The sequence below is a fragment of the Euwallacea similis genome, chromosome 4 (assembly GCF_039881205.1).
Source record: "Euwallacea similis isolate ESF13 chromosome 4, ESF131.1, whole genome shotgun sequence".
In the NCBI taxonomy this organism is placed as follows: Eukaryota; Metazoa; Arthropoda; class Insecta; order Coleoptera; family Curculionidae; genus Euwallacea; species Euwallacea similis.
The window spans coordinates 11,115-69,556 of NC_089612.1; the positions used below are offsets into that span (position 1 = coordinate 11,115).

The following is a 58,442-nucleotide window of genomic DNA, read 5'->3' on the forward strand; positions in this document are numbered from 1 at the left end:
AAGTATCTAATTATCCTAGCAAGTCCTAGAAAAGTACGAGGAAACACAAAAGTATCCTAATCCTTCAAGAAATACTAAATTATGTTGTTAAAAACACTAGAAAACCACTATGAAATTTACAGAAAACCCGAGAAGTATCTCTGAAATCAGTAACAAACCCGAGAGAATTCTACAAAATATCCTAATTCTTTATGAAACACTCTCAAGTTGTATCAGAAACACTAGAAAACTACTTTGAAAGTATGAGAAAACCCGAGAAGTATCTCTAAAATCAGTAACAAACCCGAGAGAATCCTACAAAATATCCTAATTCTTTATAAAAATACTCTATGATGTTGTTAAAAACACTAGAAAACTACTATGAAATTTACTAGAAAACTCGAAAAGTGTCTTAAGTATCATAACAAACCCGAGAGAATCGTATAAAGTAAAGAAACACCGAAAAGTATCTAAATTTACGAAGTTTATACTCGGTTAGTTCAGATCTCCTTTGTCATTCTTTTAAAAAACAAGAAAAAGTGAAAAGTATCTCAATATCCTAACACACCCGAGAGAAGCATAGAATAGTACAAGAAATATACGAAGAAACAGAAAAGTTGTTTGTACCCGGTTAGTTCAGATCTCCTTTGTCATTTTCAGAAACAAGAAAAGTAGGAAACCATGAAAATATAAGCAAATCCTACAAAATATCCTAATTCTTTATGAAACACTCTCAAGTTGTATCTAAAACACTAGAAAACTACTTTGAAAGTATGAGAAAACCCGAGAAGTATCTCTAGAATCAGTAACAAACCCGAGAGAATACTACAAAATATCCTAATCCTTTATAAAAATACTCTATGATGTTGTTAAAAACACTAGAAAACTACTCTGAAATTACTAGAAAACTCGAAAAGTGTCTTAAGTATCCTAACAAACCCGAGAGAAGCATAGAATAGTACAAGAAATATACGAAGAAACAGAAAAGTTGTTTGTACCCGGTTAGTTCAGATCTCCTTTGTCATTTTCAGAAACAAGAAAAGTAGGAAATTATGAAAATATAAGCAAACTCGAGAAAATCTACAAAATCCTAGAAAAGTACAAAGAAACACAAAAGTGTCTAAATCCGAAATAATCTCAATATCCTAACACACCCGAGAGAAGCATAGAAAAGTACAAGAAATATACGAAGAAACAGAAAAGTTGTTTGTACTCGGTTAGTTCAGATCTCCTTTGTCCTTTTAAGAAACAAGAAAATATAAGCACACCCGAGAGAATCCTAGAAAAGTACAAGAAACACACAAAAGTGTCTTGATCCAAAATAATCTCTAATGTACCAAGTTTCTAAAATTACCAAGAAACACAGAAAAGAGTCCTTTTTTTTTTTTCTAGTTTACACTCGGTTAGTTCGGATCTCCTTTGTTATTTTTTAAGAAACACAAGAAATGTAGAAGTATCTAAATATCCTCATCCTTTATGAAACACTCTAAAGTTGTATGAAAACACAGTTAAAACTACTTTGAAAATACTAGCAAACCCGAGAAGTTACTAGAAAAAGTAATAAAAGTATCCCAAAATCGTTACAATTCCGAGAGACTTACTAGAAAAATGTTAAATAATCCCTCAAAAATCTCAGAAACTAGAAAATGTTCAAGTCTCTACGAATCACACACCGAAAAGTATCTCAAATTTCCTAGAAGCTCGAAAAAGTATGTTACAGTCGGTTAGTCTTGTTCTTTAAGAAAAATGTCAAAATCCGAAATAGTCTACGAATCATAGCAAACTACAAGAAATATACAAAAGTACCTAAATCTACGAAGAAACAGAAAAAGTGTTTGTACTCGGTTAGTTCAGATCTCCCTTGTTCTATAAGAAACGCTAGAAAAGGGAAAAGTGAAAAGTGTGTCTTAATATCCTAGCAAACCCGAGAGAAGCATAGAAAAGTACGAAAATATCCTAATCCTTCTAAAATAATTCAAAATGTCAAAATTCTAGAAGAATACGAGAAACGTACAAAAGCATCTAAATTTATGAAGTTTGTACGCGGTTAGTTCGGATCTCCTTTGTCTTATAAGAAATAATAATCTCAAATAGTAACAAACCCGAGAAGTTAGTAGAAAATAAGAAATAAGCCCTACGAATCATATAAGAATACAAAGAAATACATAAATATCCTAAGCCACTCGAAAGAGTCATAGAAGAATATAAGAAACACCGAAAAGTACAAAGTTACTAAAAAAGTATATACTCGGTTAGTTCAGATCTCTCTTGTTCTATAAGAAACACTAAGAAAGAGTGAAAAGTATCTAAATTCACGAAGTTTAGTTCAGATCTCCTTTGTCCTTTTCGGAAACGAGAAAAGTAGGAAACCGTGAAAATATAAGCAAATCCTACAAAATATCCTAATCCTTTATGAAATACCTAAATATGTTGTGAAAACACTAGAAAAAAAATAAGAAATAGTCTCTCGTAATCTAAGCAAACCCGAGAGACTTACTAGAAAAGGGAAAAAAGTCTCCACGGATCTTAAGAATCTAAGAAACACAGTAAAGTATCTCGATTCGTCAAGAAAGTGTTATAAGAATCCTAGCTAACTTGAGAAATATACTAGAAGACGCATAAAAATATCCTAATTCGTAATAATCCGACACCGAAGTTCTAAGAAACACTAGAAATACCCAAATCCTACTCAGAATATATAAAATCCGAGAGACGCCAGAAAAAAAGTAAAAAAATCTACGAATCCTAGCTAACACAGGAAAATCTTACGAAGAAAGAAAGAGTGTTTATAATCGGTTAGTTTTGTTCTTTAAGAAAAATGTCAAAAACAGTTAAGTATCTAATTATCCTAGCAAGTCCTAGAAAAGTACGAGGAAACACAAAAGTATCCTAATCCTTCAAGAAATACTAAATTATGTTGTTAAAAACACTAGAAAACCACTATGAAATTTACAGAAAACCCGAGAAGTATCTCTGAAATCAGTAACAAACCCGAGAGAATTCTACAAAATATCCTAATTCTTTATGAAACACTCTCAAGTTGTATCAGAAACACTAGAAAACTACTTTGAAAGTATGAGAAAACCCGAGAAGTATCTCTAAAATCAGTAACAAACCCGAGAGAATCCTACAAAATATCCTAATTCTTTATAAAAATACTCTATGATGTTGTTAAAAACACTAGAAAACTACTATGAAATTTACTAGAAAACTCGAAAAGTGTCTTAAGTATCATAACAAACCCGAGAGAATCGTATAAAGTAAAGAAACACCGAAAAGTATCTAAATTTACGAAGTTTATACTCGGTTAGTTCAGATCTCCTTTGTCATTCTTTTAAAAAACAAGAAAAAGTGAAAAGTATCTCAATATCCTAACACACCCGAGAGAAGCATAGAATAGTACAAGAAATATACGAAGAAACAGAAAAGTTGTTTGTACCCGGTTAGTTCAGATCTCCTTTGTCATTTTCAGAAACAAGAAAAGTAGGAAACCATGAAAATATAAGCAAATCCTACAAAATATCCTAATTCTTTATGAAACACTCTCAAGTTGTATCTAAAACACTAGAAAACTACTTTGAAAGTATGAGAAAACCCGAGAAGTATCTCTAGAATCAGTAACAAACCCGAGAGAATACTACAAAATATCCTAATCCTTTATAAAAATACTCTATGATGTTGTTAAAAACACTAGAAAACTACTCTGAAATTACTAGAAAACTCGAAAAGTGTCTTAAGTATCCTAACAAACCCGAGAGAAGCATAGAATAGTACAAGAAATATACGAAGAAACAGAAAAGTTGTTTGTACCCGGTTAGTTCAGATCTCCTTTGTCATTTTCAGAAACAAGAAAAGTAGGAAATTATGAAAATATAAGCAAACTCGAGAAAATCTACAAAATCCTAGAAAAGTACAAAGAAACACAAAAGTGTCTAAATCCGAAATAATCTCAATATCCTAACACACCCGAGAGAAGCATAGAAAAGTACAAGAAATATACGAAGAAACAGAAAAGTTGTTTGTACTCGGTTAGTTCAGATCTCCTTTGTCCTTTTAAGAAACAAGAAAATATAAGCACACCCGAGAGAATCCTAGAAAAGTACAAGAAACACACAAAAGTGTCTTGATCCAAAATAATCTCTAATGTACCAAGTTTCTAAAATTACCAAGAAACACAGAAAAGAGTCCTTTTTTTTTTTTCTAGTTTACACTCGGTTAGTTCGGATCTCCTTTGTTATTTTTTAAGAAACACAAGAAATGTAGAAGTATCTAAATATCCTCATCCTTTATGAAACACTCTAAAGTTGTATGAAAACACAGTTAAAACTACTTTGAAAATACTAGCAAACCCGAGAAGTTACTAGAAAAAGTAATAAAAGTATCCCAAAATCGTTACAATTCCGAGAGACTTACTAGAAAAATGTTAAATAATCCCTCAAAAATCTCAGAAACTAGAAAATGTTCAAGTCTCTACGAATCACACACCGAAAAGTATCTCAAATTTCCTAGAAGCTCGAAAAAGTATGTTACAGTCGGTTAGTCTTGTTCTTTAAGAAAAATGTCAAAATCCGAAATAGTCTACGAATCATAGCAAACTACAAGAAATATACAAAAGTACCTAAATCTACGAAGAAACAGAAAAAGTGTTTGTACTCGGTTAGTTCAGATCTCCCTTGTTCTATAAGAAACGCTAGAAAAGGGAAAAGTGAAAAGTGTGTCTTAATATCCTAGCAAACCCGAGAGAAGCATAGAAAAGTACGAAAATATCCTAATCCTTCTAAAATAATTCAAAATGTCAAAATTCTAGAAGAATACGAGAAACGTACAAAAGCATCTAAATTTATGAAGTTTGTACGCGGTTAGTTCGGATCTCCTTTGTCTTATAAGAAATAATAATCTCAAATAGTAACAAACCCGAGAAGTTAGTAGAAAATAAGAAATAAGCCCTACGAATCATATAAGAATACAAAGAAATACATAAATATCCTAAGCCACTCGAAAGAGTCATAGAAGAATATAAGAAACACCGAAAAGTACAAAGTTACTAAAAAAGTATATACTCGGTTAGTTCAGATCTCTCTTGTTCTATAAGAAACACTAAGAAAGAGTGAAAAGTATCTAAATTCACGAAGTTTAGTTCAGATCTCCTTTGTCCTTTTCGGAAACGAGAAAAGTAGGAAACCGTGAAAATATAAGCAAATCCTACAAAATATCCTAATCCTTTATGAAATACCTAAATATGTTGTGAAAACACTAGAAAAAAAATAAGAAATAGTCTCTCGTAATCTAAGCAAACCCGAGAGACTTACTAGAAAAGGGAAAAAAGTCTCCACGGATCTTAAGAATCTAAGAAACACAGTAAAGTATCTCGATTCGTCAAGAAAGTGTTATAAGAATCCTAGCTAACTTGAGAAATATACTAGAAGACGCATAAAAATATCCTAATTCGTAATAATCCGACACCGAAGTTCTAAGAAACACTAGAAATACCCAAATCCTACTCAGAATATATAAAATCCGAGAGACGCCAGAAAAAAAGTAAAAAAATCTACGAATCCTAGCTAACACAGGAAAATCTTACGAAGAAAGAAAGAGTGTTTATAATCGGTTAGTTTTGTTCTTTAAGAAAAATGTCAAAAACAGTTAAGTATCTAATTATCCTAGCAAGTCCTAGAAAAGTACGAGGAAACACAAAAGTATCCTAATCCTTCAAGAAATACTAAATTATGTTGTTAAAAACACTAGAAAACCACTATGAAATTTACAGAAAACCCGAGAAGTATCTCTGAAATCAGTAACAAACCCGAGAGAATTCTACAAAATATCCTAATTCTTTATGAAACACTCTCAAGTTGTATCAGAAACACTAGAAAACTACTTTGAAAGTATGAGAAAACCCGAGAAGTATCTCTAAAATCAGTAACAAACCCGAGAGAATCCTACAAAATATCCTAATTCTTTATAAAAATACTCTATGATGTTGTTAAAAACACTAGAAAACTACTATGAAATTTACTAGAAAACTCGAAAAGTGTCTTAAGTATCATAACAAACCCGAGAGAATCGTATAAAGTAAAGAAACACCGAAAAGTATCTAAATTTACGAAGTTTATACTCGGTTAGTTCAGATCTCCTTTGTCATTCTTTTAAAAAACAAGAAAAAGTGAAAAGTATCTCAATATCCTAACACACCCGAGAGAAGCATAGAATAGTACAAGAAATATACGAAGAAACAGAAAAGTTGTTTGTACCCGGTTAGTTCAGATCTCCTTTGTCATTTTCAGAAACAAGAAAAGTAGGAAACCATGAAAATATAAGCAAATCCTACAAAATATCCTAATTCTTTATGAAACACTCTCAAGTTGTATCTAAAACACTAGAAAACTACTTTGAAAGTATGAGAAAACCCGAGAAGTATCTCTAGAATCAGTAACAAACCCGAGAGAATACTACAAAATATCCTAATCCTTTATAAAAATACTCTATGATGTTGTTAAAAACACTAGAAAACTACTCTGAAATTACTAGAAAACTCGAAAAGTGTCTTAAGTATCCTAACAAACCCGAGAGAAGCATAGAATAGTACAAGAAATATACGAAGAAACAGAAAAGTTGTTTGTACCCGGTTAGTTCAGATCTCCTTTGTCATTTTCAGAAACAAGAAAAGTAGGAAATTATGAAAATATAAGCAAACTCGAGAAAATCTACAAAATCCTAGAAAAGTACAAAGAAACACAAAAGTGTCTAAATCCGAAATAATCTCAATATCCTAACACACCCGAGAGAAGCATAGAAAAGTACAAGAAATATACGAAGAAACAGAAAAGTTGTTTGTACTCGGTTAGTTCAGATCTCCTTTGTCCTTTTAAGAAACAAGAAAATATAAGCACACCCGAGAGAATCCTAGAAAAGTACAAGAAACACACAAAAGTGTCTTGATCCAAAATAATCTCTAATGTACCAAGTTTCTAAAATTACCAAGAAACACAGAAAAGAGTCCTTTTTTTTTTTTCTAGTTTACACTCGGTTAGTTCGGATCTCCTTTGTTATTTTTTAAGAAACACAAGAAATGTAGAAGTATCTAAATATCCTCATCCTTTATGAAACACTCTAAAGTTGTATGAAAACACAGTTAAAACTACTTTGAAAATACTAGCAAACCCGAGAAGTTACTAGAAAAAGTAATAAAAGTATCCCAAAATCGTTACAATTCCGAGAGACTTACTAGAAAAATGTTAAATAATCCCTCAAAAATCTCAGAAACTAGAAAATGTTCAAGTCTCTACGAATCACACACCGAAAAGTATCTCAAATTTCCTAGAAGCTCGAAAAAGTATGTTACAGTCGGTTAGTCTTGTTCTTTAAGAAAAATGTCAAAATCCGAAATAGTCTACGAATCATAGCAAACTACAAGAAATATACAAAAGTACCTAAATCTACGAAGAAACAGAAAAAGTGTTTGTACTCGGTTAGTTCAGATCTCCCTTGTTCTATAAGAAACGCTAGAAAAGGGAAAAGTGAAAAGTGTGTCTTAATATCCTAGCAAACCCGAGAGAAGCATAGAAAAGTACGAAAATATCCTAATCCTTCTAAAATAATTCAAAATGTCAAAATTCTAGAAGAATACGAGAAACGTACAAAAGCATCTAAATTTATGAAGTTTGTACGCGGTTAGTTCGGATCTCCTTTGTCTTATAAGAAATAATAATCTCAAATAGTAACAAACCCGAGAAGTTAGTAGAAAATAAGAAATAAGCCCTACGAATCATATAAGAATACAAAGAAATACATAAATATCCTAAGCCACTCGAAAGAGTCATAGAAGAATATAAGAAACACCGAAAAGTACAAAGTTACTAAAAAAGTATATACTCGGTTAGTTCAGATCTCTCTTGTTCTATAAGAAACACTAAGAAAGAGTGAAAAGTATCTAAATTCACGAAGTTTAGTTCAGATCTCCTTTGTCCTTTTCGGAAACGAGAAAAGTAGGAAACCGTGAAAATATAAGCAAATCCTACAAAATATCCTAATCCTTTATGAAATACCTAAATATGTTGTGAAAACACTAGAAAAAAAATAAGAAATAGTCTCTCGTAATCTAAGCAAACCCGAGAGACTTACTAGAAAAGGGAAAAAAGTCTCCACGGATCTTAAGAATCTAAGAAACACAGTAAAGTATCTCGATTCGTCAAGAAAGTGTTATAAGAATCCTAGCTAACTTGAGAAATATACTAGAAGACGCATAAAAATATCCTAATTCGTAATAATCCGACACCGAAGTTCTAAGAAACACTAGAAATACCCAAATCCTACTCAGAATATATAAAATCCGAGAGACGCCAGAAAAAAAGTAAAAAAATCTACGAATCCTAGCTAACACAGGAAAATCTTACGAAGAAAGAAAGAGTGTTTATAATCGGTTAGTTTTGTTCTTTAAGAAAAATGTCAAAAACAGTTAAGTATCTAATTATCCTAGCAAGTCCTAGAAAAGTACGAGGAAACACAAAAGTATCCTAATCCTTCAAGAAATACTAAATTATGTTGTTAAAAACACTAGAAAACCACTATGAAATTTACAGAAAACCCGAGAAGTATCTCTGAAATCAGTAACAAACCCGAGAGAATTCTACAAAATATCCTAATTCTTTATGAAACACTCTCAAGTTGTATCAGAAACACTAGAAAACTACTTTGAAAGTATGAGAAAACCCGAGAAGTATCTCTAAAATCAGTAACAAACCCGAGAGAATCCTACAAAATATCCTAATTCTTTATAAAAATACTCTATGATGTTGTTAAAAACACTAGAAAACTACTATGAAATTTACTAGAAAACTCGAAAAGTGTCTTAAGTATCATAACAAACCCGAGAGAATCGTATAAAGTAAAGAAACACCGAAAAGTATCTAAATTTACGAAGTTTATACTCGGTTAGTTCAGATCTCCTTTGTCATTCTTTTAAAAAACAAGAAAAAGTGAAAAGTATCTCAATATCCTAACACACCCGAGAGAAGCATAGAATAGTACAAGAAATATACGAAGAAACAGAAAAGTTGTTTGTACCCGGTTAGTTCAGATCTCCTTTGTCATTTTCAGAAACAAGAAAAGTAGGAAACCATGAAAATATAAGCAAATCCTACAAAATATCCTAATTCTTTATGAAACACTCTCAAGTTGTATCTAAAACACTAGAAAACTACTTTGAAAGTATGAGAAAACCCGAGAAGTATCTCTAGAATCAGTAACAAACCCGAGAGAATACTACAAAATATCCTAATCCTTTATAAAAATACTCTATGATGTTGTTAAAAACACTAGAAAACTACTCTGAAATTACTAGAAAACTCGAAAAGTGTCTTAAGTATCCTAACAAACCCGAGAGAAGCATAGAATAGTACAAGAAATATACGAAGAAACAGAAAAGTTGTTTGTACCCGGTTAGTTCAGATCTCCTTTGTCATTTTCAGAAACAAGAAAAGTAGGAAATTATGAAAATATAAGCAAACTCGAGAAAATCTACAAAATCCTAGAAAAGTACAAAGAAACACAAAAGTGTCTAAATCCGAAATAATCTCAATATCCTAACACACCCGAGAGAAGCATAGAAAAGTACAAGAAATATACGAAGAAACAGAAAAGTTGTTTGTACTCGGTTAGTTCAGATCTCCTTTGTCCTTTTAAGAAACAAGAAAATATAAGCACACCCGAGAGAATCCTAGAAAAGTACAAGAAACACACAAAAGTGTCTTGATCCAAAATAATCTCTAATGTACCAAGTTTCTAAAATTACCAAGAAACACAGAAAAGAGTCCTTTTTTTTTTTTCTAGTTTACACTCGGTTAGTTCGGATCTCCTTTGTTATTTTTTAAGAAACACAAGAAATGTAGAAGTATCTAAATATCCTCATCCTTTATGAAACACTCTAAAGTTGTATGAAAACACAGTTAAAACTACTTTGAAAATACTAGCAAACCCGAGAAGTTACTAGAAAAAGTAATAAAAGTATCCCAAAATCGTTACAATTCCGAGAGACTTACTAGAAAAATGTTAAATAATCCCTCAAAAATCTCAGAAACTAGAAAATGTTCAAGTCTCTACGAATCACACACCGAAAAGTATCTCAAATTTCCTAGAAGCTCGAAAAAGTATGTTACAGTCGGTTAGTCTTGTTCTTTAAGAAAAATGTCAAAATCCGAAATAGTCTACGAATCATAGCAAACTACAAGAAATATACAAAAGTACCTAAATCTACGAAGAAACAGAAAAAGTGTTTGTACTCGGTTAGTTCAGATCTCCCTTGTTCTATAAGAAACGCTAGAAAAGGGAAAAGTGAAAAGTGTGTCTTAATATCCTAGCAAACCCGAGAGAAGCATAGAAAAGTACGAAAATATCCTAATCCTTCTAAAATAATTCAAAATGTCAAAATTCTAGAAGAATACGAGAAACGTACAAAAGCATCTAAATTTATGAAGTTTGTACGCGGTTAGTTCGGATCTCCTTTGTCTTATAAGAAATAATAATCTCAAATAGTAACAAACCCGAGAAGTTAGTAGAAAATAAGAAATAAGCCCTACGAATCATATAAGAATACAAAGAAATACATAAATATCCTAAGCCACTCGAAAGAGTCATAGAAGAATATAAGAAACACCGAAAAGTACAAAGTTACTAAAAAAGTATATACTCGGTTAGTTCAGATCTCTCTTGTTCTATAAGAAACACTAAGAAAGAGTGAAAAGTATCTAAATTCACGAAGTTTAGTTCAGATCTCCTTTGTCCTTTTCGGAAACGAGAAAAGTAGGAAACCGTGAAAATATAAGCAAATCCTACAAAATATCCTAATCCTTTATGAAATACCTAAATATGTTGTGAAAACACTAGAAAAAAAATAAGAAATAGTCTCTCGTAATCTAAGCAAACCCGAGAGACTTACTAGAAAAGGGAAAAAAGTCTCCACGGATCTTAAGAATCTAAGAAACACAGTAAAGTATCTCGATTCGTCAAGAAAGTGTTATAAGAATCCTAGCTAACTTGAGAAATATACTAGAAGACGCATAAAAATATCCTAATTCGTAATAATCCGACACCGAAGTTCTAAGAAACACTAGAAATACCCAAATCCTACTCAGAATATATAAAATCCGAGAGACGCCAGAAAAAAAGTAAAAAAATCTACGAATCCTAGCTAACACAGGAAAATCTTACGAAGAAAGAAAGAGTGTTTATAATCGGTTAGTTTTGTTCTTTAAGAAAAATGTCAAAAACAGTTAAGTATCTAATTATCCTAGCAAGTCCTAGAAAAGTACGAGGAAACACAAAAGTATCCTAATCCTTCAAGAAATACTAAATTATGTTGTTAAAAACACTAGAAAACCACTATGAAATTTACAGAAAACCCGAGAAGTATCTCTGAAATCAGTAACAAACCCGAGAGAATTCTACAAAATATCCTAATTCTTTATGAAACACTCTCAAGTTGTATCAGAAACACTAGAAAACTACTTTGAAAGTATGAGAAAACCCGAGAAGTATCTCTAAAATCAGTAACAAACCCGAGAGAATCCTACAAAATATCCTAATTCTTTATAAAAATACTCTATGATGTTGTTAAAAACACTAGAAAACTACTATGAAATTTACTAGAAAACTCGAAAAGTGTCTTAAGTATCATAACAAACCCGAGAGAATCGTATAAAGTAAAGAAACACCGAAAAGTATCTAAATTTACGAAGTTTATACTCGGTTAGTTCAGATCTCCTTTGTCATTCTTTTAAAAAACAAGAAAAAGTGAAAAGTATCTCAATATCCTAACACACCCGAGAGAAGCATAGAATAGTACAAGAAATATACGAAGAAACAGAAAAGTTGTTTGTACCCGGTTAGTTCAGATCTCCTTTGTCATTCTTTTAAAAAACAAGAAAAAGTGAAAAGTATCTCAATATCCTAACACACCCGAGAGAAGCATAGAATAGTACAAGAAATATACGAAGAAACAGAAAAGTTGTTTGTACCCGGTTAGTTCAGATCTCCTTTGTCATTCTTTTAAAAAACAAGAAAAAGTGAAAAGTATCTCAATATCCTAACACACCCGAGAGAAGCATAGAATAGTACAAGAAATATACGAAGAAACAGAAAAGTTGTTTGTACTCGGTTAGTTCAGATCTCCTTTGTCCTTTTCAGAAAACAAGAAAAGTAGGAAATTATGAAAATATAAGCAAACTCGAGAAAATCTACAAAATCCTAGAAAAGTACAAAGAAACACAAAAGTGTCTAAATCCGAAATAATCTCAATATCCTAACACACCCGAGAGAAGCATAGAAAAGTACAAGAAATATACGAAGAAACAGAAAAGTTGTTTGTACTCGGTTAGTTCAGATCTCCTTTGTCCTTTTAAGAAACAAGAAAATATAAGCACACCCGAGAGAATCCTAGAAAAGTACAAGAAACACACAAAAGTGTCTTAATCCGAAATAATCTCTAATGTACCAAGTTTCTAAAATTACCAAGAAACACAGAAAAGAGTCCTTTTTTTTTTTTCTAGTTTACACTCGGTTAGTTCGGATCTCCTTTGTTATTTTTTAAGAAACACAAGAAATGTAGAAGTATTTAAATATCCTCATCCTTTATGAAACACTCTAAAGTTGTATGAAAACACAGTTAAAACTACTTTGAAAATACTAGCAAACCCGAGAAGTTACTAGAAAAAGTAATAAAAGTATCCCAAAATCGTTACAATTCCGAGAGACTTACTAGAAAAATGTTAAATAATCCCTCAAAAATCTCAGAAACTAGAAAATGTTCAAGTCTCTACGAATCACACACCGAAAAGTATCTCAAATTTCCTAGAAGCTCGAAAAAGTATGTTACAGTCGGTTAGTCTTGTTCTTTAAGAAAAATGTCAAAATCCGAAATAGTCTACGAATCATAGCAAACTACAAGAAATATACAAAAGTACCTAAATCTACGAAGAAACAGAAAAAGTGTTTGTACTCGGTTAGTTCAGATCTCCCTTGTTCTATAAGAAACGCTAGAAAAGGGAAAAGTGAAAAGTGTGTCTTAATATCCTAGCAAACCCGAGAGAAGCATAGAAAAGTACGAAAATATCCTAATCCTTCTAAAATAATTCAAAATGTCAAAATTCTAGAAGAATACGAGAAACGTACAAAAGCATCTAAATTTACGAAGTTTGTACGCGGTTAGTTCGGATCTCCTTTGTCTTATAAGAAATAAGCCCTACGAATCATACGTAAACATCCTAAGCCACTCGAAATTATCTCTCAAAATCAGTCATAGAAGAATATAAGAAACACCGAAAAGTACCTAAATTTACAAAGTATATACTCGGTTAGTTCAGATCTCTCTTGTTCTATAAGAAACACTAAGAAAGAGTGAAAAGTATCTAAATTCACGAAGTTTAGTTCATAGGAAACCGTGAAAATATAAGCAAATCCTACAAAATATCCTAATCCTTTATGAAATACCTAAATATGTTGTGAAAACACTAGAAAAAATAAGAAATAGTCTCTCGTAATCTAAGCAAACCCGAGAGACTTACTAGAAAAGGGAAAAAAGTCTCCACGGATCGTAAGAATCTAAGAAACACAGTAAAGTATCTCGATTCGTCAAGAAAGTGTTATAAGAATCCTAGCTAACTTGAGAAATATACTAGAAGACGCATAAAAATATCCTAATTCGTAATAATCCGACACCGAAGTTCTAAGAAACACTAGAAATACCCAAATCCTACTCGAAATATATAAAATCATAGCAAATCCGAGAGACGCCAGAAAAAGTAAAAAAGTCTACGAATCCTAGCTAACACAGGAAAATCATACGAAAGTATCTAAATTTACGAAGAAAGAAAGAGTGTTTATAATCGGTTAGTTTTGTTCTTTAAGAAAAAATGTCAAAAACAGTCAAGTATCTAATTATCCTAGCAAGTCCTAGAAAAGTACGAGGAAACACAAAAGTATCCTAATCCTTCAAGAAATACTAAATTATGTTGTTAAAAATCACTAGAAAATGTAATACAAGTCTCTTTCAATATCCTAACAAACCCGAGAGAATCCTACAAAAATATTCTAATCCTCTATGAAATATAAATCATGTTGTTAAAAACTCTAGAAAACTCGACAAGTCTCTCAAAATCAGTACAAACCCGAGAGAGAGAGAGAAGCATAGAAAAGTACAAGAAATCTACAAAAAATCAAGTGTCTATACTCGGTTAGTTTAGGTCTCCTTTGTTGTCTTAATCCGAAATGATCTCTAAATATCCTAGCTAACGCGAAGTCATATAAAAGCACAAAGAATGTACGAAGTATCCTAAATCCTTTTTCTAGTTTATACTCGGTTAGTTCAGATTTCTCTTTAGTCTTTAAGAAACATAAAAAAAAAAAAATCCTATAAGAATACAAGAAACATACAAAAGTGTCTAAATCTACGAAGTTACAGAAAAGTTGTTTTTACTCGATTAGTTCAGATCTCTCTTTAGTCTTTAAGAAAACACAAGAAATGTAAAAGTCTCCACGAATCGTTACAAATCCAAGAAAAGCACAAAAATGTCTAAAAGTACAGTTACTCAAAGAAATATCTCAAATTACAAAAAAGTGTTTGTACTCGGTTAGTTCGGATCTCCTTTGTCATTTTTTAAAAAACACTAGGAAAGTGAAAAGTATCTCAATATCCTAGCAAATCCGATCGAAAGTTCCGTAAAGTACACTAGAAATCCTAGAAAACTACTCTAATTATATGAGGAAACACGAAAAGTATCAGTACAATCCTGACAAGTTACTGGAAAAAGTGAATAAAGTATCCAAGTCAGTTAGTGTCGTCCTTTAAGAAAATACGAGAAATGTCGAAAATAATGTGTGATCGTGTAAAATCCACAAGATAATAATAAGTATAAGTTTCTGTAAAATAATAGAAAACACGAAAGTATCTCAAATCACACAAAAGAGTTCTTTCTTTTGTTTATAATCGGTTAGTTTAGGTCTCCTTTGTCATATTTAAGAAACACAAAAAATGTCCAAGTATCTAAATATCCTAATCCTGTATAATCCGACTCTGAAGTTATAAGAAACGCTCGAAAGAGTCATAATTTACTAAAATACAAGAAAAGACAATAAGAATCCCAATTCACTAAGAAACACAGAAAAGTATAGAAGTAGTCGGAAGCTGTGAAATCCCCAAGGAATTCAAAAAGTTCTCTCTTTTATTTTAGTTCCGGTTAGTTAGGATTTCTTTTGTTCTATAAGAAATCACACGAAATGTCGAAAAGTGTCTAATTCTAGAAATCCTTAAAAAATATCAAAAGTTACAAAAGTACAAGTTCCTGTAAATTCCTAGAAATATAAGAAAGCGTCTAAATATCCTAGCAAATCCGAAAATCATCTCGATTACTAAGAATCACGAAAATGTACAAATAGTCGAAAAGTGTGAAATTCTCTACAAAAGACGAAAAGTATCTAAATTTACGAAGAATCATAGGAAATGTCTAAAGTGCTATAAAATTCCTAAATCTATAAGAAGTGTGAAGAATCCTAGAAAAGTGTTGTTTTAGTTAGTTAGTTCGGGTTTCCTTTGTCTCTTCAAAATTACAAAAAGTGGAAATCATAGAATATATCTAAAAAGTACCGTGAAAAGCACAGTTATCCGAAAAGTCGTTTATAATCACAAAAGTCTAAAAAGTTCAAGTTCCTATCAAAATCATACAAAATGCAAAAAGAGTCTAATTCTAGAAATCCTTAAAAAGTACAAAGTTCCCATGAATCCTACAAAATCCATATAAATTGCAGAAAGTTCAAATCTCTGTAAAATGTCCAAATCATAGTAAATTCCTAAAATCACAGAAAAGTATTCTTTTGTTACAAGTCCGGTTAGTTTCGTTTCTTTTCAAAATACGCGAAAATCGAAAAAAGTGTCTTATCCTAGCTAAATCGACAAAGTGTGAAAAATGTTACAATCTATGAAAAGTACAAGAAATGACAAAGTTACTGTGAATTCCTAAGAAATGTCTAAAAGTGCAGTTCTCTATAAGAATCCTAGAAAAGTGTTAAAGTTACTAAAATTATGAAGAATCATAAGAAATGTCGAAATACTGTAAAATCCCTATACTTCCAAATTTACAAGAAGTGTGAAGAATCCTAAAAAAATCATCAAGTTACTCGAAAAGTGTTGTTAGTTATGTTTCCCTTCTTTTCCTCTAAAAGTTCCAAATTCGTCTCTTCTCCCTTCTTCTCAAGAATAGTCGATTCCTATGTTCTTATAAAATCACGAGGAAATAAAATAAGCAAATCGTAGCTAACCTGAGAATTCCTTCAAATTGTACAAAAAGTGTGTTCCTGTAAATTCCTAGTCGTACCGTTTCAGTCAGTTAATTCAATTTCCTTTGAGAATCCTAGAAAATCATCGAGTTACGAAGAAATAATCTAATCCTAGCTAACCCGAGAAAATATCCTTTAATCCATCCATCCCTTAAATTGTACAAAAAGTATGTTTCTGTAAATTGTTTACTTCGAGTCAATTTTGTCTTTTCTAAGAAATATCATAAATTCCAGAAATCCCTTAAAATTTCAAAGAAATAAATTAAATAATCAAATCCTGTACGTATCTGTTAATTCCTAGAAAATATTCAGTTACAAGATACTATGAAATTCCCAAAAAGTGTTGTTTTAGTCGATTAATCATGTCTCGTTTCAAATCAAGTCATCACGAAGAGATACTGAAAAATAGCAAAGTTACTATGAATCCTAAAATTGCAAGAAATAGTCGCAATTTATCTTCATTTAGTCAGTTGATTCAATCTCCTTTGAGAATCGTAGAAGTCGTGAAAAGTGTCTAAAAGGTAGTTTCCGTAAATTCCTAAGAAGTTTCAAAAAGTGTTGTTTTCCTCAAATATCCTAAAATGCTAGAAATGGTCTAATTTATCTTCTTTTAAAATTTATTGTTTTAGTTCAGTTTTCATTAAATTATGCAAGTTCCTATAATTACTTTGTTTCAATCAGTTGATTCACACTCTTCAAGAATCCTAGAAATCTCAAAAATAGCTGTTATCTTCCAAAGTTGTATAATCGGTTAGTTAGGATGTATTGTGTTTCTTTTTCAGAATCCTAGAAAATACGAAAAGTATCATGAAGCCCAAGTTTTTGTAAATTCCTTCGAAATGGTATTTTAATCATCTAGTTCCAATATATGCAGTTTCTTCAGAAGTCCCAGAAATCACACAAATGTTCAAGTATCTGTATATTCCTTCGAAGTAGTGATTTATTCATTTAGTTCCTATCTCTCCAATAATCCTAGAAGTCACACAATTGCCCAAGTTTCTTGTTGATTCCTAAGAGCACTAAAAGTTACTGTTTTAGATAGTTAGTTCAGATCTCCTTGTTTTCTTTCTATTTCAATAAGTCCGAAATGTCCGATTCAATCATCAATACTAGTACTTATTTCCACTATCTCATATCTTCCTTATCTTCCAGTAATTTCACACTATCCTATATCAATCTAATCCCTTCATAATATCTTCTGTACGTTTCGATACTTCCCCCCTTTCCATCAAATCCAAAGAAATACACTGATATCCATCCTTCCTTTCTAATCAATACTTCTCTCTAGCTACTTCCAAATAGTACCTACATTTCTTATAATATCCATAGTTCGTTCATCTTTCCCTATGTTCTCATAAGTTAGATTAGTTATCCCCATCGCCTAATATCTCTCTCAAATTCAATACTAGTATCTCTATTCTCCTCATTCCCCACGCTGTAATATCTACAGTCTTCTTATAATATAGTCATCGGACCTATAATCCTTCTCGATAATCATCAATATATCCTTCTAATCTAGTAAAATATCAATGTTCTCATAGTTCTCTTAATAATCCATCATCTAGCTATCAATACACACTCAAATCTCTCTCTCATTTATCTAATACTTCACCATCCTCTATAAATCTCACAGTTTTTTTAATAATCCATCCGCTTCTCATCTCCCCTAAATCATCCGTCTCTCAGTAGTTCCCTATCCGTCAGGAATATAATCTCATAATAATATCCCATCAGTGTCTCTTCTCTACAGTTCATATAAATCCCTAATCTAGTTCCCTTCTTCCTAAAATATCTCTCATAGCTATCCTCTCAAAGCTCAGTAAATCATCCAAAGAGTCTTCTCTCAAAGTTACTCATAGTAGCTCTCCTTTAAATCCTTCAGAAATAGCCCTCTTACTATCAAAGTTCAGTTACTTCCTTCAATCATCTCCGTCTCCTATCCCTACAATAATAGTTCCTTCAGTGTCTCTCTCTCTCTCACAGCTTCTAATATCTCTCTATCCATCCCTTTCCTAGTTCTCTTCACTCTCTCTAATCCCTACAATCCCCCGCTTGCGAGTTCCCTTGGAAATATCTCCGAATCCTTCCCTATATCCTCCTACTACATCCCAGTTCTCTAGTAATATCAATACTTCCTTCCCTAATCCCCCATCAGTACACGTCCCTTCTTTCCAGTCTCTCCCCTTCACCCTTTCCAGCTCATCTCATCACTTTCCGTTCCTTCTCTTATCCCCACAGTAGCACTATAATCCCCTTCTCACTAGTCCCCTATCCATCATCCCTTCTAATAATATCTACACACTCCTGTCCCTCATCCCTAGTCCCCCCTGCTCACTTCTTAATCCCTTCCTTTCTCAATCTCTAGTTAGCTTACTCCTATCCATCATCCTCTGCTCCCCCCGTTGGAATACTCCGCTCCCTCATCGTTCGTCCCCCTTTGTATCAATACTCTCTTCCCACACCAATAATAGCAATACTTCTTTCCCCCAATGTTCTAGTACTCCTGTCCCTCATCGTTCGTCCCCGATTGTATCAATACTTTCTTCCCTCACTGTAATATCAATACTCCTTTCCCTAATGTTCACAAATTCCTATCCTTCATCCCTTTCCCTTCCCAATTCAAATACTCCTTTCCCTCATCCCTATAGTCCCCCTTTCCCCTCTCGCACCTTCTTAGCTCCCTTCCTAGTCCCCTCACTTCTCATCCCTATCCCATTCCCCCATCCTTTCCTCGTTCCTTTTCCATCCCCTTCATAATCCCACCTTCCTTCCAAAAGCCTTCAATCCCCCTCTCTCTCTTATCCTCCCTTTTCCTTCTAAAATACTCACCTTCTAGCCTTCCTTCCCTTTCCTTTAAAGCCCCCCTTCCTTCATCCCTCATAAAAGCCCCCATTCCCCCTCCTCCTTAAAATCTATATCCTCTCTAGTCCCCCTTTTCTGCTGCAGCATCGTCGTCGTCTTCTCCTCCTATCCTGCCAATCCTCTCTGCTCCTTTCTAATACTCACCTTATCTCTCATCCCTTTCTAGTCCCCCCTTTATCCTCCTTCTTAATCCCTTCTTTTCATCCTCTATTCCTTCCATCCCCTCTTAGTACACTCCTATCCTTCATCCTTATTCCGTATACTCCCATCCCTCATCCCTTTTTTATAATGTTTCCATACTCCTCTCCCTCATCCCTTTTTTTTTAATGTTCCCGTACTCCTGTCCCTCATCCTTTTTTTATAGTATCCAAATACTCCTGTCCCTTATCCCTCATCCCCCTTTATAAGTAAAACCCCCAATTTCCCTCCATAATGTCCCTTAATCCCCCATCTTCTTCTATTCCCTTTTTTTCTAAAATCCTCAGTTCCCCCTCCCAAATCTCATCTTCCCTAAGAATGTCCCTTTTTTTTTAAAATACTTTCCAAATCATCTAATCTCTTTCCCCGCAGTATCAGACAGACAAATAAGTAATACATCATCTAGGAAATAAACAAATCTCAATAGTTCTATCTAAATAATTACAAATTAATACTAACACCCGTGAAAATCTAAAAAATTCAAAATCACACTGGAAATGTCCCCCTAAATCTACTACACACTTTAAGTCAAACAATAATCTCCCCTTTACATCAAAATTCAAAGTTATTCAATTTCCCAATAAACAGTCAAATCAGAAAAATACAAATTACTTTAGTTTCTCTATCTTCCCTCTATCCCCAAACTTCCACAGTGCATCCTGACCCTCACAATACAATTTAATAATCAATATATACCACCCTTTAATGTGTCACTTTTTTTTAAATATCTAAACTATCCTCTAATTATAAATAAATAAGAGTACATGTCTTTAGAAACACTTTACTCATCTCTCAATATAATGCAGACCATGTATCTCTTCTTCATTCATAGAAACACCAATAATATCCAATAAATAAATACAAAATATCAAAGTACAAGCTCTAAATCAGTCATAATACTGCGGGGAATGTTTCCAAAAATATAGACAATACCTATAAAAAGTTACTACATTTCCACAAAATAAGACAAAAATGCATAAACCCAATCCTCTCACGAATCCCAAAAGACCACTTTCCTATTCATCGGGTAACAGGTTTAGAAATAATCTCACACAAAATCCTTCAATTCTGCTTTTATTACTTGCAGTCAGAAGAAACACCCTTCTTTTAGTTCTAAAAGCTTCTTAAAAAATAATAATAATAATAATAATAAAAAATATACAGTTACCAAATATACCACCACTCTAATGTATCACCTCGACAAATACTCTTTCGAGTCATCAAAAGTAATACAAAAAAAGTCACAAATTTAATAAATATAATATCCAGTTAGTAAATTACAAACAAAAATGTTATCAAAAATCAGTTAAATAATACATAAACCATAGAAAATTAATTGTTTCAATTTTAAATTTCATCTTTTATCAAAAATAACACATTTCATAATCATAAAATCGAAAATACACTCATTTCCTAACTAGGAACGAAAAGTTTCATTGCACTTTTACTAAATTCATTAAAAAACTAGTACCCTGCAATGTAGTTTCAAATGCTTTCATTTATTTATCCCTTAACCCCTTTTACAATTCAAAACAATCCACCATTTCTACTTACACGAGCCATGAGCAATGCTAAAGAACCACACAATATCACAAACTGTACTGCTCGAGTACCAATTACACATCTACTCGACTCTCAAATTTAGAGGAAAAAGTACAATTCACTTTTCGTTCCTCACAAAATACTCTTCTTCTCAAATCCCTCGACCTATCACTACTTCTTACTTTCATCACTTACCTACCATTGGGTCCTTCCATTTCTCCCTTTTCCTTTCTCAGTTCCTCTATGCATTTCATCTGTTTTCTCACAAAATTAATTAAGCTGCTTGAAACCTCCAATGCTTTCTTGAAGACATTGTCCCCTCGACTTCTCTTGTGGCACCTATCACCAAATGCAAGTGTTCCGAGTACTTCATCCTTCGGAATCTGAAACAATGACAATTCATAGCACCTAGTCCCATGAGACACCACATAATACACATAATAATCTTCTGAATCCATCATTCCCAACACTCCTCAGTCATAATACCTACTTTCATAGCTCGGAATGTGCAAATTCTCAAACTATGCAAATCTAAAATACAAATAATCCTCAAATACTTTGGAAAGAACCATTACTTGTTCCACAAATACCTTCATCCGCACACCCTGACAAAGTACGATGGGGTTATGTCCGAGGTGATGGAGCCATGACTCGTATAACCTCAGTTCATCTTCGAGAATGTTATGTGGAATCCTTCGACCAATTCCAATTTACACCAGTGGGTTACTTCTTGTCCCCAGTTTTCAAAAATTACTTCCGAGACAATCGACACACGTAATCAAAGCCCCAAGGAACGAATTGGGGCAGTGTGCAATTATCACCCCACACAAGTTCTCGACAATGTCTTCAAAAGTATCAAAGTTCTGGTAAACTTCAACTTTCAAATGAGTGGACCGCGTTTTCCACAATTATTATCAATGTTTTAAACAATTACACTTCTTTTCTTAAAAAATTGCCTAAATTTTCAATCGAAATCTTCAAACTTAAAAATAGTAATAAATAAATTAATATAACCTCACTCCACTCTGTCATTCCAAATCGCATGATCGAATTGCAACTTACTTCTCATCTTCTATTTCTCTCGTGTAAATTACCACGGCTGACTGCTAATGCTAACCTAAAATTCGTCAATCGAAACCCGCCAAGAATTATACACCTACAGTAAATGTACAGTGTTGGGGAAATAACTTTGCTACCTTCGTACTTCCCATTCTAATCCTGGTTAGTTCCGGTTAGCCGTTCTAATTTTCTAATTCTAAATAATAATTCCTCAATTTACAAACGGTTCTCTTTCCTGTTCAAAAGAACTCTTCGTTCCAAATAATGTTCTCGATCGTCGGTTAAATTTGACAAAGTTATTTCCCTATACCCTGTACAATTCAAGTAGAACCTACGTCCTAATAGTCTATTTCACACAAGACTAAAGCACTAATAAATTTCTAAAATAATACAAGTTATATCTCACCCACACAGTACGTGAACTACACAAAGAATCTACTACTATAGGAAACGCAGTATAAAATACTAATCAATCATAAAATGTAGTACAAATTTGGAAAAGTAAACGAACAATTCCCTACCTCTCTTTTTCTTAACTTTCCCAATTCTAATAAATCCTTTAGAACCGTAAAAGTACCTACTAGTAGTGCCAGTTTAGTGTTACCCCAATAATTTGCACACGTGGCCCACTTGTGTGCAAATTATGTGAGGCATCTTAAAAAGGCCCCTTCAGCTTACCCTCCTCTTCCCTCTTATTCTCTATTAATGTCACATTCACAAAAATTATCCTATATACATAATATCTTAATTTAAAAATCGTTCAAATTCATCTTCCTTTCAATGCTTTCTTAAGAAGACCTTATTCGCTATATCGTTTAAATTCATCCTATCACTTTGCCCACCATATTCAAACTCTCCTCAAAATAAACCGACCCTGTTATACACCTTTTTTCTTATCTCTTCTCTTCTCCAATGAATACTGCACCACAGTGCTCCAATCTCTACTTCTCACTTGACTTGTCCACTGCTGGAAATGCTTTTTTCTTCCAAGTCTTTTTCCAGTTTTTCTCATCTTTCAAAATAAATCTTATCTCCTTTCACCAGTTCCGGCCCTTCCTAAGCCTCTTTCAAATTCTCCCCTTCGCTAAATCTCCCAAGTTCGTCGTCCCTAGTTCCCGTTATATCCCTTCTAACACCTCACAATTTCGGTGAATAAATTTCGTTCACCATTTTGTCCAAGGATCCCCAAGTATTGCTTAAAATCAGACTTTTTTCCAAATATCCTCCGGGAAAAATTCCTCAAATGGCTTTTCTACGCCCTAAAGTTCCTCTACAATTTTAGGAAGCTCCTAGCTGACACATATCTAATGACTACATACTAACACTAATGAAATATAATAATGCAACTTCCCTTATTCTATCCCTCCAAACGTGTTTCTCACAAGTTACCTAATACCCTTATAAATATCACTAATTTTAATATACATATTACATATTCATTTGTTCCTTCTAAAAGCTCTAATTACTTCCTTCTGAAATACATGTACTTTCTTACTCTTATCCTTGAAATTCACAAGAAATAATCTTTACTTTCTTATTAACTATAAATACATAAATAACCTAGTGGCAAATTCTACTTTTCCAATATACATTCCTTCCCATTTTTCTTACATATGCTCAAGTTATCCTTCCATATAATAAATAATGTCCTATTCTTATGTTTAAATCCCTCCTCTTCTTTCGCACCCACCATTTACTTCTAATTCCTATCTTTTCCAATTTCTCTCAAGTTTTGCAGTTTTACATTCTATGTGCATGTTTCTGTTACATTTTTCCACCTACATCCCCTCCTTCAAAAGAAAAATTGCCTAAAAAGTCCTTTCCTATGTCCCTACCTACTTAAACTTACTATGAATATCCCTAATATCTTAACAGAATTACTTCACCTAGCATATGCATCGACAATTTCAAATACATAATTCCTGTACCTTCACACTATACTTTCCTATCTTATATAAATATTCAAATCATCTAAAAAATACAATTTACTTTCTATCCTAAATTACTACATCTTTATCCCTAACACTTAAATAATAATCACAATGTAATTCACAATTCTTACAATATCTACTAATTTAAAAATAATATGCTTTCCCTATGTGTATCTAAATAAAATCTAATCCTTAATTATTTCAAATAATACTTATAATGGTGAATCTTTCACCTTACATTTCCAAATATCAATAAAACACCATATCTACTGTGCTAAGTTACAAATTCCAAATAAAATCACCCTTTACAGTAATATGGTGCCCCAATTAAATACTCTACTTTCTCAAATTACAATTCCACAAGTCAATCCATTAGTTATGGTACAATTTTTCACACATTTCCTTTTAAATTAATCAAATATCTTTCTGATACATCACTAGACACTAGGAAATTCTTAATTCACTTTCAAAACTAAACCCACAAATTACTTATTAACTACTAGCAAAGTCCTATTCTTCTTAAGACAAAAAAGCAATCTCGTAATAGTACACTTACTTGCAATCCTCCAAATCTCAAAATCTCCTTCCTTGTGAAAAAATACTTTGGCCCTTATCTTTTTCCCTTTCCTGGGCCCCAGTCAGCTTGTTCGATCATTTTCACTTTTGCTGTTCTCGTAATTTCCTACTTCTCTCTTGCCAAAGTTCCATGTATCTATCTAGTGAGCTTCCTCTTTGCTTCCCTTATAAATCTTATTCTTTTTGCTAAGAGGAAATAAATAAACCACTGTCCTTCGATAAAACTACAAAGTACTACCTTGCTATCTTTTTGCCCTTAACTTAAGTTCTTTTGAATCCGACTACTCCCGTGAAAAATCTATCCTTCCTATCCTTGAATTTGGGCAATAATCCAACTTTCGATACAAGTTTTTGGTAAAGTTCCTTGTCTATATCTCTGGCCCCTCCGTCATTGGTGATCTGTCGAGGAAATCCACTATGATCTTAATGGTTCCATCATTTTATGTCAAAACTGTGGGGCAACCCACCTTCTTTCTTCCTAATTTGTAGGTTAAATGTTCGATCCTTCCTGCTGGGTTTTCTGTTGAAGAACCTCACTACTAATCTGGTGCTCGTAAACCTAACCTAAAAGGTATTTGCTCCAGACCCTTTCTTTCTGTGTTCTGTTTTTCCGTGAGCCCCTCCGTTTGCTTCCTGTAAATGTTTGCTTTTAGGTCTTTAATTTACCTCTTTCTTTGTAATATTTCCCGATCCACGTTTCCATTTCGAATTCCACTGTTCCAGTAAATATTATCCAAAATTCCGGTATTTCTTTACTTTTTCTTACTCTGTAAATTTCTGGATCCCAATCTTCTCATCTTGAATCCCGTAGATCATCCATTCTTTTATTTTTTAATAAATTAACGTCCAAAATTTTACTTCTTTATTTACTTTTTCGGAATACTCGTGACGATCCGAGAGGTTATCCCGTTCTCGTCTTTTACCGTTTTAACTTCCTTTCCGAACCCTTAAAAGATGGAGCCACGCGAAAAACCCACCGCTTCCAAAGAAACGAGCGTATAGACATTCGCGATTTTCACGATTCCCTTCGTCTTCATCTACTCGGGATTCGAGACCAGTTAACGGCAACGACGCATGTCGCCGCCATCTTATCGGAAAGTGCCGGGAACTAAGGCATCTTTCATGCTGGCCCCATGAAAGATTCCCGCGTTCCCCCGCTTTCTAGGGGATGGCTCCGATGTGTTCTCGACGGTGTCGTTCTGCCGAATCCGAAAAACGAGGGTGAAGACCCCCAAAGAGGGGTCGGTCCAAAGTGGCCGACTCCTCGCCAGGTTACCTGGAGGCCAATCGCCTCCACGTAACTTTGCGTCGCGTCTGTCACTTTGCCGGGCCCTCTTTGGGCCCGGTGTCGTACAGTGTTGCCGGCTTGTGCAAGAAATCCTAAAATTTTAAGAAATTCTAACCCGGATCGAAATCCCCAGTTTCCTCTGCCAACAGTTCCCAATTCCCCCTTTTCTCTCAAAATAAAAAATCATTTTTCAAACCTTCCCCAAATTCACGGTGAAATAGCACATTCGATCATATCTCAATTAGACAAAACCACCCCAGAGGTGTTTCGGGCAGTAAATGTGTTTAAAAACCACTAATAAATCGATCATGTATCAATTATTACCGTTCCTTCATCGGTATCCTTTACTACACGTGTTTCTGTTTCGAAATTTTCATAATAATTGTCAAAAGATCTATTTAAATCGAGTAAATACAAATATTCATGACCCAATAGTAATAATTGATACATCTTCGGTTTATTAGGTGTTTTTTAACACGTTTACTGCCCGAAACACCTCGAGGATGGTTTTTCCTATTTAAAATATGATGATAAATAATTTCCCTGAGCAATTAATTTGTTAAATGTGCTATTTAACCGTGAAATTCAAAGATCAAATGAAAATTAAATCGTTCATTTTCGTTTTGGGAGAAAAGGGAGGAACTGGCAACGTCGCAAAAAAAACCGCGAATCCTCATCTAGGTTAGAATTCCTTCAATTTTAGAACTTGCAATAATAAAAACACATCCATGCAATACTAAGCTAAATACTGTGGCCCACTTTTTTGTAACAAAACTTTAAGCGTACTTAGGTAATTTTAATTTAAGAAGGTTATAAATAAAAATAACCTCATTGTTCTAAAATTTTCCACACCCGAAATCTTCAAAACAAAACGTTTACGAGCCTATGTTGGTTTGAAATGTTCTTCCCAGTAATTATTCTATGTACTCTTAAAGTCCTGCTACAAAAAAGCAAAAGAACAAATCCAGATAAAAGCTGTATCATAAATCACAAAAACCTTAAGCAATCTTACCTGCAAAAATTATAACTGCATGCAAGCAAATTCGAGTGAAAGCTTCGATAAATATCAAACTTTAAAAACAATTCACTTTATTCTTATTCCACAAATAATAAAGGCCCTTTGGAATAATTAACATCTTAATAAACAATTTTTCTTTGATACCTTTAATAAGGAAACATCTTTTTCCCAAAACATTTAGTAACGAAGCTTCTTTACTGTTTAGACATCATTTTTCCCAAAAACCTTTCTTAACGAAACTTCTTTACTGTTTAAACATTAATTTTCCTAAAACATTTAGTAACGAAGCTTCTTTACGGTTTAAATATCATTTCTCCCCAAAACTTTTAATAAAAAGACAAAACATTCTTTAAAAAATTAGGTATCACTTCACCTATTTAAAATCTTAGTGGTTGTTTCCACCTCTGCTAAAAAGTACTTGCAATTTAATAGAAAACCCCAAAAGAAACTCCTTTTGAAAATAAAATCCACTTATTTTTGTATATTTACACTTTTCCTATAACCCCAGAAATATCAGAGGTGGTTCGTTTTCATATTAACACCCTGTTAAAATACTCTTTCCAATTCTTATCAATATTATTTTCGTCAACTGCTTAACCCTCAAATCTGGCACCATAAGAATTTTAAATTCCTACCTTTTTCTGTCGCCTTCGGGAACACTTCCTTTACTGGACACCTTGCACTTTCCCAGATCACACCATTTTTATCGCTGCATTCGAGGTAGACACACATACACACAATTTCACATCCTTTGGCTGCAGTTCTTGTCCTGGAAGGAAAAGAGAGGCTACTATAGCACATACTTTCCTCGAAGAATTTAATATTCAATATCCTTAAACACGAGAACTTTGAAATCTTTACATTTCATCTTGGCAAATCACACTACATGACCTCAGAATATAAGACTCAAAACAATTTGATCTTTATCAAAAAGCTGCTTTACTTGTTAGACAAATTCCTTCATCCACAGCTTGAATAACCTTACTTTGTCTTCGAGAATGTAGTCATTCCTTTAATAAGTTCCTGTACCGAGCATATTTACCCACCTGACACCCCTGGGTGAGTTGCTTCTTGTTCCCAGTTTTATAAAATAACACTTTTACACCGTAAGCACACCTAATCAAAGTCTCAAAGGACGAATTTGAGCAGTGTGCAGTTATCACCCCACCGGTTCTCCGCGATGTCTTCGAAAGTATCGGAGTTCTGGTAAATTTGTACGTTCAAGTGAATGGACGACATTTTCTACAATTATTGTTCATTTGTCGAACGATTAGACTAATTTTGTTAAAAATTAGTCATACGCCTTAACTTCTTCGAAATACAAAGTAAATATGGCGACGTAACCTCTCTCCGCTCTGTCAAAAAGTTCTTTTTGACAGAAAATGGTCGAGCTACGCGATGCGTTCCTCGCGACCTACTTTTCGTCTTCCGTTTCTCTCGTGCAAACTTCGAACGTCAATTTTCGGTGCAGATGTCGGTTCTGATGGTTCCCTCGGTACGATAACTTCCGAAAATGCGCGGGAATCATCCCGTCCTCTTTCTTTTCGTTACTTCCTCGTCTCCTTGCTTATAAAAGCAATGTTGCAATTTAATATTAATTTCGTCGTCCTTCACAAGTAACTAACGATGACACCCACTTATCCTAATTGTACGGAGTGTTAGGGAAATAACTTTCCTACTTTGATTTCTCCTTTTCTAAACAAGTATCCAAATGAAACAAACTAAAAGACACATTGCCAATTCTTCAAATGTGTCTCTCTTTTTCCAAAGAAATGAAAATAGTTACGTTTACGAATCTTCTTCCTTTCCCATTCCGAAGTTATTTCCCCGACACGATGTATAATTAAAATAAAATGACAAATATATCTGATAATAAAATAATAATCTCTCTAACGAAAGACCAAAGCACTCGTGAAAAAATTCTTCCATTTAAAAATAATGTGTAAAACGCACAAATATAAAATACTTTTCCGTGTTTCTTCAAAACGCAGCATAGAAAAACAAACTAGCAATTTTAATGTTACCCCAATAATTTGCACACTTGGCCCACTTGTGTGCAAATTATGTGGAGCCTCCTATTATTTTAAAAAGGCTACGTCAACCTACCCTTCTTCTTTGTCCCCTTAACTGTCTCTTTCAATGTTACATTTACAAAAGTTAAAAACTAATAAATATCCTACTTATCCCTAAATAGTATTCTAATTTAGAAATAATTAAGACCATTTCTTTAAAAATCCTTAAAATCTCTAATGTTCTATAATCCATCTTCCTTTTAATGTCTTCTTAAGAAGACCTCTTTCTCCACATATCGTTCAAATTCATCCTATCACTTTCCCCACTCTCCTCGAAATAAACCAATCTTGTTAATTGTCTTTTCTCTTATACAATGACTACTGCAATCTCTACTTCTCGCTTCACTTGCCTAATGCTTTTTCCTCCAAGTCTTTTCCACTTCTCTTCTTTCAGAAAAAATCTTATCTCCACTGACCATTTCCCTTCCTTCCTGAACTTCTTACAAATTTTTAAAAGCACCGAATCCGAATCCCTAAATCCTCTAAATTAATCATCCCTAGTTCCAATTAGACCCCTTTTAGGACTCCACAATCTCGGTTTTTTCCCATAGTCAATTTTCCTGACTCCACAATTTCAGTCAATAAATCCTGTTCACCATTTTGTCCAAGAATCCCCAAGTTATCCTGAAAAAACAGTGTTTTTCCAAAGATCTTCCAGGAAAAATTCCCCAAATGGCTTTTCTAAATCCTACAAATTTCTTCTCAAATTTGAAAAAACTCCTAATTGACAACGACTGCTTACTAATACTAATAAAATATAATAAAGTAATAACTTCCCTTATTCTATCATTCCAAATAGGTTTTCCATAAATTATCTCTAATTTTAATGTACGTGTTCATTTGTTCCTTCTAAAAGCTCCTCTTATTTACCTCTCAAATATACATAAGTTCTTCCTCACCTCTACTGTTAAAATTCAAAAGTAACAATCTTTACTTTCTTATGAACTATAAATACATAAATGACCTACTGGCAAATTCTACTTTTCTAATATACATTCTTTCTCATTCATTCCCATTTTTCTTACAAATGCTCGTATTATCCTTCCATATAATAAATAAAGTCCTATTCTTATGTTTAAATCCCTACTCTTCTTTCGCATCCACCCTACACACCTAATTGCTATCCTATCTAGTTTCTTTGAAGTTTTACGTTCTGTATGCATGTTTCTCGTACATTTTTCCATCTACCTCCCCTCCGTATCTTTTATCCACTCCCTCAAAAGAAAAATACCCTGAGAAATCCTGTACTATATCCCTACCTTTACTTACTATGAATACCTAATATTTTCACAGAATTACTTCACATAACATATACATCTACAATTCTATTTTATGCACATAATTCCTATATTGTGACAAAAATCATTAGTACCTTTACACTATTTCTTCTTACCTTATATAAATATTAAAATCTTCTAAAAAATTAAATATCAATACTTACAGAAATCTATCTAATTTTTCTCCTTAAAAAATAATATACACAGTTAATTTTCTATCTTAAATGACTACATCCTCCTTACCTATAACACTTAAATAATAATCACAATTTAATTTCCTACAATATCTACTAATGTAACAATATATTTTCACCATTTCTACATAAATCAATTTTAATCTTCAATGTGTAATAACTTCTGTTGTCTCTTACCTTTTAAATAAATTATTTCCAATAAGACAAATAATACTTATAATGGTGAATTTTCCAAATATCCATTAAACACCCTACCTACTATACTCACATACAAATTCAAAATAAAATTACCCTTTGCGATAGTACGGTGCTCCAATTAAATACTCTATTTTCTCAAATATTCAATTCCAAAATAATCCATAAGTTGTGGGACAATTTTTCACACAATTCCTTTTAAATTAATCAAATTTCCTTCTGATGCATCAAAATAACCGGGAAATTCCTATTCCTCTTAAGACAAAAAGCAATCTCCTAATAATCCACTTACTTGCAATCCTCCAAATCTCGTATTTCTCCTTCCTTGTGAAAAAATACTTTGGCTGCCTTTCTTTTTCCCTTTACTCGGCCCCAGTCAGCTTTTTCGATCATTTTCACTTTTGCTCTTCTTGTAATTTCCAATTTTTGTCTTTCAAATTTCCATGTATCCAAGTAACGACTCTCTTTCCTTCCCTTATAAATCATATCCTTTTCGCTAAGAAGAAATAAATAAACCACTATTCTTCGATAAAGCTACAATGTACTACCTTGGTATCTTTTTGCTCTTAACCTAGATTCTTTTCGATCCTCCACTCAAAAATGTGCCTTTCCTATCGATGAATATGAGCAATAATCCAACTTTCCTTACAAATTTTGGATAAAGTTAAGTGTGTCTACCTCTGGCTCCTTCGTCATTGTTGATCTGTCGAGGAAATCCACTATAATCTTAATGGTGTATCTTATTTATATCAAATCTGTGGAGCAACCCACCTTCTTTCTTTCTAATATCTAGGTTAAACTTTCCATCTATCCTCTTAGGTTTTCCTTTGAGGACCCTCACTACTAATCTCCTGCTCGTAAACCTAACCAAAAAGGTACTTGTTCCAGACCATTTCTTTCTGTGTTCTGTTTTTTAATAACTCCCTCTGTTTGCTTTCTGGAAATGTATGCTTTTAAGTCCTTAATTTACCTTTTTGTTGTAATATTTTCCCATCCACGGTACCATTTCAAATTCCACTGTTAGAGTAAATTTTATGGAAAAATCCAGTATTTCTTTACTTTCTTCTTACTTTGTAAATTTGTGGATCCCAATCTTCTAATCTTGAATCCCGTAGATAATCAATTCTTTTATTTTTTAATAATTAACTTCCAAAATTTTACATCTTTATTTACTTTTTCCGAATACTCGTGATGATCTGAGAGGTTATCCCATTCTCGTCTTTTACCGTTTTAACTACCTTTCCGAACCCTTAAAAGATGGCGCCACGCGAAAAACCCACCGCTTCCAAAGAAACAAGCGTATAGACATTCGCGATTTTCACGACCCCCTTCGTCTTCTTCTACTCGGGATTCGAGACCAGTTAACGGCAGCGGCGCATGTCGCCGCCATCTTTTCGGAGAGCGCCGGGAACAAAGGCCTTATTCATGCTGGCCCCATGAATAATTCCCGCGTTCCCCCGTTCTCTAAGGGGATGACTCCGATATGTCGACGTTGTCGTTCTGCCGAATCCGAAAAACGAGGTTGAAGACCCCCAAAGAGGGGTCGGCCAAACTGGCCGACTCCTCGCCAAGTTACCTGGAGGCCAATCGCCTCCACGTAACTTTGCGTCGCGTCCGTCACTTTGTCCGGGCCCTCTTTGGGCCCGGTGCCGTACAGTGTTGCCGGCTTGTGCAAGAAATCCTAAAATTTTAAGAAATTCTAACCCGGATCAAAATCCCCAGTTTCCCCTGCAAAAATTTCCCAATTCCCCCTTTTCTCTCAAAATCATTTTCACACCTTCCCCAAACCGGGAATTCACTCATCATCATATCTCAATTAGACAAAATCACCCCCGAGTTGTTTCGGGCAGTCATGTCAATGTGTTAAAAAACCACTAATAAATCAATCATGTATCAATTATTACCATTCCTTCCTCGGTATCCTTTACTACACGTGTTTTTGTTTCCAAATTTTCATAATAATTATTAAAACAACCATTTAAATCGAATAAATGCAAATACTCATGACCTAATAGTAATAATTCGGTTTCTTAGGTGTTTTTTAACACGTTTACTGCCCGAAACACCTCGGGGATGGTTTTTCTTATTTAAAATAGGATGATAATTAATTTCCCTGAGCAATCAATTTGTTAAATGTGTTATTTAACCGTCAAATTCAAAGATAAAATGAAAATTAAATAATCCATTTTCGTTTTCGGAGAAAAGGGAGGAACTGGCAACGTTGCAAAAAAAACCGCGAATCTTCATCTAGGTTAGAATTCCTTCAATTTTAGAACTTGCAATAATAAAACACACCATGAAATACTAAATACACTGGCCCACCTTTTTGTAACAAAACGTTAATAGTACATAGGTAATTTTAATTTATGAACGTTATGAAAATAACCTCATTGTTCTAAAATTTTACACACTCGATATCTTCAAAACCAAACGTTTACGAGCCTATGTTGGTGTGAAATGTTCTTCCAAGTAATTATTCTATGTACTCTTAAAGTCCTACTACAAAAAAGCAAAAGAACAAATCGAGGTAAAAGCTGTATCATAAATCACAAAAACCTTAAGCAAACTTACCTGCAAAAATTATAACTGCATGCAAGCAAATTCAAGTAAAAACTTCGATAAATATCAAAGTTTAAAAACAATTCACTTTATTCTTATTCGACAAATAATAAAGGCCCTTTGGAATAATTAACCTCTTAATAAACAATTTTTCTTTGATACCTTTAATAAGGAAACATCCTTTTTCCCAAAACATTTAGTAACGAAGATTCTTTGAGGTTTAAACATCATTTTTCCCAAAAACCTTTCTTAACGAAACTTCTTTACGGCTTAAACTTCAATTTTCCCAAAACCTTTCCAGAAAACCAAAAAAATTTTAAAAAAACCTTTCGAATAAGGTATCACTCAATCTTGCTACCTATTTACAATTCCCAATTTTATTCTTAGTGGTTCTTTCCCTTCGTACTAGAAAGTACTTGCAATTTAATAAAAAAACTCCAAAAGAATGTCCCCCTTGAAAATAAAATCCCCTTATTTTTGTATATTTACACTTTTTCTATAATCCCAGAAATATCAAATGTGATTCGTTCTCAAATTAACTCACTGTTTTAATACTCTTTCGATTCGTTTTGAATATAAATTGTTTCTTTGATAACAATTATATTCTTCCTTTGCATAGTAACACTCCCTCAAATCTAGCAGCATAAAAATTTTAAATTCCTACCTTTTTCTGTCGCCGTCAGCTATACTTCCACCAGCAAACAGCTTCCACTTTCGGAGATGGCACGATCATTTCACTGCATTTAGGACGAACACAGACACACACACACACACACTATTTCACATCCTTTGGCTGCAGTTCTTGTCCTGGAAAGAAAAGAGAGGCAGCTATAGTACATAGGTTTCCACGAAGAATATAATATTCAATACCATTACTTAAACACCAGAACGTTGGAATCTTTGCAACTCACATTAAATAACCCCAGAGTACAAGTACCGATTAACTCAAAACAATCACATCTTTATCAAAAAGTTGCTTTACATTTTAGACAAATTACCACACGGTTATGTTCAACATAATATAACCACAGCTCTTATAACCTTAGTTTACCTTCGAGAAGTCAATCGATCGTTTAATAAGTTGGTGCACTAAGCATATCTACCCACCTTGGCCCCCGCACATCACACCTCTGGGTTGCTTCTTGTTCCCAGTTTTATAAAATAACACTTTTACACCGTAAGTACACGTAATCAAAGTCTCAAAGCACGAATTTGGGCAGTGACCAATTATCACCACAGAAATTTCGACACTGTCTTCAAAAGTATCAAAGTTCTGGTAAACTTGTACGTTCAAGTGAATGGACGACATTTTCGACAATTATTGTTCATTCTTTAAACAATTCGACCTCTTTTCTTAAAAAATTGCTTAAATGTTTAATCGAAATCTTCAAAGTTAAAAGTAGTAATAAATAAAGCAATATAACCTCACTCTACCCTGTCGTTCAAATTCGTACGATCCCGCTGCGACCTACTTTTCATCTTCTATTTCTCTCGTGTAAAATTCCACAGCTGACTCTACCAATGATTCAACTTCGAATGGCCATTTTAAATGACTCAGTTTAATAGTTCCCTTCTTTACGACGACGTCCAAAAATTAAATCTCCTCAAATATCACGGTAATTTCCCCATTTGCTTTACTTTCTCATTAAATACGAAAGCAACGTTACGTTTCTAGCTTCGTCAATCCCAACTCGCCGCCGAGGATTACACGCACCCGCCGTAAATATAATATACAGTGTTAGGGAAATAACTTTGCTACCTTCGTACTTCCCATTCTAATCCTGGTTAGTTCGGGTTAGCCATTCTAATTTTCTAATTCTAAATAAAAATTCGTCAATTTACAAACGTTTCTCTTTCCTGTTCAAAAGAACTCTTCGTTCCAAATAATGTTCTCGATCTTCGATTAAATTTCACAAAGTTATTTCCCTATACCCTGTATAATTAAAATAGAACATACGTCCTACTTTTCTATCTCACAAAAGGCTAAAACACTAATAAAATTCCGAAATAATACAAATTATATCTCACCAGCACAGTGTGTAGACTACATAAAGAATCTACTACTGTAGGAAACAAAGTATAAAATATTAATCAATCATAAAATGTAGTAAAAACACGAAAAAGCAGACTAGCAAATTCCCAGTTCTAATAAATCCTTTAGAACCGTGATAGTACCTGTTGGTGCCAGTTTAATGTTATCCCAATAATTTGCACACTTGGCCCACTTCTGTGTAAATTATGTGGAGCATCCTATTATCTTAAAAAGGCTACGTCAGCCTACCCTCCTCTGTCCCTCTTATTATCTCTTTTGCGTTAGTTTACAATTACAAAAGTTAAAAACTAATAAATATCCTACTTATACGTAAACAACACTATAAAAAATTATCATACATAATGTTAATTTAGAAAGAATTAAAATAATTTCTTTCAAAATCTTTCAAATCTATGACGTTCTATAATCCATCTTCCTTTTAATATTTTCTTAAGAAGACCTCATTTGCCATATCGTCCAAATTCATCCCTTTATTTTACACACAATTCCACTTGTTCAAACCCTCCTCAAAATAAACCAATCTTGTTTTCCACCTTCTCTCTTTTATCTTCTCCAATGAATACTGTACCCCCGTGCAATCTCTACTTCTCACTTGACTTGTCCAATGCTTTTTCTTCCAAGTCTTTTTTCGGCCCTTCCTGAGCTGCTTAGAAATTTCCAAAAACACCAAATCGCTAAACCTTCCAAATTCGTCGTCCCTAATTCCACTTAGACCTCACAATTTCGGTTTTTTCCTGTAATTACTTTTCCTAACTTCACGGTTCCAGTGAATATATCTCGTTCACCATTTTGTCCCAGAATCCCCAAGTTATCCTTAAAAACCAGTGTTTTTTCAAAGATCTTCCGAGAAAAATCGCCCCAATGGCTTTTCTAAGCCCTAAAGTTCCTCTACAATTTTAGGAAGCTCCTAGTTGACAATGACTACATACTAACACTAATAAAATATAATTAAAAAAATAATATAACTTCCCTTATTCTATCGTTCTAAACAAGTTTTCCATAAGTTACCTAATACCTTTATTAATATCGTTAATTTTAATATGCATGCTCATTTGTTCCTTCTGAAATAAATGTTCTTTCTTAGTCTTATTCTCGAAATCCAGGAGGAATAATCTTTGCTGTTAACAAATAATCTACTAACAAATTTCTCCATTCTTTTATGCAGCTATTTGCATTCCCTCCCATTCTTCTTACATGTCTTTATATTATCCTTCCATATAATAAATAAAGTCCTATTCTTCTGTTTAAATCTCTCATCTTCTTTCGCATCCACCGTTTACTCCTAATTGCTATCCTACCCAGTTTCTTTAAAGTTTTACATTCTATATGCATGTTTCTCGTACATTTTTCCATCTACCTCCCCTCCGTATCTTTTATCCACTCCCTCAAAAGAAAAATACCCTAAGAAATCCTGTACTATATCCCTACCTAATATTTTCACAGAATTACTTCACATAACATATACATCTACAATTCTATTTTATGCACATAATTCCTATATTGTGACAAAAATCATTAGTACCTTTACACCATTTCTTCTTACCTTATATAAATATTAAAATCTTCTAAAAAATTAAATATCAATACTTACAGAAATCTATCTAATTTTTCTCCTTAAAAAATAATATACACAGTTAATTTTCTATCTTAAATTACTACATCCTCCTTACCTATAACACTTAAATAATAATCACAATTTAATTTCCTACAATATCTACTAATGTAACAATATATTTTCACCATTTCTACATAAATCAATTTTAATCTTCAATGTGTAATACCTTCTGTTGTCTCTTACCTTTTAAATAAATTATTTCCAATAAGACAAATAATACTTATAATGGTGAATTTTCCAAATATCCATAAAACACCCTACCTACTATACTCACATACAAATTCAAAATAAAATTACCCTTTCCGGTAGTACGGTGCTCCAATTAAATACTCTATTTTCTCAAATATTCAATTCCAAAATAATCCATAAGTTATGGAACAATTTTTCACACAATTCCTTTTAAATTAATCAAATGTCCTTCTGATGCATCAAAATAACTAAGAAATTCCTATTCCTCTTAAGACAAAAAGCATTCTCCTAATAATCCACTTACTTGCAATCCTCCAAATCTCGATATCTCCTTCCTGATGAAAAAATACTTTGGCTGCCTTTCTTTTTTCCCTTTGCTCGGCCCCAGTCAGCTTGTTCGATCATTTTCACTTTTGCTGTTCTTGTAATTTCCAATTTTTGTCTTTCAAATTTCCATGTATCCAAGTCACGACCCTCTTTCCTTCCCTTATAAATCATATCCTTTTCGCTAAGAAGAAATAAATAAACCACTATTCTTCGATAAAGCTACAATGTACTACCTTGGTATCTTTTTGCTCTTAACCTAGATTCTTTTCGATCCTCCACTCAAAAATGTGTCTTTCCTATCGATGAATATGGGCAATAATACAACTTTCCGTATAAATTTTGGATAAAGTTAAGTGTGTCTACCTCTGGCTCCTTCGTCATTGTTGATCTGTCGAGGAAATCCACTATAATCTTAATGGTGTATCTTATTTATATCAAATCTGTGGAGCAACCCACCTTCTTTCTTTCTAATGTGTAGGTTAAACGTTCGGTCCATCCTTTTAGGTTTTCTCTTGAAAATCCTCACTACTAATCTCGTGCTCGTAAACCTAACCAAAAAAGTATTTGTTCCAGACCCACTCTTTCTGTGTTCCCTTTTTTAATACGTCCCTCCGTTTGCTTCCTGGAAATGTATGCTTTTAGATCCTTAATTTACCTCTTTGTTGTAATATTTCTCCATCCACGGTACCATTTCAAATTCCACTGTTAGAGTAAATTTTATGGAAAAATCCAGTATTTCTTTACTTTCTTCTTACTTTGTAAATTTGTGGATCGCAATCTTCTAATCTTGAATCCAGTAGATAATCAATTCTTTTATTTTTTAATAATTAACTTCCAAAATTTTACATCTTCATTTACTTTTTCCAGACACTCTTGACGATCCGAGAGGTTATCCCATTCTCGTCTTTTACCGTTTTAACTACCTTTCCGAACCCTTAAAAGATGGAGCCACGCGAAAAACCCACCGCTTCCAAAGAAACAAGTGTATAGACATTCGCGCTTTTGCCGATTCCCACCGTCTTCATCTACTCGGGATTCGAGACCAGTTAACGGCAGCGGCGCATGTCGCCGCCATCTTTTCGGAAAGCGCCGGGAACAAAGGCCTTATTCATGCTGGCCCCATGAATAATTCCCGCGTTCCCCCGTTCTCTAAGGGGATGACTCCGATATGTCGACGTTGTCGTTCTGCCGAATCCGAAAAACGAGGTTGAAGACCCCCAAAGAGGGGTCGGCCAAACTGGCCGACTCCTCGCCAGGTTACCTGGAGGCCAATCGCCTCCACGTAACTTTGCGTCGCGTCCGTCACTTTGTCCGGGCCCTCTTTGGGCCCGGTGCCGTACAGTGTTGCCGGCTTGTGCAAGAAATCCTAAAATTTTAAGAAATCCTAACCCGGATCAAAATCCCCAGTTTCCTCTGCCAACAGTTCCCAATTCCCCCCTTTTCTCTCAAAATCATTTTCACACCTTCCCCAAATTCACGGTAAAATAGCACATTCGATCATATCTCAATTAGACAAAACCACCCCCGAGTTGTTTCGGGCAGTAAATGTGTTAAAAAACCACTAATAAATCAATCATGTATCAATTATTACTATTCCTTCCTCGGTATCCTTTACTACACGTGTTTTTGTTTCCAAATTTTCATAATAATTATTAAAACAACCATTTAAATCGAATAAATGCAAATACTCATGACCTAATAGTAATAATTCGGTTTCTTAGGTGTTTTTTAACACGTTTACTGCCCGAAACACCTCGGGGATGGTTTTTCTTATTTAAAATAGGATGATAATTAATTTCCCTGAGCAATCAATTTGTTAATGTGCTATTTCACCGTGAAATTCAAAGATCAAATGAAAATTAAATCATTCATTTTCGTTTTGGGAGAAAAGGGAGGAACTGGCAACGTCGCAAAAAACCGCGAATCTTCATCTAGGTTAGAATTCCTTCAATTTTAGAACTTGCAATAATAAAACACAACATGAAATACTAAATACAGTGGCCCACTCTTTTGTAACAAAACGTTAATAGTACATAGGTAATTTTAATTTAAGAACGTTATGAAAATAACCTCATTGTTCTAAAATTTTCCACACCCGATATCTTCAAAACCAAACGTTTACGGCCTATGTTGGTATGAAATGTTCTTCCAAGTAATTATTCTATGCACTCTTAAAGTCCTGCTACAAAAAAGCAAAAGAACAAATCGAAGTAAAAGCTGTATGATAAATCACAAAAACCTTAAGCAAACTTACCTGCAAAAATTACAACTACTTGCAAACAAATTCAAGTAAAAGCTTCCATAAATATCAAAGTTTAAAAACAATTCACTTTATTCTTATTCGACAAGTAATAAAGACCCTTTCGAATAATTAACATCTTAATAAACAATTTTTCTTGAATACCTTTAATAAGGAAACATCATTTTTCCCAAAACATTTAGTAACGAAGTTTCTTTACGGTTTAAACATCATTTTTCCCAAAACCTTTCAATAAAACGAAAAAAAATAAATAAAAAAATTAGATATCACTCAACCTATTTAAAATCTTAGTGATTGTTCCCATCCCTACTAGAAAGTATTTGCAATTTAATACCAAACCCCAAAAGAAAGTCCCCCTTGGAAATAAAATTCTCTTATTTTTGTATATAAACACCTTTTCTATAATCCCAGAAATATCAAGTGGTTCGTTTCCAAATTAATACACTGTTGTAATACTCGTTCAATTCTTTTCGATATAAATTACTTCTTTGATAACAATTATTTTCTTTCGTTGCATAGTAACTCTCCTTCAAATCTAACACCATAAAAATTTTAAATTCCTACCTTTTTCTGTCGCCATCAGCAATACTTCCACCAGCAAACAGTTTCCACTTTCTGAGATGACACAATCATTTCACTGCATTCCGAGTGGACACACACACGCACACACAATTTCACATCCTTTTGCTGCGGTTCTTGTCCTGAAAAGAAAAGAGAGGCAACTATAGTACATACGTTTTACACGAAGAATATAATATTCAATAGCATTAGTTAAACACAAGAATATTGGGATCTCACCAATCTTGCAACTCCACACTAGACAACCTCAAATTACAAGTACAAGTTGAATCATAACAGTATGATCTTTATCAAAAAGCTGCTTTAAGGCGGTACCCAAAATAAGTTTTCCTTGCGTTAGAAAAAAGTCAAATTTATCTAATCTGCGAATACTAAAATAGTTATTGAAAGTTGACAATTACTAAAAACTCCTTTGACAATTAGTTTCTTCTCTTTCTTACCTCTTAATTTCTAATTCCACGGATATTCTATGGATCGACTAAGATGACACCACTTTTATTGTTGTGCTTTTCAATTTTAAATTCCACATTTTCTTTTCAAACGCACGCTTTTAAGTTAATTTGTTAATTTCCACATTTCGATATAAATAAACAAACGAAAAACTCTTACAGTACAATTATAAAAAAATGTCATTATTGTCATGCACGATGTACAGAAAATTACCACAAACAAGAAATCTACAAGTTTACACGAAGAAGAAATCTGCAAAAACACACCAAAAAGAAATCTGCAAAACCACACAAAGAAAAAACTTGCAACGCAGACTCCCAGATGGCGCCACACATAAAAATCTCTTCTCTCGCATCCACCATTTAATCCTAATTGGTTCTGCTATGAATACCCATTGTCTTAACGCAATTATTTCACATAACATGTGCATTAAGCAATTCTAAATTTACAATTCTATTTTATACACATAACTCCTGTATCGTGATAAAAATCATTAGTACCTTTGCACTATGTGTTCTTATCTTATATACATATTAAAATCATCTAAAAAATTAAATATTAATACCTACGGAATCTCCTTAAAAATAATATGTAGTCTATTTTCTATCTTAAATTACTACATATTCCTGATCCATAACACTCAAATAATAATTACGACAAAACGTCGATAGTTCATAGGTAAATTTATTTTAAGAAAGTTATGAAAAATAATTAAAATTTCTTCTAAAATTTTCCACACCCGATATCTTTAAAACAAAAGGTTTATGAACCTATATTGATATGAAACGTTCTTAAAAGTAATTATTCTATTCACTTTTAAAGTCTTACTGCAAAAAAGTAAAAAAATAAATTAAACGTGACATCTATATAATAATTCACAACAAGCCTTAAGTGAACTTACCTGGAAGAATTATAACTACATGTAAAGAAATTCAAGTAAAAGCTTCTATAAATATCAAACTTTAAAAACAATTCGCTTTATTCTTATTTAACAATTATCATTTTTCCCAAAAAACCTTTCAAATTAGGTATCACTCAACCTTGCTACCCATTTAAAATTTAAATGGTTGTTCCCACCACTGCTAGAAAGTACTTGCAATTTAATACAAAACCCCAAAAGAAAGTCCCCCTTGAAAATAAAATCCTCTTATTTTTGTATATTAATATGTTTTCTATAATCCCAGAAATATCAAAAGTGGTTCGTTTCCAAATTAATACACTGTTGTAATACTCGTTCAATTCATTTTCGATATAAATTACTTCTTTGATAACAATTATTTTCTTTCGTTGCATAGTAACTCTCATTCAAATCTGGCACCATAAAAATTTTAAATTCCTACCTTTTTCTGTCCCGTCAGCAATACTTCTACTAGCAGGCAGCTCCCACTTTTCAAGATGACACAATCTTTGTCGCGGCATTCAGGGTGGACACACACACAATTTCATATCCTTTGGCTGCAGTTCTTGTCCTAAAAAGAAAATACAGGAGGCTATAGTACATACATTTCCACGAACAATGTAATATTCAATATCATTAATTAAACACAAGAACATTGGAATCTAACCAATCTTGCAACTCACTCTAGATAACCTCGAACTATAAGTACAAGTTGAGTCAAAATAATATAATCTTTATGAAAAAACTTTTTTATAAAGGTACCAAAAATAAGTTTTCATTACGTTAGAAAAAAAGAGAAATTTATTTAATCTATAAATTATACAATAGGTATTGAAAGTGGAGAATTACTAAAAACTCCTTGGACAATGAGTTTTGTTTCTTTCTTACCTACTAATTTCTAATTCCACAGATATTCTATCGATCGACTAAAATGACATCCCACTTTTCTTTTTTGTTTTTCAATTTTAAATTCCACATTTTCCTTTCAAACGCACGCGTTTATGTCAATTTCCACATTTCAATATAAATAAACAAACGAAAAATTCTTACAGTACAATTATAAAAAAATGTCATTATTGTTATGCACGATGTACAGAAAATTACCACAAACAAGAAATCTACAAGTTTACACGAAGAAGAAATCTGCAAAAACACACCAAAAAGAAATCTGCAAAACCACACAAAGAAGAAACTTGTAGCCCAGACTCCCAGATGGCGCCACACATAAAAAATCTCTTCTCTCGCATCCACCATTTAATCCTAATTGGTTCTGCTATGAATACCCATTGTCTTAACGCAATTATTTCACATAACATATGCATTAAGCAATTCCAAATTTACAATTCTATTTTATACACATAACTCCTGTATCGTGATAAAAATCATTAGTACCTTTGCACTATGTGTTCTTATCTTATATACATATTAAAATCATCTAAAAAATTAAATATGAATACCTACCGAATCTCCTTAAAAATAATATTTAGTCTATTTTCTATCTTAAATTACTACATATTCCTGATCCATAACACTCAAATAATAATTACGATAAAACGTTAATATTTCATAGGTAAATTTATTTTAAGAAAGTATGAAAAATAATTAAAATTTCTTCTAAAGTTTTCCACACCCGATATCTTTAAAACAAAACGTTTATGAACCTATATTGGTATGAAACGTTCTTAAAAGGAATTATTCTATTCACTTTTAAGGTCTTACTACAAAAAAGTAAAAAAACAAATTAAATGTGACATCTATATAATAATTCACAACAAGCCTTAAGTGAACTTACCTGGAAAAATTATAACTACATGGAAAGAAATTCAAGTAAAAGCTTCTATAAATACCAAAGTTTAAAAACAATTCACTTTATTCTTATTCAACAAATAATAAAGGCCCTTTGGAATAATTAACATCTTAAACAATTTTTCTTGAATACCTTTAATAAGGAAACATCATTTTTCCCAAAACTTTTCAATAAAACGAAAAAAAAAAAAAAAAAAATTAGATATCACTCAACCTATTTAAAATCTTAGTGATTGTTCCCATCCCTACTAGAAAGTATTTGCAATTTAATACAAAACCCCAAAAGAAAGTCCCCCTTGGAAATAAAATCCTCTTATTTTTGTATATTAACACGTTTTCTATAATCCCAGAAATATCAAGTGGTTTGTTTCCAAATTAATACACTGTTGTAATACTCGTTCAATTCTTTTTCGATATAAATTACTCTTTGATAACAATTATTTTCTTTCCTTGCATAGTAACTCTCCTTCAAATCTAATACCATAAAAATTTTAAATTCCTACCTTTTTCTGTCGCCGTCAGCAATACTTCCACCAGCAAACAGTTTTCACTTTCCGAGATGACACAATCATTTCACTGCATTCTGAGTGGACACACACACACGCACACACAATTTCACAACCTTTTGCTGTGGTTCTTGTCCTGAAAAGAAAAGAGAGGCAACTATAGTACATACGTTTTACACGAAGAATATAATATTCAATATCATTAGTTAACCACAAGAACATTGAAATCTCATCAATCTTACAACTCACACTAGATAACCTCAAAATACAAGTACAAGTTGAATCAAAACAAATTAGATCTTTATCAATAAGCTGCTTTACGACGCTACCATAAATAAGTTTTCATTGCGTTAGAAAAAAGACAAATTTATTTAATCTGTGAGTACTAGAATAGTTATTGAAAGTGAACAATTACTGAACACTCCTTCGACAATGGGTTTCTTTTCTTTTTTACCTCCTAGTTCCTAATTCTACAGACATTCTGTCGATCGACTGAGATGACACCACTTTTGTATTTTGCTTTTCAATTTTAAATTTCACATTTTCATTTAACGCACGCTTTTAAGTTAATTTCTACATTTCACTTAATATAAATAAAAAAACAAAAAACTCAGGATACAATTACTGAAAAATGTCATTATTGTCATGCACGATGTACAGAAAATTACCACAAACAAGAAATCTACAAGTTTACACGAAGAAGAAATCTGTAAAAACACACCAAAAAGAAATCTGCAAAACCGCACGAAGAAGAAACTTGCAACGCAGACTCCCAGATGGCGTCACACATAAAAATCTCTTCTCTCGCATCCACCATTTAATCCTAATTGGTCCTGCTATGAATACCCATTGTCTTAACGCAATTATTTCACATAACATATGCATTAAGCAATTCCAAATTTACAATTCTATTTTATACACATAACTCCTGTATCGTGATAAAAATCATTATTACCTTAGCACTATGTGTTCTTATCTTATATACATATTAAAATCATCTAAAAAATTAAATATTAATACCTACCGAATCTCCTTAAAAATAATATATAGTTCATTTTCTATCTTAAATTACTACATATTCCTGATCCATAACACTTAAATAATAATTACGACAAAACGTTAATAGTTCTTAGGTAAATTTATTTAAAAAAAGTTATGAAAAATAATTAAAATTTCTCCTAAAGTTTTCCACACCCGATATTTTTAAAACAAAACGTTTATGAACCTATATTGGTATGGAACGTTCTTAAAAGTAATTATTCTATTCACTTTTAAGGTCTTACTATAAAAAAGGAAAAAAACAAATTAAAAGTGATGTCCATATGATAATTCACAACAAAGCTTAAGTAAACTTACCACTACATGCAAGCAAATTAAAGTGTAAATTTCTATAAATATCAAAGTGTAAAAACAATTCACTTTATTCTTATTTGACAAATAATAAACGCCCTTTAGAATAGTTAACATCTTAATAAACAATTTTTCTTCGATACTATTAATAATGAAGCTTCTTTACGCTTTAAACATTATTTTTCCTAAAAAAACCTTTCAAATTAGGTATCACTGAACTTTGCTACCCATTTTAAATCTTAGTGGTTTTTTTCACCTCTACTAAAAAGTAGTTCCAATTTAATAAAATAATCCCAAAGAAAAACATCCCTCTTGAAAATAAAATCCACTTATTTTTGTATATTAACACATTTTCTATAATCCCAGAAATATCAAAAGTGGTTCATTTTCAAATTAACTCACTGTTGTAATATTCATTCGATTAATTTTGAATATAAATTATTTCTTTGATAACGATTATTTTCATCCCTTGCATAGTAACTCTCATTCAAATCTAATATCACAAAAATTTTAAATTCCTACCTTTTTCTGTCGCTGTCAAGAATACTTCCACTAGCAGGCAACTTGCACTTTCCTAGATATGGTACAATCTTTTTCGCTGCATTCATGGTGGAACCACAATTTCATATCTTTGGCTGCAGTCCTTGTCCTGAAAAGAAGAGACAGGCAGCTATAGTACGTATCTTTCTCCGAAGAATGTAATATTCAAAATATCATTAATTAAACACAAGAGTATTGGAATCCCACCAATCTTGCAACTCACACGAGATAACCTCCAATGACAAGTACAACTTGAGGCAAAACAATGATCTTTATGAAAAAACTTCTTTAGGACGGTACCAAAATTAAGTTTTGATTGCATTAGAAAAAAGGGATATTTATTAATAGTTTGTATGGTCTGTAAGTATTAGAATAGGTATTGGAAATGGAGAATTATTGAAAACTCCTTCGGCAATGGATTTCTTTTCTTTCTTACCTCCTAGTTCCTAATTCCACAGACATTCTATCGATCGACTAAGATGACACCACTTTTGTTTTTTGCTTTTCAAGTTTAAATTCCACATTTTCCGTTCAAACGCACACTTTTAGGTTAATTTTCACATTTCAATTAATATGAACAAACGAAAAACTCTCACAGCACAATTACTGAAAAATGTCATTATTGTTATGCAAGATGAACAGAAAATTCCTATAAACAAGAAATCTACAAATGCACACGAAACAGAAATCTGTAAAAGCACACAAAAAAGAAATTTACAAGTATACACAAAGAAAAAATTTATAACCCATGCTCCCAGATGGCGCCACGCCTAAAAAATTCTTTCGCATCCACCATTTAATCCAAATTGATCCCGCTATGAATACCTTATGTCTTGACACAATTATTTCACATAACATATGCATCAACAATTCCAAATTTACAATTCTATGATATACACATAACTCCTGTATCGTCACAAAAATCGTTAGTACCTTTACATTATGTATTCTTATATACATATTAAAATCATCTAAAAACTTAAATATCAATACGTACAGAAATGTATCTTATTTTTCCCCTTAAAAAATAATATATCACCGGTATCTTTAAAACGATTCGTTTATGGGCCTATATTATTTTATAATTATCCTATCCACTGTTAAAGTTCTACTACAAAAAAGTAAAAGAACAAATGAACGTGAAATCTGTTTAATAATTCATGTTAAACTTTAACTGAACGTACTTGGAAGAATTACAGCTGCGTGTAAGGAAATTAAGTAAAGGCTTCTATAAATATTAAAGTTTAAAAGTGATTAACTTTATCCTTATTTAACAAATAATAAACGCTATTTAAAATAATTAAGATCTTAATAAACAATTTTTTTCCAATACAATTGATAATAAAGCTTGTTTATACTTTGGACGTGATTTTTTAAAAATCTCTCAATGAAAAAAAAATATATATTTTTGGAAAGGTAAATAAAACACCTTTCAAGTGGGGTATAATTCAAACTCCATTAGTGGATGCATGCAATTTATTAAAGAACCCTAAAAGAATATTCCCCTTGAAAATAAAATCGACGTGTTTTGGTACATTTACGTATTTTCTGTAATCGCTAAAGGTTCGTTTTCAAATTGATATACTGTATTGTAATAGTGGTTCAATTCATTTTATATGTAAATTGTTTATTCGATAACAAGTTTCTTCAGTTGCATAACTTTAACTGAAGTCTAGCACTGTAAAAATTCAAATTTTTACCTTTTTACATCAACGTCAGGAATGCCTCCACTATCGAGACTGATAGAATCTTTTTCGCCGCGTTCTGATTGGAACGACAATTTCATATTTTTTGGCTGCAGTTTTTGTGCTAAAAAGAAGACAGGCAGCTATAGTACGTACCATTCCACGAAGAATGTAATATTTGATATCGTTAATTATACACAAGAGTATTGGAATCTCACCAATCTTGCAACTCAACACTAGACAACCTCAAATTACAAGTACAAGTTGAATCAAAACAATATGATCTTTATCAAAAAGCTGCTTTACGACGGTATCCAAAATAAGTTTTCATTGCGTTAGAAAAAAGACAAATATATTTAATCTGTGAGTACTAGAATAGTTATTAAAATTCCACAATTACTAAAAACTCCTTCGACGATGGGTTTCTTTTCTTTCTTACCGCCTAATTTGTAATTCCACAGATATTCTATCAATTGACTAAAATGATACCCCACTTTTTTTTGCTTTTCAAGTTTAAATTCCACATTCATTTCAAACGCACACTTTTAAGTTAATTTGTTAATTTCCACATTTCGATATAAATAAACAAACGAAAAACCTCATGGTACAATTACTAAAAAAATGTCATTATTTTAATGCACGATGTACAGAAAATTACCACAAACAAGAAATCTACAAATGCACACGAAGAAGAAATCTGCAAAGACACAACAAAAAGAAATCTGCAAGGGTACACGAAAAAGAAATCTACAAATCACACAAAGAATAAATTTGAAACCCTAGTTCCTAGATGGGGCCACACATTTAAAAAAAAATCTTTTTTCTTTCACATCCACCATTTGATTCTAATTATTCCTGCTATCATTTCTGTCTTCTCTAAAGTTTTGCATTCTATTATATATATTTCTCGTAAGTTTTTCCGCCTTTATGCACTTACCTACCCTCCATATCTTTTAGTAACAGTAATCAACTTCCTCAAAAGGAAAATTGCCTAAGAAGTCCTTTCCTATATCCCTCCTTGTACTTACTATAAATACCTATTGTGTTAACAGAATTATTTCACTTAGCAGATGCATCAACAATTTCAAATTTTCAATTCTATTTTATACACATAATTCCTGTATCGTGACAAAAATTATTACTACCTTTGCACTATGTATTCTTATCTTATATAAATATTAAAATCATCTAAAAAATTAAATATCAATACGTACAGAAATGTATATAATTTTTCTCCTTAAAAAATAATATGTAAAATTTATTTTCTTCTTATATCACTACACCTTCCTCATCCATAACACTTAAATTATAATTACGACAATATAATTCGTTGCAATATCTACTAAGTTAAGAATACAGTAGACACTCGATACCGTGAACAAATTAAAACAACGCACGTTCACGTTAGCGATTTATTTATGTAATCGGGGGTTAATCTAAATAGAGTGGAAAGCAGATTATTGGGTGACAAAAAAGTCTGAAATTTTAGTTTGCTTCTTAGGATTTGTAATTTTTTGCACAAGGGCTGTTTCTCTTAGTCTTTTTAAAATTATGAGGTCTGTGAATTCCACACCACTATATTCTGCCCACTGGATTGCAGTATTTATTTAATGCAGTTATAGCGCTGTTCAGTAACACTTTACTTGACGTTTCTTGAAAATTCTCGACTACATGAACTTCACATTCTTCTTGATCGTTTTCACATTCCATTCCAATACATCAGTTTCCTTGAATGTGGCCTACAAATATATATAAATTACATATGTAATAACAGATTTAAATTGTAAAGATAAATCTCTTACTTGTGGTGCTAGTGTATTTAGAAGATCACAGGATTTGGAGATTAAGCCTGCCTTATCATCGTTCAATCGACGTTTTAAAACAGAAAGAGGTAATTCATCATCGTCATCCTCGGACATTTCAGTGTTCTCTAAAATATTTCTCCAACATTTTGCAATAATTTGTGAATCGAGTCGATTCCATGCAGCCGTTAAGTTGACAACAGCTTCCTTAATAGTCAAGTTTTTCAATGTATCAGTTACGTTTGAATTACTTGCTATAACATCGGCAAGAAGGCTATTCCTGTAATATAATTTTGATCCATAGGTTGGATAAGCGGCGTAACGTTAGGTGGAAGAAACATTGTTACTGTCTGTCCATCTTCGCTCTTTAATTCTTCTTCGTTTGAATGAGATGGCGCGTTATCTAGCAGAAGTAAGGCTTTTATCGGGAGCCCTTTATTTGACAAAAAACGTGTAACCTGTAAAGGAATACGTAAATTTATGCTACGATTTCAAGAAAAATACACAACAAAATTTACCTGAGGTACAAAGGAATGATGGAACCATTTTTAAAAAATCCACACACAGCAGTCATCCACGCTGTCTTGGAGTGTTCATAATCAAGATGACCTTGGATTAGCAGCCTTACCGATAACTAATGGTTTTACTTTATGTCTTCTAGTAGCATTTGTGCAAACTGTTGTTATTCGTTGTTATTCGTTGTTTTTCAGTCTTTCAATGTTTTGTCCGGTAGAAGTTTCCAGTATAAGCCCGTTTCGTCAGCATTATAAAGTTGATATAATGTAATTCCAAGTTTCTGCATTTTATTTTTTAACTGCTTTTTGAAAGGGTCAATAAGTAGTTCCGGTTGGAAAGAAAGTTTTTCCCCGGAAATTTTTGAAAACCGAATTCCAAATCTTTTTTTAAACCTCTGTAGCCATCCCTCACTAGCCGTAAATTCCTTATCAGTTTCCTTTATTTCAGAATGTATGGATTTGGCTTTTTGCTTTATCATTTCTCCGCTTACGACAAAATTTTTATTTCGTTGATTTAGAAACCATTTGTATAGCTGTTTTTCCATTTGTGGTAATCCAGACCCTTTAAGTGTTTTTCTTTTACTTGATCCAACATATGTATCTGTTATTACTCTTAAAATGGTTTCTTTTCTTTGCTTTATTTTGCAAATCGTAGATTTAGCTATAATGTATTTTCTGGATAAATTTGAAACACTTGCACCTTTACTTAGCTACTGAATTACAAGAGATTTTTCATGGAGAGTTAAACACTTTGATTTTTTCAGCAACATTACATATAACAACACGTATTCACTAAACCTTTCGACAACTGTTCAAAAGCAACAGGCAAATGTTGCAATGCAAAAAATGAAACTACAAAGTTAAACTGGGGAAATACCGGGCACGACCCGGGGTCGGGGAACCCCGTATTGAGCACGACTGCCAGGGAATCCCCAGAAGTAGTTCCCCCGGTAATGGAAATCATTTGTTCACGTTATACGATGGTTAATGTGATAGAAAGGTGATTCACGTTATCCGGAGGTTTACGTTATCCGATGTTCACAGTATCGAGTGTTTACTCTAATATAATATTTCCACTATATGTATGTTTCACTTATGATAAAAAAGGTACTCTTTGATTACTTAAGTTTCGATGATAAGTTTTTATTTTCAACAGTCAGTCGAGTATGAATTTATGTGCAGCAGACTTATTTGTGTGCGCAATAAATAGAAAAAAGGATGAAACAGTTCCTTAAGAAAGGGAGATTAAATAAGACTAAACTCTTATCATCAATTCTTGATCCCCTTAAGATGTTATAATTTTCACTATGAATAATATTAACTACATGATTCGAATGTGTTTAATTCCTCGAGCATGACTGCCTAACGAGATCATATACCATTCCTCCTGACATGTACATAAATTCCAATCTTCAATGTGAAATACTCTCTGTCATCTTAACTATTACATAAATTATTCCAAATATGGCAAGTAATACTTTTAATGGTGAATATTTCAAATATCAATGAAACATCCTATTATACTAAGTTATAAATTCAAAATAAAATAATCCTTTATAGTAGTACATTGTTCCAATTAAATACTCTAAGCTCTCAAATATTCAATTCCAAAATAATCCATAAGTTATGATACCTACATTGTTTTCTTCCTCAAATATTATCTTTTACACAATTTTCTACTCTTTTTAAATTGGTAACTTAGTAAACTTAAATCTTATTTATAAATTAGTGAAATATCTTTCTGTTGCATCGGTACGGTAACTTAAATCGTGAGAAATCTAGTGTTAGGAAAGGTTTTCCCTTGGCGAAAATCAAACTCACGCACGTCTTGCTTAACAACTTTTTTATTCTGTCATCTCCCGGAATTGAATATATCCCACCATACTAAAAATGCAACAGAATCACTCCCGAGTGCATCTGTTTACCTTTCAGAGAATTAACACACACCATTCCACCTTCTTCTCACGCTCGCAACCCTCTATCATTCTCTTCACACTTATGTTAGAACAAACTGATAGGTAAATTCTTTTCTGCATTTTACGTTCCAGCCAAGATGATAAACGGACTCTATCTTTTACGACAAATGATTTATTTTAATTTAATACAAAGATAGGTCAATCTCATAATTAAGTGTATATATCTCTTATTGTTTTAAGTACTAGTTATAACACTAGACAAATATTTGCATCTCAATTGCAGTGCTGAATGTGTTCCATCCATTTTAAGAAAAAACAATTATAATACTCAAACTATTTGCAAAAAGTCGTTTATATCCACAGTTAATAAAGCCAAGAGGTTGAAGTATGCTTCGAAACTTTTAGAATTACGTCGTAGGTATTAAACGACGAAAGTAAGTTTAATATATACGGATCAAATGGTAAAAAAAAGGTTTGGAGAAAACCGAATTCAGAGTTGAAAATTAATCTGCAACTATTAAACACGGAAATGGAAATGTTATGGTATGAGTCTATTTGTCGACAACATACAGGAGCAGGAATTGAAAATTTGGTATTTGTCTATACAATAATGGACAATAAAATACATTTGAATATTAAACGTGAACAAAATTTTCTTGAAGAATGTTAAGACCCGTGTTTTACTAAACCCAAATCAACGATGTAAACAGTTCCTTATATTTCAACGAACGTTTGAATAACTTTACACCCTTTTTTGTGAGTATACAGCTCATCGGTCTAACCATGAAAACGATAAACACGTTGGCAAAAATATTATAGTAGTCTAGCTGCCATGTACCAATCCATCGACTACAAGCACATATAATATCCAATACAACAGACAAACTTCAAGGATACATTTTTCTATATTCTCTGTATATAATAAATAAACATCAATATATTTCATAATAATAAAAGATATCCATAAAAATTGCACTAAAGTTCAATAATACTCTTTGTAAATTATCACTATTTTTAACACTAATATGCTGTATTATCTAAATAATGGCTTACTGCGTCCCCTTATTATTAATAACTATCCATAGTATTTCACTTACTGCATTCTTTTAACTGCTATGCTGATCACTGAAATAATTTCATTGCTAAAAAAATCCGATAATTGCCAACTCACTCACTCACTTATGCCCATAATATCGGACTGCTTTCATCTTAAACGCTGTAGAATTCTCTTTACATTTATAGGCCAAAACTTGTTTTATTCTACTGATTTCAACCATAGGGAATCTGGCTGCAACATATGCTAGGAAGCAAAAAAAATAGAATCATAACATTAATTTAAAAAAATCAGAGTTCAGGTAATTTCCTCGAAAAGATAATTGCCATAAAAATGGTGAAATTTGTTTCAGGCGGAGTAACAAAATTTGACTGTCTGAAACTAACATATAATTGCCTGAACTTTGGCTCGATCCAATGCAGGCTTCACAGGTCTTTCACCATTTCCAGCACGACTCCATCTTTGCCCAGTAACGGAGCAAGTTGCCAATTCTGCAGGGCTAAAAAGTATCGTAGCCAGGCCTCGGGTCAACTTTCTGTAATCCGTTCCTTTTATACTGCGCAACTGTTCTTCGCAAATTTCGATACCATCACCAAGCTTAATCTAGAAGAAGTTTAATTAGCACAATAATGGAAAAATATTTTTCGTTGCATACCAATTTGTTTCTTCTCTCAGGCTCTCTTTTATCGAACAATCTATGCGACATATCGTTGAAGGGAATACCTATAGTCTGGCCGTATTGATGTAAACTATAAGGTGACCAGTGCTCAGACATTCTTCGACGCTTTAATCTAAACCCTGAAAATTAAAAGGTAACATATGAAAAAGTAACATACATCGTTATAAAGTACTCGTAGAAACATTCATAAATTCATGGCGATAAAGATTATAAAACATCTCAATGCAAGAAAAATTCAATCAGTAATGTAGCATGTAAACAACAACCCACAGTGAAAGCAACGTACATAAAATACACGAAAGTTGGCCTTATTTTAACTTTCTTGCGTATAACACGGTAACTAACATCAAAACAATTCATTTTAATATATAATTATACACACCAAAAAAAACGCATTTTTGAAAAACACCCCCTAGCTCTGAAATGGTAAACTACATCCAAGTGAAAAGCCTTTCAATTAAATAGCTTGATAAATATTGAAGAAAAATATTTTTTAGTTAAAGTGATATATTCTGAAGTACAAGTGATACGTTTTAAAATTAAAGTGACCATTTTAAAATGTAAATGAAAATAACAATTCCAAAAACCGAAATGGTTATTGAAAGAGAAAAATACTTAATGGACGCGATACGTATTTGCAAATTCTACAGGTTAATAACTCCTTTCGAACTTTTCTAGTTCGTTATATTCTTCGTCGTCGGTAAAACATTCAAGTCTATACGATGATTTAGCTCTGACCGAATATCAAATATTTTAATTCAAGATTATTCATTTCTGTCTTTATTAAAACCTAAGCAAATAACACAAGACGATACTTATTACTGGCCATATATTAAAAATGAATACGGTAACAACCCACATTGCTGAGTGCTTCTTAATTACAATTATTAGTATCTACCGCAGTTAATACTTAATTATGATTACTCTGTATCTCAAGTAGGATATAAAATTTTTTTCGTAACATTGCCGTACTGTCGGTGACTGCTCTGGATATGTCTCCGTAAATATAAATCGGTTTTAAATTGTTTATTACAGAAGGAGCAAGTGACGTAAGTTGGATGGTGAATTAATTTTACGTGTTGACGTAAATTCGATAAATTACTATAGATTTTCCCGCATTCGGTGCAAGGCCGTGGATCCAGCGAATGCAGCTTTCTGTTGTCTTTGCCTGCAACAAACAAAAGATTATGTTAAAACTAATGTTCGTTGCAAGCAAGACAATAAAGCCAATATAATTTCCACAACAACGCGTTTTAAACCTAATTACGTACAAATTTCATTTATGATTATCAATATTAAATCCCATAAAATTTAACTATGATAACGTAAAAAGGTATAACAGATTCATAGACAATTATTTACTTACCCTGTGAAGCAATATCACCAATGGTATCATTGAAACTTGAATCTTGAGCTGAGACATCAATACCATCTACAATAATAATACTCAAACATCTATCCAATATATGAGACATTATTTCACCTGAGCCGGCACCACTTCTATTTCTGTCATAAAAATTCCCAGAACTGTCATTCCCATCCTGCTCATTGTCCTCATCGCTAATGTAATCTGGTAATTCGACTTTCGGCAATAAGTCGATTGCAGTCCTAGATTCTTGAATGGCAAAGGGGTTTACGGTCATTGAATCATCTTTCCTTAATCTAGAGAGAAAGTACTCATTTATTTGAAAAACTGCATTGTGTTGTAAAATACCTAAAATCAGTCTCAGATTTGCTCTTCTTTGGTGGTTGACTAGAAAAATTTGGCACATTTAAATCAGGTAAATCTAATGGCACATCTTGACTATAAGTTACGCTACTTGTACTTGTAGACATTACTTGTACACTCTTTGGCTTATTTTTATTGACTAGAATATTATTCCTGCAAGACAAAACGCTCTTAATCGTCAATTAATTCATTCACTTAAAAACTACTAACCTAAAGGACCTTAAAGCTTGAGGTTTCATATACAAACTATTCTCTTCAACCATTCTATCAGATTCTGAGGAAGTATCAGTGAGGCCTCGAATTTTTAATGACTCAGCCGTCTTGAGAAATGATGACAAATGAGTTTGAGATACATTCACTTCACCCACATACATAAATTCCATTAGGGCTATGATGTGGCGTGCCTCGACGTCTCTCATGAAGACTATTGGATGTGAGCAAGGATTAGTCTGTAAAAACATTTTTGGAATTGTACACTGAAATTCAAGTCTAACCCAAACCAACCTTAAAGAGTTCTTTGAAATAAGGACTACATGCTGAAAGGACTACTTTATGAGCTAATAGTTTTTGGCCATCACATGCTATAGTAACATCAGTGAAATCCTCATTGCACCGAAGTGCTTCAAACTGGGATGTAATATTTGAATGAAAATTATTCCATCTTAAACAAAAATGTTGATCGGATATTGTATCATCCAAATCAGCCATGCCTAGTTCAATTCAGCTCTGACAACATCTGTAACAATTAAGTAGTTTAATTAAGGGGGCAACATATCTTGATCAAATCTTTCTTTACTTACCCAATTTCATGTTTGAAAAACCTAGGCTGCTCTTTTATACGTATTTTTAATATAAAATGTAAATATTAATCGTCTCACCAAATACTTTGGAGCTCTCTTTAGCATTTAAAAAAATCTTCACATTTCTAAAAAAAGAGAGGAATCAATTTATACTGTAACACATTTTCTTAGGTATAAAGTTGTTGATTTGAAATTTGCAAAATAGGTGACCAATATTAGATTTTTATTACAGCCAAGGTCTTACCATTATTATTTCTAAAGAAAATATGAGCACCCCCTTATGTAACAGAAATATGATGTATAATGCAGAGCAAAAGGCTTAACCCCACACAAGTAGACCTCAAGTTGCAACTATAACTAACTGACCCCATATGCTTTTTAAAACGTCATTTTAATTATGTATTGTGAAATTAGCAAAAGCTGTAAATGCATTGTAACTTAGTACACCATCTAAATTTTACCTAACCCTTGAGTTATAATATGATATGTAAGATCTTATAAATGTGCTTCCTTTTGATCAGTAGGCTGGAAATGCACCTCATTTAAAGTACATTTTCACACCAAAATTGAAATATTTAACAGAGTTTTAAACAATCAACTTTGAAACCTTCTACCACTGACATGAAATAATTTCACACATAATAGATAAATTGAGCTAAATCAGCTTGTTTCCACCTTGGAAATTAGCAGCATTCTGTTGTCCATCTAATTCTGAGACATCCTGAATTGTACCTAATGCCTTGAACTGCTAATCCTTATACCTAAGAAAGTGAATATATTTTTGGTCATAAATTCCTAAATTTTTGTAGGCGTATTGTAATGTATATAAGGATATGTTGGAAATGTAAACTATATGCAAGAAGTAACACAGAACACAGTGGACTTCTTTCCAATCTATTCTTAAAAATGTCTGGATGGGATATAAATCTGGATTCTGAATAAGGAACTGAGTTCAATAATAAGATTCACTTGACAACATTCTCAATGAGTATAATTTTAGTACAGGTGTTTTACTTACTACGTCCATTTTTTGCAATCAGTTGTGTATTCCTTGATAACTGATTATAACTAATTAATGGTGATAAGATTTTTATGGTTCGTGTATTTAGTGATGTGAATACCAGTAAATATTTAAAATGGCTGCGATTGTGGTCTGTGGTGACTTTGACAGATGAGATCATTACTAGCTCGGCATAATTGGTAATATTTATGTTTATTGTATTACATTTAATTGTAAATGCATTTCTTTTATTAACAAGCTTAGATTAGCTAAATTTTTTTTGAAGAATATAAACCAAAGCGCCGAAATCCGAATGTATCGTTATTTCTCTTCTGAACCCACTGATTTTCGGCATCCCATCGGCCATGTTAAATTTAAGTTTTATGTCATCCTGTCTTTGTTTCTCAATTCAGATAAAAAGAGAAAGCAAATATTACATGGAAGCAACAATTTCGACACATGCTGAAAATGGATTGAAATATAATCAGCTGTAATACGTCAAAATTAAAAAAATAATGCATTATGGACAAATTTTCGTTTGGAAATTGTTAAATTTGTTACATTCTCAGAAACCAAGAACTATTTATTGTCTTTGGAGGTCGGTTTAATATTTCGCAGCTATAGTGTTCATATCACATGGGGAACATTCCCGATTTCCGTGTTCTGTATTATTTGTTAAATTCACTTTGAAGGACACTATCGATTTTTGGCATTTTATTTATTTTCAAAATTTTTAATTCTAATTCCTGGATTTCGAAATATGAAATGCATAAAAGTAAGTAATTCATAGGCATGGTGCATGCTTTGGGAATCTTTTATCATTATCTTTTCACCTTTTCCCATGTAGATATTTAACCTCCCACATGTTATTATGACTCATTTGAAAAATGTGCTAACTGTAAGTTAATGAAACCTACTGGCCTAATAATATGCATGTTGATTTTTTCATGACAGAGTTCTTGAAGATAGCATTAAATTCAGCATTGTAATACCCTGTGCTTTGGGCAGGCCATCCATAGTTATGTTTGCAGGGATGTTAAGATACAAATAGCATTTAATAATGCTACCAAAGTGTTGAATTATTGCTTTATAAAGCTGAAAATGTGCGACATTAAAAACACATACATATAGACAAATCTAATTTTAACAGGCTGGGTTAGCAAATTACCACTTTAGGCCAATAAGTTCTTGGATGAGTAGCAAAACCATCTTATAATATAGAACTTTGCCAGCAAGATATTTTCCACAGAAAAGGAGAAATTGACTACTGCCGTGCTTTGATTTTGTTGTTTATTGAAATTATCTTGCTGGCACTGTGAAAAGCTGTATATTAAATATCAATGAAACCCATTTTCAACCTGTTACAATTTTTCACTCTTGGTATTTGAAAACTATCTGAGTAATAGGTTAACGAAGAATTCTATAATTTCTGAATATTTTTTTTGATAAACAGTAACTATTAAGGTAACTATAGATCCAAATAAATTTTGACACCTTCTACATGTATATGTATATTAGCACATCTAGTTATTTTCCATTGGGTCTGTATGAAATGTATATGTTATGACATTTACCCAATATCCCTAATTACTCACATGCAAAATAATATTAAGTTT

General features: G+C 32.6%; 2 protein-coding genes across 17 annotated transcripts; both read right to left on the reverse strand.

Moving 5' to 3' along the window:
• Window positions 1–20,419: 20,419 nt before the first annotated feature.
• LOC136408515 (uncharacterized) lies at window positions 20,420–47,892 on the reverse strand. Of its 16 annotated transcripts, none has more exons than XR_010752095.1 (9): window positions 31,585–31,746; window positions 31,286–31,451; window positions 31,063–31,233; window positions 30,807–31,010; window positions 27,412–27,545; window positions 24,938–25,103; window positions 24,709–24,869; window positions 24,451–24,656; window positions 20,420–21,287 (listed from the first exon to the last, which is right to left on the reverse strand). XR_010752095.1 is itself a non-coding variant. In XM_066389521.1 (5 exons), exons 3-5 carry the CDS (start codon window positions 30,998–31,000, stop codon window positions 21,274–21,276), a joined length of 342 nt encoding a protein of 113 aa, XP_066245618.1. In that variant the 5' UTR covers window positions 31,001–31,010; window positions 31,063–31,233; window positions 31,286–31,733; the 3' UTR covers window positions 20,420–21,273. The 16 variants fall into 16 exon arrangements, 1 of the variants encoding a protein (XP_066245618.1); XR_010752101.1 differs by lacking the exons at window positions 20,420–21,287; window positions 24,451–24,656; window positions 24,709–24,869; ... (4 more) ...; window positions 31,286–31,451; window positions 31,585–31,746 and adding exons at window positions 37,279–37,438; window positions 37,491–37,645; window positions 37,714–37,879; ... (4 more) ...; window positions 47,347–47,455; window positions 47,771–47,892; XR_010752100.1 differs by lacking the exons at window positions 20,420–21,287; window positions 24,451–24,656; window positions 24,709–24,869; ... (4 more) ...; window positions 31,286–31,451; window positions 31,585–31,746 and adding exons at window positions 37,279–37,438; window positions 37,491–37,661; window positions 37,714–37,879; ... (4 more) ...; window positions 47,347–47,455; window positions 47,771–47,892.
• A 4,553-nt stretch (window positions 47,893–52,445) lies between these two features.
• LOC136408346 (protein tramtrack, alpha isoform-like) lies at window positions 52,446–56,602 on the reverse strand. The gene is made up of 10 exons (XM_066389274.1): window positions 55,827–56,602; window positions 55,531–55,762; window positions 55,237–55,475; window positions 55,012–55,179; window positions 54,781–54,959; window positions 54,664–54,729; window positions 53,274–53,416; window positions 53,005–53,221; window positions 52,744–52,864; window positions 52,446–52,689 (listed from the first exon to the last, which is right to left on the reverse strand). The coding sequence occupies exons 2-10, from the start codon at window positions 55,732–55,734 to the stop codon at window positions 52,671–52,673; spliced, it is 1,356 nt and encodes a 451-aa protein (XP_066245371.1). The 5' UTR covers window positions 55,735–55,762; window positions 55,827–56,602; the 3' UTR covers window positions 52,446–52,670.
• Between the last annotated feature and the right edge of the window lie 1,840 nt (window positions 56,603–58,442).

Bases quoted from the DNA above. Each gene is read 5' to 3' on its own strand.
- LOC136408515 (XM_066389521.1), bottom strand. From the start codon at position 31,000: ATGATTTATAAGGGAAGGAAAGAGAGTCGTTACTTGGATACATGGAAA. The intron at 27,546-30,806 runs GTAAGTGGATTA...TTTTCCTTCCAG, and splicing joins CGAGATTTGGAGGATTGCAA to GACAAGAACTGCAGCCAAAG.
- LOC136408346 (XM_066389274.1), bottom strand. From the start codon at position 55,734: ATGGCTGATTTGGATGATACAATATCCGATCAACATTTTTGTTTAAGA. The intron at 54,960-55,011 runs GTATTTTACAAC...CTTTCTCTCTAG, and splicing joins AAATCTGAGACTGATTTTAG to ATTAAGGAAAGATGATTCAA. The intron at 53,417-54,663 runs GTAAGTAAATAA...TTTAATTTTCAG, and splicing joins TGGTGATATTGCTTCACAGG to GGTTTAGATTAAAGCGTCGA.